The 71,014-nt window shown below is 46.9% G+C and overlaps 1 protein-coding gene across 5 annotated transcripts; it reads right to left on the bottom strand.

Annotated features, from left to right (window-relative positions):
- Positions 1–12,016: 12,016 nt before the first annotated feature.
- OTX2 (orthodenticle homeobox 2) lies at positions 12,017–19,565 on the bottom strand. Of its 5 annotated transcripts, none has more exons than XM_079309775.1 (4): positions 19,442–19,565; positions 15,792–16,011; positions 15,248–15,420; positions 12,017–13,994 (listed from the first exon to the last, which is right to left on the bottom strand). In XM_079309775.1, the coding sequence occupies exons 2-4, from the start codon at positions 15,886–15,888 to the stop codon at positions 13,374–13,376; spliced, it is 891 nt and encodes a 296-aa protein (XP_079165901.1). In that variant the 5' UTR covers positions 15,889–16,011; positions 19,442–19,565; the 3' UTR covers positions 12,017–13,373. The 5 variants fall into 5 exon arrangements, with proteins under 5 accessions (XP_079165901.1, XP_079165904.1, XP_079165903.1 ...); XM_079309778.1 differs by having other exon boundaries at positions 15,248–15,399; XM_079309777.1 differs by lacking the exon at positions 19,442–19,565 and adding an exon at positions 17,788–17,809.
- Between the last annotated feature and the right edge of the window lie 51,449 nt (positions 19,566–71,014).

Genomic DNA, 71,014 nt, shown 5'->3' with positions numbered 1-71,014 from the left:
TAAGATAAGCCACTCCTGCCTGCGAAATTACAGTCATAATATTGCTCAAATCATTCCACATCAGAACTAATTCTTAATTAATACTAACTTCTATTTTTTTCTCTACCTTAAGCAGCCAGATTGCATTAATACAGCACACACAGAGATACCATTAATGCTCAGTTAAATGGTTAAACTGGTCTAAGTGCCAGGGCAATGCAAGGGTAGAAATGGTGAGTGTGTGTTCGATCTCTGGACATGCAATTGTGGGGAGCAGACAGTCCTGGGCAGTGCCCCTTGTCCCTGCCAGACATGATCCCACATGGAAACCTTTATCTCTGCACATCCCTGTCTCATCTCTGCTTGGGTTTTGGAGACTATTCTTAGAAGGGAAAGTGATAAAACCCCTATCAGGCGCATACATTACAGCACACCCACGGAACAGGAAATTTTCAGGTGATGTGAGAGATTATTTGCACTGCATGAGAGTCACTGCTCTTCCAAGCTGGAGCAGAAACACGAGGGGATGACTCACAAGTGCTGATGTCACTTGTGGGGTGAGCTGGGCTCAGCCCAAAGCTGATCCTGAGTGAGGTCAAAGCCCAGGAACACCGAAGCTCTTTGAACCTTCCCAGGCTCTTTCTCACGAGCAGCTCACTGAACTCACCCTTGTGCAACCACAAACAAATCCATCAGCAGCCCCCAGCCTCAGCCAAACAGACAATTTGGAGGGAAAACGAGGAGAAAGGCTGTGGGTAAATTATTTGTCACAAAATATTCACCCAGCTCTACCTGACAGAGCAGAGTCCCGCGTTTGATCTCTGTGAGCGACTGTCGCGGGAATCAAAGGGAGTTTTGTCAGGGGATTAAGTGCAGAAGTTGTCGTCGAGAACTACATTAAAGATAAGAAATCCAGAGTGTGGCCCAAAGTGCCTAATCCCAGCACAACTAGTGAATTATTAAGTTGGTCATTTGACAGGAGGGAAAAAAAAATCCGACTGTTTTTGAGGCTGCCTAAAAAAGAGGTTTCTATTAAAATACGGCGGTTGCATAATGAGAACAGGACGTGCAGCTCCAGCAGCAGAGCTGGGCTCTTGCACCAGTCCCTGCAGATATGGAGTGATGGCAGGAAACAGCAGCTTCCAGGGGTGTAGGATTTGGATTTCCAGCTCTGTCTGCCAGGGAATTGTTGAGGTGTCAGCAGTAGCTTACCTTTGGAGACTGGAGATGTGCCTGAGATACCTGGCTGATCCCAAACAGAGCCCACAGGCACCCAGTCCCACCTGCAGTGTGTCCATGCCATGTTGGAAAATCAGGAATGCTAAGATGTCCATCTGTGCCAGGAGCACAGAGCTGTTCTGTCACTTCTGCACCCAGTCTGGGGATCCCATCATGAGAAAGATTTGGAGATGCTGGAGTGAGTCCAGCAGAGGCCATGGAGCTGCTCCAAGGGCTGAGCCCTGCAGAGCCTAAAGGGGCTCCAGGAGAGCTGGAGAGGGACTGGGGACAAGGGATGGAGGGACAGGACACAGGGAATGGCTTCACTGCCAGAGGGAAGGGATGGATGGGATAGTGGGGTGGAATTCTTCAATGTGAGGGTGGTGAAGCCCTGGCACAGGGTGCCCAGAGGAGCTGTGGCTGCCCCTGGATCCCTGGAAGTGTCCAAGGCCAGGTTGGACAGGGCTTGGATCAGCCTGGGATAGTGGAAGGTGTCCCTGTGGGACACAATCTCGTGGCAGGGGATTGAAACCTTAAAAATGGTCTTTAATGTCCTTTCCAAACTAAGCCACATCATGACTCCATTATAAAACAGACAGGAAAACAACCAGCAACTAGAGAAGAAAACAAACTGGAAATGCTGGATTTGTGGACAAACAGCCTCCTACAAGATGGAAACATCTGCACAGCAGATGACCATGGGGGTGAAGGTGAGAAAATAGAAATCTTAACAGGCTCATGGGGAAAAGGGAAGAGGTGTGAGTGAACAGCACCTCCAGGAATCCTGCCAGGGATCCTGGAGCAGCTGATCAAGGTATTTGAGGAGCTGTGGGACCCCCAGCAGAACGAGATGCTGTTTGTTACACGAAATCAAGAGGAGGGGAGGCATGAGGTGTTTGCATTACTGAGGTGGGAACTCTGCCTTGCAGACCCCACAGGGACAGGCTCACTTGGGAGGGCTGGCCAGGGGCTGGGACAGGGTGTGCAGTGGCAGAAGGAATCCCACAGCAATGCCTCCAGCTAGGAAGGGCAGCATCAGGGATCACACAGAGAGCAGAAAGCAAAAATTCTCCCCCAGAGTCACCTTAACACCTCAGTGCCACCACTGCTGGGAAATGTGAATGAGGACACAGAGAAAATGATGCCACTCCAAGATAAAACACTGCAAGATCATCTCTGCTGTCCCTGGTCCAGTGCAGTGTGATGGGAACAGCTGGAGCACCCCTGCAGATGTCCCAAAGGACACAGTGAAGGGTCATTGGGAAGCTTGGTGTGGGAGAGATGAGGGTCCAAGGGGACACTGCCCCAGAGCAGTTGGCTGGAGGTGGATGTCCCTGCTAGGGGACACCCTGAGGGATTGCTCCAAGGGGCTTCACAAACAGAGCAAAGACCTCCTGCTCCTACTTCTGCACACACCTGGCTCTGCCATACACCCTTAACTCCCATACCCAGCCAGGGATCAGTGCTGGCATTGGAAGGGGCTTTAGGGACCATGTGGTTCCACATTTCTGGGGGTTGGAACCACCTTTAAGGCTCCTTCCAACACAAACCATTCCAGGATTCTGTGATTACAAGGAGTATTTCTGTGGTTGACATAAAGCAGGACAGAGCAGTGCTTGAGGGAGCTGGAGCAAATATCCCTCACTCAGCTGGAGCTGTGGTCTAGTGCAGGAGGGGACAGTGATCCCTTGAACACCACCAGACAGGTAAAAAACTCTCCTCTGTGAGCTAAATCTCCAGACAGGGAGCAGAGAACCTGAGAGAAATCTCTGTCCTTGGAGATATTCAACATTTGACCAAAGCAATGTGATTTAACTTTGAAGTTTGCTCTACTTTGCACAGGATCTAAGACCAGAGAGCCACAAAGGTCCCTTCAAACTTGAATTGTTTTAACTTTTTCATTCTATGACTATCCAGTTTATGCAGAATATTGCCTGACAAGAGGCAGCTAATGTGAATTTGTCAAGAGAAAAAAAAAAAAAAAAAGAAGCAGAGAGCCACAGCAACGTGGTGGGCTGCTCCATCCCAGGGAAAAGTGAGTGCCTATTTCCTTGGATATTTCTGTTCCCTCAGAGATCTGCTGGCTCAGCTATGCATACATTTGGTCTCGATTCTGTCAGACTCGCTACTAAAATGCTTCCATTAAAAAGATGTGGAAGAGACACAACTCTTGAGGAGCCTGTGGCTACTGCAGGCAGCTGCCAACCTGTGAAAACACATCTGGGAGACACTGGAAGAGGGGGTGGGGAGGGCAGCAGGACTCTCTTTGCCAAAGCAAAGCAATGAACAGCTCTGCTGAAAGGTGAACCAGCCTGAGTTTGTTTGCTGACACCTCCCTGCCTGGCTCCTCAAAGCTGCAATCCTCTGCCACCCCTTGGCAATGGCACAGTCCTGTCTGCCTTGCATCCCTCTCCTTTATTTTTTTTTTTTTTTTTTTTTTTTGTCACTCAGCTGACAGGATGACAACTCTTCCAAAACAATGGCACACTTGTGCCTGTCCTCACCAAAAGCAAATGATTTACAAATAAGCTCAACATCCCACCAGGTCAGGGTGAGGACCTGTAAATCATCACACTCTGCATGAAGATTTGTTGTGGTGAAAGTTCTGGTGAAAGATGGATCCTGCTGGTTTCAAATAACTGAACCACTGTCCTCCACTCAAAATCTACCAGATGCTCTTGCCAAGTTAATGCTTGGGCTGGAAATATGGGACATTGGAGAAATCACTTTCTTCCAACACTGAGCAAGGAACTAAAATGCAAAATGGATCACAGAATATCCTGAGCTGGGATGGAACCACATGGATCATCAAACTCAGATCCTGAAAGACTTTTAGATGTTTTTTTCAGCCCTCTGATTTTTCTTTACGGGTGAAAATAAACCAGTTTGTGTTTATCTCTCTGCATCCTGTCCTGATGACATCTGGAAGAGGCTTCCAGCCACCTCAGGTAGTGGGGGCACCGCTGGACACATCCCCCGGGATGCAATCAGGAGGAGGAGACGTGCTGTAAACAGCAGCAGCCTGCCTGGGGTTTGTGTTTTAATGGGTGCAAGAATCGCTGTTAGCATATGCTAACCACTCTTTGCAGGGTGATCATTATGCAAATGCCTACAGTAAACAGGTAGGAAATTAGATCTAATCAGCACATCCCTCCCTCCCCTCTCTCCTGACACAGGAAAGTTGACTCCGTCGCATTGCTCCGGGTGCAAACCAAAAAAAAAAAAAAAAAAGTCTGAATTCCAGCCGGAACCCTCAGTTTTCCATTTGTCCTTTTGTTCTCACGCGTTTGGTTTTTTTTGCGTGATTCACTGGAAAGCGAAGGGCAGCCTTGTGACCGCTTTAATTTTAAAGCTCTCAGAACAGGCTGGTATGGCTGGATCCAGAATTAACCCCGTTGTGGATTTCCGTGATCTGAAGGCAAATAAAAACTGAGCGCATCACGCCCGGTGTCCGTGAGTAATTTGACTCTGTGCAATAATATCTTATCTCTGCTCATTCCGATGGGGGCACGATGAGCCAGCAGCATCCCGGGATGCTGTGTGTGGTTATCAGGAGCCCTTGGCTGCTGCCGGGGGTGTCACACAGCTGATTTCTGTCTCACACCCCCTCTCCCCAGGCAGCTCAGCCCATCTCCTTCCAACACCTCCAATCCCCTGTGCCCCAGTGCCAGACACAGCTGGTCCCTGCCAGTGATCTTTAAGGTTCTTTCCACCCCAAACCAGTCCAGGATTCTGTGATTTGCCCCTCTGTCTGGCACAGGATCACCAACCTCTCCATTTGTCCCCATCCCAGCAAAGCTAAAAACACCCCCAGCTCCTGGGTTTAGGCAATCTCAGCCTCCCAGAAACCTTACAAAGCACCAGACACCTTCTTGCAGCAAATATTAAATGCTGTGGCCAAGTAATAACAACTGTTTGCTGCAGTGTCTGTGCAAAGGTTGAGGCAATTATGGCTCTGCAGACAGAAGCATAAAAGCCACAGAGGCACCTCCTGAGCCAGAGGACCCTCCTGAATCGTGTACAGACCACAGGACAGGGCTGTGGGAAGTGGGTGCTGCAGGGCCACCCCAGCAGAGAGGGAGCTGAAGGTCCCTTGGAATCCCAGGGTGCTGCTCAGTGCTGTTTGTGGGGTTGGTTCTTGCAGCCTGACCCAATGGAAAGGGGTGAGTGATGCCCCACAGGCCCTCACTGGCCAGCAGTGCCATCCAAATAAACAAGGGAATGTCAGAGACTGGGGTTTTAGACATTTGTGGGCTGTTTTAACCTGGGTGCATACAAGGTTCTAATTCTGGTTTCAGTTTTACAGGGACCAGTGTAATGCCATAGGGTGACCTCTGCATCTGCACAGTCATTCCCAACAAATTCCAAACAGCCCCAGCACTGTCACTCATTTCTAATCAATCCACCACCCCTCCTTCCAACATCACAGTCTTGCAGCAGACCTGGATGATCCATTCAAGCACTGGCACCCTGGAAAACGTTGAAGGCACACCCCAAAACACAGGGAAAGAGACTCAGCTGTCCCTGCCTGACCCTTTTTGCTGTCACCTCTCTGCTGTTGGAATGGGACACCACGAGTCAGGGAGGAGCTTTGGCAGCCTCCAGCAGTGTGAGCTGCACTGGCAGGACCTGCCAAAGGAGGCAGAGAGTTTGCACACCTGGAGGGGCTGGCACTGTGTCCTCAGTGCTCCTGGCAGAGAGAGGCCAAAGGAAAACAGGAAAACAGAGGTGCAGCACAGGGGTGACCCACACAGCTCCAGGAAATTCTTGCAAGATATTTCCCCATGCTGGGATACCTTAGGAATCCCAGAATTGTGATAGGAGTGGAGAGTGTCCTTGTTCCTCTGCAGATGGGAAAGGTTGGACACCAACATTTTTTTTGGATGAGGAAAAATTAGCCTGGAGGTCCTCCCAAAACACAGATCCCAACATCTGCAGCACTGGTGCCCAGCTCTCAGCCCTCTCCTACACCAGCTTCATTTGATTTTCCATGGCCAGACATGATCCAGGTGCAAATTTCCCCAGGAACCATCTGGTGAACACTCCATCCTCTAAAAAATCCTGCACTAAGCCCTGAGACAGCAGAGTGACCTGGGTGGTTACCATAAATAATGTGACATGTTGTATTTTAAGTAATTATGGACAAGGGCAAGTACTTCCTACATGGCTTTTAGAAAGGCACATGGGTGTTTGAGTGTTACATTTAAAAATTAAGAGCTTCCCTGACCTAAGGGAATTTGTTTCAGCTTCTAATTTTTATTTTTCTCAGATGGCCAGTTGGCATTATTTTAATTTGTCAACCTGGATATTCCAACCAAATGGGTAAGGACAAGCTTTTGTCTTCCAGGTAATATCCTGCCCTCACCAAATACACTCACAGCATCTCAACTTTCCCCTGGATAACTCCTATATGGACAGAACACCCCCAAGTACTTCACCAAGCAGGTTCCTGCCTCCTGGAGCTGCTTTCCTGGCTCTTCCTGAGCCTTTCCCAATCCTCTCCTCTCAGTTCCAAAGGCAGGTCCTGGTGGACAGCACCATTTCAGTAGGGGTCTCCTTTCCCATGTGATTTGGGGTGGATTCCAGAGTTTCAGGACAACACCCCAGCCCTTATTCCCCACTGATGCAGGGCTGATGCTGTTTGGGTTCCAGACTCCATCACCCTTCTCAGCCCTCCACCACCCCAGATCCTGCAGCCTCTCTCAGGGGGTCAGGGCTCCTGCCTCCTCTGCCCAACGATGAAGGAACCTCCTCACAACCCCACAAACACCTCAGAACTCAATAAACATCCTCAGAAACCAACCAACACCTTCAGAACCCCACAAACACCCTCACAACCCCACAAACACCCTCACAACCCCACAAACACCTCAGAACTCAATAAACATCCTCAGAAACCAACCAACACCTTCAGAACCCCACAAACACCCTCACAACCCCACAAACACCTCAGAACTCAATAAACATCCTCAGAAACCAACAAACACCTTCAGAACCCCACAAACACCCTCACAACCCCACAAACATCCTCACAACCCAATGAACACCCTCACAACTCCACAAATACCCTCAGAACACAATAAACATCCTCAGAAACCAACAAACACCCTCACAACCCCACAAGCACCCTCACAACCCAATGAACACCACCACAATGCAACAAAAACGCTCACAACTCAACAAACACCTTCACAACCCAGTGAACACCCTCACAACCTCACAAACACCCTCACAACCCCACAAACACTGTGAGAACTCTCCACATTCCTTGTTTTCAGCTCTTCAGCCCCCGGGCCAACACCCTCAGCTGAATCAGCCTGCAGTAACTCCCCAGACAATCCCCTGCAGGGTGGCTCCACGTATTTACCTAATGGAGTATCCCTGATTATCCCAGGGGATAAAACCTGCAGCCCCACATCCTACAGAGGAGCCAGAGTGGCCTATGGGGTCTCCAAAATTCAGTGAGACAGAGGGCACAGTTACCTGTCCTTCCACAACTGTGACATGGAGGGACCAGCTGGAAGGGGCTGAGGAACACTTTGCTTTCCATCAGGAGATAAATCAGCTCCACCTCTGCTTGAATCTGCCCAAAAGCAAAAGTGATTTGTCTCTTGTGAAGGAGTGAGGGTGCAGGAGGACACAGCTCTGCTCTCCCCTCTGACAGGAGGAAGATGAGAAAAGCAAACCAGTGTGGGCACCTTCCCTGCATCCCAAGGGTGGTGCTTGGAAAATGAAGACACACACCAAGCCTTACCAAAAAGTCACAAGTGAATCACAGCAGGCCAGCAGGAGAGTTCTTCTGTTTGCCATTGGTATCCTGACCTCACCAGCTCCTTCAGGAAAGCCAGAAATGCTCCAAGTCTTGAAGACTTTGGCATTGACATCCTGACTTCACAAACTCCTTCAGGAAAGCCAGAAATTCTCCAAGTCTTTAAGACTTTACTTCAGCCAAGTGGAAATCCATTTGTGCCCCTGTAGGCTGTGAGCCTGTCAGTGGTGAAGGACACACACAAAACACGGTCCCTGTTGACAAGGTTACAGATCAGAGGGGACTTTTAAAATCTGTTTTAAAGCTGCCCTGATTGCTCCCTCGTGCCCTCTCCTCCCTGCCCAGCCTGATCCCAGATCCCCACAGTGACAGGGCTCCCAGACTGGGTTAGAGGATTCATCTTCTAAGGTCTCATTACCAGCACCCACGCTGGAATAATTACCAAGGTCTCTACCTGTGAGCATGTGGGCAGAAGCAGAGAGAGAACCAACTCCTCCTTGAAAATAGAAAAAGCAGATCTACAGTCCAGTTTGCCCAGCAATTGACCCTGCAGGGAGCTCTGGTTTCTGGTCTCATGAAGGAGCCTCCTCTCTCCTCTCTCTCTATAATTACACTGCCTTAGCCCTCCAAATTTAATTACCAGGTAATTATGCATCACATTTAGTGATTTGGTCCTGGCAAAGGCTGAGTGCCACCAGTGCTGAGATCAAGAAATGTGTTCCTCTGTGAACTGAGAACCTGAAACCCCTCTGGGACTTCCAGCTCTGCATCTCTCACAGGGAAAACCAGGAACCAGGGACAAGCCTCATGTGGGGACATCACTGTCACAGGGCATCCATCCTATGGTCCCCAGGCCATGGGATGCCATTCCCAACCCTGCCTGAAGGAAGATGGGGAAGGGAGCACTTCCAGGAACACACTTTCTTTTCAACACATCCTTCACTAAGAGGTATTTGCTGATAAGCTGATAATCAGGTGGCCTGGCCACCCCCAGGACGTTAGACCTTGGTGCTTAGAGAATATTTGATCATACAGTATCTCCATTAGGAGTTTGTAATCCGCTATCACAGCATTTGAGAGCCATCTGAGTATAAGGAGATTTTTATTAATGGTTCATGAGCCTAAAAGTCAAAATTGACTCTCAGAGCAGATTTTAACAGTTTGTGTGGGATTTATATATTTATCTATCTCTTCACCACCTCTTCTGCCCCCCCACCACTTCCATCAACTCCCTCTGCTCTGCCCCAGCACTAAGGTGCAGCAGCAGTAACAGCAGCAGGGAGACACCAGGCATCCCCAGCAGCTGGAAATGGCATTTCTGCTTCCTTCCTGTCTTTTTCTATCTTTTCTCTTTTTCCTTTCCTTTCCTTTCCTTTCCTTTCCTTTCCTTTCCTTTCCTTTCCTTTCCTTTCCTTTCCTTTCCTTTCCTTTCCTTTCCTTTCCTTTCCTTTCCTTTCCTTTCCTTTCCTTTCCTTTCCTTTCCTTCCCTTCCCTTCCCTTCCCTTCCCTTCCCTTCCCTTCCCTTCCCTTCCCTTCCCTTCCCTTCCCTTCCCTTCCCTTCCCTTCCCTTCCCTTCCCTTCCCTTCCCTTCCCTTCCCTTCCCTTCCCTTCCCTTCCCTTCCCTTCCCTTCCCTTCCCTTCCCTTCCCTTCCCTTCCCTTCCCTTCCCTTCCCTTCCCTTCCCTTCCCTTCCCTTCCCTTCCCTTCCCTTCCCTTCCCTTCCCTTCCCTCACCTCCATCCCTGTCACCTCCCCACACCCAGCCCAGTGCCCAGCACGGCCCCTCTCCCCAGTATTCTCTTTCTAACCTTCCCAAACCCAAACGTATTCCCATCCCACCAGCCCCACCCCAGGGAAAAGGCAGTGCCAGAGGTGTGGCTGGGAATTTGGGGTGTTCCCGTGCCACTCCACCCAGCCCCAGGGGGTGAAGCTCCTCTGCCTGTCCCTAAATCCGGCTTTTTTCAGTAAATCTCCCCTGTCTCCTTGGAAACTGGCAGCGCTCCCCAGCCCCGGGGTCCTCCTGGAAATGCAGCACCCCAAAAGTTGTCTCTGTTTTGGGGCTCCCTGGGCTGGGAGCAGGGATGATCTGGTTACTGGGAGAACTGGGAAGTGTGGACTGGTGCTGGTGGGGAGTGGAAAGGAATATTGGGGAGGGTGGGCAGACAAATGGAGAGGGAATCAAACAAGGAAACGGAGCAGGAGGGGCAGGGACAAGGACGAGCAGGGAGCAGGAATTGGTTCTGGATCCAGCATTCCAGGCAGCTCCATTAGGGTTGCACTTCAGATTTCCCTCCTGTTTTTCTGCTTTTCCAGTTTTTAGGGATGTTTTTCCCCCCCCTCTGGTGGGAAATATCACATTGCAGAGCAGGTAGAGGATTTGCATGTATGTGTATTTTGGGGGGCTGGGCAGGACACCTTAAATCAAACACCCTCCTAATCAGATCTTTGCCCCTAAATCTGCCTTTCCATCACTAAACCAACGTGGTCTCCTCAGTTTTCCCCAGATTTTATTGGATCCAGGATTGCCTACCACAGCCTGAGTTCAGAGGAAATGAATTCTACCAGGAGATGTAAAACATTAAAAATTAAAAAGGAGTTAAAACACTCTTTACAGAATATTTTGTGTTTGCCAGCTCACCTTGGGATTTTGCCCTTTGCCCACGCATGTGCCCATTTAAATTAAACTCAGAAACGAACAGGGAGAGAAAACGTGGGAAGTACAAAAAGCCAGGGAAAAAAATCACAGAACTCCTGCCATGAATTAGCTTTTTCTGATAAAAATGAGCCCTAGCTGGAGGAGCTCATCCCTGACAGACAGGGAAATACTCAGGAAAGAAAAGTAAAAGATAAGATGGGGAAAGCTAAATGCAAAAAGAGGTTTTAAAGAGGCTTTAAAAAAAATTAATAATCAAAAGCTCAGGAAACAAAAAGCTTTTCCAGGCAGGTGGGGATGCCGTGCCCCAGTTCAGTAAGGACTTGGTATTCTTGAGTGTATTTTGCTCTAATAGAATTTTTGGGGAAGAAGTAAACTTTGTTGATTTGAAGTGAATCAGTGGAGAAATGAAACTGCTCGGGGGATGTCGGCGGCAGGGACACAGCTGGTGCTTCCCAAACCTCCCCTGCACGGATGCTCCCACCACACAAAAAAAAATATAAAAAGAGAAAATCACCGACTGACACAGGCCAAGGTGAGGCGGCACAGAAACCTCTCCTTCCCCCAGAGGTGTTTATTTTGAAGGCTGCTCCCTGCCCATGGTGGGGGGACAGGAATGGCTCTGGGAAGGAGCATTCTGCTGGTGCCTGTGGAAGGTTTGGGGTGCTGGGATGCAGGGCACTGTGGCTGTGTCATCCCTCGTGCTCTGCAGGCTCTGGTGGCCCTGGGTGAGTCACAGGGTGCTGGTGACAAACCCTGGGGGACAGCAGGTGACAGGGTGCCGGGGCTTTTTCTCCAGGTCTCTCCCTTTCCAGAGATCAAGTGTTTTGCTGTGCTAAATCCAACCTGAGTTCAGGGCTCCAGTGCTGCACACAGGAAGGAGAGAGGGAGAAAGAGGAAGAAGGACAGAGAAAGAGCCACCAAGAAGGTGGGAAGAGCCTGATCCTGCGGGCTGGGGCTTCAGCCTGTGAGAGTGGAGCTCAAACACTCGTCCCTCTCCTTCCCCAGCACCTCTTCTCAGAGCATCCTGCATGGTCCAGGTTCCCCCTTCTCCTGCTTGCAAAGTTTATGGCTCACCCCAAACACACAACTGGGGATTCCATCCCCTGATAAGCCACAGAGCAAACTCATCCCTCCCTCCCCACGAAGAGATTTGGCGAAGCTGGGGTGGGAAAGGTCACGTCAGCCAAGATCTGCTTGTAATGAAAGTTTTTTGATTAAAGATTTTTTTAAAAATATAACACCCCTCCTTGATTTTGCTTGCTTCACCTCGGGGAGCTGCCAGCAGAGCCCCTTTTGTCAGCCCTGCAGAAGCAGCCAGACCCTCCTGGTCTCCCGTGCCCGGCTTTGCTCCTTCTCCATCACTCGCCGGCCGTGATTAAAATGGAAGACAACCATCAAGTGTGCTAGAACCATTTTAATATAATTATACATATCTGCCAAATCCAGGAAAAAAAAAAAAAAAGGTTTATGCATATATATCTTTTTTTTTTTTTCTTTTTTTTTTTCAGTTAACATCTGCAAGCATAAACGACAATGAATTTCTCGGTTTAAATTCATCCAGGTCAGAGCAACTGCCCAAAGTCCTGTTGGATTTGACGGTTACTGCCAGCGTGGCCAGCAGTAAGTGAGCTCCAGAGGAGTTAAATGTCCTCGGGTGGGGTATTTTCGATCTTTCCTCTTTCATTCAGAGACAGTTTGTTGTAAAAAGTTTCAGTGCAGTTCACCTCGGGTGAAAGGCGATTGTGTTTTTTGCGTTTTTCTTTTTTTTTTTTTTCTTTTTTATTATTTTTTTAAATATATATTTTTAATTAGGTTTTGTTTTTTTTTTTTAAGATGATAATAGGTAACTCAGTTGCTCTGAATTTCACTTATAATTATAACCTATTTAAATCACAGCAGAACTCCCGCTGGTGCAGAGTTCATAGTTGCATACAATACAGGAGATCACAGTTTTGAAGTCTAGCACAGATTAAAAACCACAGATGTACCATTTATATAAGACACACACTGATTGTCTCTTAAAAACTACATATTGACTCCTTATGAACATTATCTTTTTTTTTTTCTTAATCTTTAAATAAAGTAGTGCAGCTAGGACAATCAGTCACACAACCCACACAGCCCTGAACCAAGTTCTCCGGGTGCCAACTTCAGCAAGTTGGGCATGAAACAGTTGGATGAGCTCGAGAGAGAAAGAAAGAGGGAGGGACAAAAAGAGGGAGAAAAAGAGAGATGTTGTCCATTCTGAATATTTGAACCGAGGGTTGGCTAACACATTGGAAACCTCTGGGTGAAGGATCATCTTTCCACGCACACACAAAAAAAGAAATAAAAACCTAGACTCTTTTTTTTTTCTTTTTTTTCTTTTTTTTTTTTCTTAAAACTGGCCCGCAGGTGGGAAGATCTCCCACCTCTTCCAAACAAAGAAACCCAACAATTGGCTAAAACTAGAAAGAACACAGATGGGTCTGTCTGGTTTCTGCTCACTAGATGATCTGTCCGTTTAAGGCCTTCCTCCTCCGTTTTTCCTCTTTATTATTCCTTTTCCAGAGCGTCTGAGCAGGAGATGAGTCTGAACGGGATCACACCAACACTGTCCCCCTCTTGTTGCCATCAGTTTTTTTGTTTTTGTTCGTTTGTTTGTCCGTGGAGTTATTTTTCTCTTTAATTTAACCAAGACCTGACTAAAACTGGAGCGCTCAGCCCAGCCTGTTCGTTCTCGTCGCGATTTCTCTCGGTACCACAAAGGTTCTTCACAAAACCTGGAACTTCCATGACGATGTCTGGTCCTTATAATCCAAGCAGTCAGCATTGAAGTTTAACTTCCAGGAGGCGGTTTGGTCTTTATAATCCAAGCAATCGGTGGTGGAGTTAAAGCCCAAACTGGAGGCTCCGTAGCCCTGGGTGGAGAGGGAGGCTGGAGACTGGTTGAGGTGGCTGGTGACCGCGTTGGCACCCATGGGACTCAGGGTGGCCCCCGGCCCGGGGAGCTGGTGGTGCATAGGGGTCAAGTAAGATCCACAGTCCATCCCTCCGAAATAGGAGGTCGATCCAGCGTATCCTTGGCTGTAGCCTGATGCCTGGGTGTAGGTCATGGGGTAGGATCTCTGCATGCAGGAGGAAGAGGTGGACAGGGGGTCTGAGAGCGGGGAGATGGACGCCGGGCTCCAGATGGACACGGGGGCGCTGCTGCTGGAAATGGTGGGGACTGAGGTGCTGGAGGGGGGAGTGAACTGCCCGCTGGTCCCGCTCTCCGAACTCACTTCCCGGGCTGGAGAGTTCTTCTTTTTAGCCGGCCGTACCTTGTTCTGGCCCCCGTTCTGCTGCTGCTGCTGCTGCTGCCGGCACTTGGCTCGGCGGTTTTTAAACCACACCTTGAGACAGAGACACGAGGTGGGGAGAGAGAAAAAGGCTGGGGTTAGGGGTGCACGGGCAAACCCAAGGTGGAAAAGAGATGGTGGCAGGGAGACCTAAAATTGTTCCCCCAGAGCTGAGGGTTTGCAGGCTGCTGCAAGAAAAGCTCCGGGGATCCCCCTCCCTGAGATCATTAGCAGTAATAACAAGTGGAAATCACAAATCAAACTCCTTAATAAGGTCACTTTTGGGGAGAAGGGGAAGCATTCCCTCTGTGCTGTTTGCCAGCTGGGGACCCCCAGGAATCTCCGTTTAAGGCCCATTGAAGTCGAGCCCTTAATTAGAAACAATAGAACATCAGAAAAGGAGGGAACAATTAGGGAAGCAGAGGTTTGGGATGGGGAGAGGGGTAAAGATGCCTGATTTACCCACTGAACAGGCTCTCTGCTCTCACCCCCTTGGCCAGAGCTGGCCCCTCAGCCAGGGCCCAGGGGGGCTGGATCTGGGGAGGTTTTGTAGGCAGGAGGATGGGGTTTGGTGTGGGGATATCCCAATCCCAGCCACTCTGCTCCACGGGAACACGGCACCACACAGCCTCGGGCAGCCTCATCAGGAGACAAGTGGGAGGGATGGCTTTGGAAATGCCCTGCCACTGCTGCTGGGGTGTTCAGGACGCTCCTGCCCTGCCAGCAGCACCTCCAAAATGCTGCCTGAATGGGGTCCCTGCAGAGGACACACAGCCCAGCCCCAGGAGAGGGGCTCTCTTCACCAAAACAGCCCCTCTCTCATCAAAGTCCCCTTCAGAGGGGGAGGAAGCCCCCAGTCTGTACTGGTGTGAGCTGGGATCCCAATCTGGCCCAGCTCCGGGGATGTGATGATCCTTGGGGAGGGGGGAACCCTTTATGGCTTCTGCAGGGTCCCCAAGCATCCGCAGAACAGGCTGGGATTTTGGGGTGCTGGGTTTGGGGGTATGGAAGGTTGAAGAGCTGGAATCCAGGATCTGCACAACACCCTCACAGTGCAGGGGGAGGAAGGGGGGCACACCCCAACCCTGGGGATGCAGAATGCCACCACATCCCCTCACTGAACCCCCGGCCATCTCTGAGCCTCCTTCACCCCCCACAAGGGCTTGGTTTGGCTTCAGGACTGAATCCGTGCCCTAAAACCAGTCCCTTCGTGTCCCCCTCTGTCAGGCACAGGCCAGCCCGACCCCTCCACTGCGGTGGGGAGGGGGAGGGCAGGCCGGGCTCTCCGGAGCCGCCCCGCATCCTACCTGCACTCTGGACTCGGGCAGGTTGATTTTCAGGGCCACCTCTTCCCGCATGAAGATGTCGGGGTAGCGCGTCTTGGCGAAAAGAGCCTCCAGCACATCCAGCTGCGCCCGGGTGAAGGTCGTGCGCTCCCGCCGCTGCTTTCGCGGGGTGGCTGCGAACGGAGCCAGAGGCCCTGGCTGTCAGTCAGCGGCCCCTCAGACCCCGGTGTCCCCTCCAGACCCTTCCCCTAAAGGGCACCCACATTCTCTCCCCTCTCCCGGGGGTCCCGCACCCCCAGGATCAGCCGCAATCCCAACTCCGCATCTCCCCTGCACGCGTTTGGAGCATCCTGGCCCCATCCCCAGCATGGGGGTCTCTCCTGTTTGTAGCCCCTTTCACCGATAAAAAGTTGGGAGTGAAGAAGAAGGGAGAAGGAGGGACCCCCAAGCCCTCACCCACCCAAGCCAGCCTGATCCCTGGGCATGTTGTGCCTCCAAAATCCCAGCGGCTTCTCCTCCGTGGTGCAAAAAGGGGGAGGGAAGAGGGAAGAAAAACGTGGCTTACCGGGATAACCGACGGACGGATGCAACAAATCCATGCCCGAGGTTGTGAGACTCAGGCCATTGACTGCATAAGGTGGTTGCTTAAGATAAGACATCATGCTAAAGTTGTGGCGGGGAGGAGAGTTGGCCGAAATCCGGGCGAGGGGGAGCCGGCCGAGCGCCCTGCCTGCCCCGGGCGGTGCCTGGGGGAGCCGTCGGGCGTGGGGGGGGCCGCCAGGTGCCTGCGCAGGAGGGAGAGGAGGGAGCAATGCAGGGATGAAGGGGGAGTCAGGCCAGATCGCTGCCCCCCACCCACCTCCCACCCCTCCCCGCTTTTATCCCCTTTACCCCCCCGTCAATCCTCCCGCTCGGACCCCAGCCGGATTTGGGAGCTAGGAGAGACTGACTAGATAAACGCATCTCTCCCCAAAAAGGGCGAGGAGGGGAGGGAAGGGGGGGGCGCATCCCAGCCAGTAATTACTACCCGAACAAAACCCCCCCATGCCTTCAACTGCCCGCATTGTACGGCGGCCGGGGGCATTTGCATAGGATTCCCGGCCGGGCACCGGCTAATTGTCTCAAGCAAAACTTGATTGGGGCCATTGGCAGACACAAAGAACCCCTCGGCTAAATAAATAATGCAGATAACAAAGCCCAAGGGTGAGAAACAAAGAAACAATTCAAGAAACCTATCTCTCCACTAGTCTCTTGCAAGGACTTTAATTATCCCAGGTTTGGGCAACATTCAAACCTTCCCCCTTCTCCCCCTTTTCCCCTTCCCCCCGACGTTGCTGCATTTCAGAGCTCAAATGCCCGCTCGGGAAGAGCCAAACTTTTCTGCCCTCCCGCCATCATTCCACGTCTGCAGTAATTTCCACCGGCCATTTGCACCTAATTAGTACTCCGGGTAATTAGATTTGGAGGCAAGTAACAGATTTATTGGGCTTTCAAGAAACTCTTGATGACGAAGCTGAAGCTAAACAAACATCTCTGTGCTGAGCGGCTCCGGGACAGCCCCGGTCCCCGTTCGGGCTCCCCCGGCCCGCTCGCTGCCCCGACGGGACCGGGCTCTCCGCACCGGGGAACGAGGGTGGATCCAAACATGCACTCCAAAAAAAAAAAAAAAAAAAAAAAGGAAAGAAAGAAAAAAGAAAAAAAAAGTGTACGGCAAGGGGCCAAACCCGGACTCTTGAAGAGCTTAAGGCTGTTTTTCCCATAGAAAATATTTTTTAAAAAATCTTTTTTTTTTTGCGCAAAAGCTCGCCCTTCCCTCCATTCCCAGCGGCCGTCAGGAAAACGAACTCCAGCACAACTTTCTTCCCGGAACACCCCAAAACTCCGTGTTTCAGCCCAGCCGACTCCCCGGTAGAGCCAAGCGCTGCCGGGGGGCTCCTGCCCCGGTGAACCCCCTCCAGCTCCGTCCGTGCGGATTCTCCGCGGCGCGGAGTTTTCCTTTCTCCCCTCGGGGAAGGAAGGGATTTGAGGTTAACAAATGCGCGCATCCAGCGCGGGGTGTGCGGGATCGGGCCCCACTTTTAGCATCACCCCTTGGGAGAGGCCGAGCAGAGACGATTCCACCGAGGGGAAAATCCCGCTCCGCGCCCGCCGCGCAAGACGCGCGGGAGAGCAAAGAGAAGGGTTGCTGCCCGCTTCGAAACCAAAAATTAAAAAAAAATAACAAAGGAAAAAAAGGATTAAAAAAAATCCAAACAAAACAACAGCAACCAAAAAAAGCGCGCAAACACCTCCTCCTCCCAAAAAAAAAAAAAAAAAAAAAAAAAAAAAAAAGCAACCTAAAGCTCGGTTGGGTTAAACTCGGCGGCATCCCGCCGAGGCGCCAGCCCGGCGCGGCCGCCCGCGGAGCCCCTCGGCCGCGGCCGCGCATCCAGGGCCGCCCCGAGCCCGCGGAGCAACGGCTCCGCTCCGCAATCTGTCACCTTTCCCCCTCCTCCTGCCGCCCCCCCTCTCCGCATAGATCCCGGCTACCAGTTGCTCTGCCCTCGCTCAATAATAATTACCCCGTCCGAGAATTAATTATAATAAATGTTTTCTTGATAAACTAACGAGATAATCCGTGCGGCACACGCTCCCTAATTACGAGCCACCGGCCCCGGCTCCGCTGCTCGCCCCGGTGATTAATGCGGGGCAGCGATCCGCGCCCGGGCGCGCAGCCTGCGCCGCTGCCCCGGGGCTGCGGGGCCGGGGGGGCGCGGAGGGCGAGGGGAAAGGTGCCAAGGTGGAAAAGGGAATTTCTTTCCTTTTGTTTTGCAAACGAGAGCCGCGTTCCCTGCCCTCGCCCCACTCCAACGAATTTCTGACATTTAAAAAAATTCTAATTTATTTTAATTTTTTTTTTAAATTCAGATTTTTTTTTCTTCTTTCCCCGCTGGAGGGAAGGGTTTGGGTGATATTTCCCAGCACGCGAATTTCTCCCCCGTGCAAAGGCGGCGGGGATGGAGCCGTCACCGGCTCTGCCGGGCGCTCTCCAGCGCTTCTCCCTCCGCGCTGCTCCGCGGCCGCGGCCCCTCTGCGGGACCGGGAGCGGCAGCGCCGAGCTCGGCGGGCATCCACCTCCACCGCAGGGCCGTCCGACCAGTCCCTGCCCCCCTGCAGCATCCCACCGCTTTTTAACGCGCTTTTTCCCTCCCTTCTTTTTATTTTTTAATTTATTTTTTTTTCAACTAGAGTTGCGCCTTTTCAAAATAAATAAATAATAAGCCTCAACTTCTCTAAGCAGCCGAAATCGAAATAAACCTCAGCAGCCAAGGAGGTTTTTAGCTCTAAAGAAACTTGTGCCGGTGCACAAGGACTTTTCCCCACTTTCTCTTTGTCAGCGCGGTGCGAATTCAGAGGAGAGGCCGGGGCGCGTTACTCGCGGTCGGCGTGTTTAGGAAGCGCTTTCCCAAGGCACAAAAAATTTAAAATAAAATAAGGGAGGTGGAAACCAGCTGCAGCCCCTCTCCAACCTGGATGCCATTCTTGCCATCCGTTTCGCCCACACCAAATCATGAAGCTCCGGCCCTAAACGCCTTGAAGATTTCTCCCTCTGCTCTTTCCTGCCCGGTTCTCCCCGGCCGTGAGTGCTCAGAAACACCTTTGCAAAATTACTTTGCTGAGTGTCCGCATCACGAGGAAGAGGATGAGAGGGTTCTCAGGTAGGAGACGAAAGAGGGGAGAAATTCCTCCTGTTGGTTTTTTGGGTTTTTTTGTCTCAAATTTTAAAAGTCCAGCTTGAGGTCAGGAAATAACTACAGGCCAAAGGAATAGGCCGGGGAAAAAAAAAAAAAAAAAAAAACATGAACCCAACGAAATCGCGGTGAAGCCCCGCGCAGAGCCAGCGGCTCCGCGCCCAGCGCGGGGGGCGAGGGTCGGGGGGCGAGGGCGATGCATGGGGAGCACCCCCGGCTCTCCAGATCAGACCCTTCGCCCTCTCATCCTGCAGCTCCCGGTCCCTGCCGAGCACCGACCCGGGGCTGCCGGCTGTCCCCGACCCGGGGCCGTCACCGCCCGGCCCGGCCTCTCCCGCCACAGCGCACCCCCACCGCACACAGCCTGCTTAAAAATAATATTAATATTTAAAAAAAAAATTACGATTTTAATTCCCCTCTCCCTGCATTCCTGGCCGCCCAGCGATGCCCCCAAGGAAGGATGGAGCCGGCGGGTCGGACTTACCTGGGAGCCTCGCCGGAGCCGCGGGCAGGGCTGGGGGGCGAAGGGGGAAACCTGCTCCCGGATCCTCGCCAAAATCAGAGCTCGGGCTGAGCGGGGAGAGAAAGCACAAAGCGGGAGGTTAGAGAGCTCGCCGCATGCACATGCCCACGACATCGGGGGAAAGGGGGGGGCGGAGGGGGGGTGGAGAAAAAATGTTTGAAAAAGGAGAATAAATGGGGAAAAAGGGGAGGGGACGGGGCAGGAGAGGGATGCGGGGATGCTCGGGGTCTGGGCTCGGTACATACAGAGCTGGCCGGTGCTGGAGCTGGTCAAAGTGATTTTATTTTTAATAATAGTGGCAGGGTGCGTTGGAGCTGAAGGTCTCTACCTCTCTCGGGGAGCTTTGCTGAGAAAGCGCCTCTCTGGCAACTTTTTGACGCAAACTCTCCAACCAATGGCAGGGAGAGAGTGATTGACACATCTAAGCCAGGGGGAAAATAATAAAAACACACACAGGGGGAGGAAAAAACAGGCCGCTGCTGTACCGGGGGGACAATCCAGAGAGAAATAACAGCCACCGAAATGACACCAGAATATACATTAAAAGAACCTGCTCGGTTTAAAAATATACATTATGGAGTGGAGCGGATGAAGTCATTGTAGAAATTAATGTGATGGACAGCAGAGATGGAATTAGCGAATTGCCCGGGGAAGGCGAGGAAGGGGGGTCAGCAAAAGGCTGGGGGGGCGGCTGCAATAATAACAACAACAAAAGATATTAATGTATAGAAGTAAATATTTGTGAAGGGGGGACACGGAGCCTACCAGGAGCCCCGGGCTGAGCAGCGGAAGATGGGTGAGAGGAAACCCGCGGGAGCCAAGGGGAGAATCTCCTCCAGCACAGAGCGGGGTGCCAGGGTCCCCCCAGCCCCGGGTCCCCCCAGCCGCACCCACGGATCGGCCGCACCCCAATTCCACCTCCCAGGGGCCAGGTCACCCCTGGAAGAGGCGAAATGAATCACCTGGGGGACGACATCAATGCGTTTTAAATTCTATTTTTGAAGATATGTAGGGATGAGTGTGTAGAACGGGACGTGGCGGCGTCGCGTTGAATTTGCAAATAGGGACGTGCACATGTTTTTAATGGAAATAATTTGGGAGCGGTGAGGGGCTGAGGGTGAGGAGGGCCCAGGGGGTTCCCGGCCTGGCGCACCGGAGCCGGGCACCGGGATGTTCCCCTCTCACCTCCCGTCCTTCCTCAACTTCTCCCGGGTCGCAGCACCCCGAAAATAAAGCTCAGGCAAAAAGGCAGGAGGATGGAGGCGGCTGAGGTCGAAGGGAGGGAGCGCTCACACACTTTCCTCACTTGCGACAATGGGGGGAAAAAAGTGCAGCGGCTCATTTTAACGGGGTGACCTATGTTAATGAAGTTATAGCAATTAATTCGCCTCTTTGTGGTTCTCTCCGAGCCTGGCTGCCTGGATCCAGCGTGGTTGTCCTTGGACTTTAGCGCCGGCGGTGCAGCCCGGGCTGGAGGTTTGCAGGAGCAGGTTTGGGATGCTCGGGGCTGGGCTGGGCGGATGGGTGATGTGGCTTGGTTTTGGGTTGGTTTTTTTTATTTTTTTTTTCCTTCTTTTTTTTTTTCCTTTTTTTTTTAATCCTTTCCTCCCAGAAAGGAGGAGGAAGGAGGCGGCATAAGGGAAGGAGGGAGGGGAAAGGAGGGAAAATAAAACAAATAAACAAACAAACAAACAAAATACCCCCTCGCCCAGAATCGACGCAGCCCTGCCCGCCGGAGCCGCTCCCACTTTGGCCGCTGGGTTGTATTTGGTTTGTTTTTTGGTTTTTTTCGGGTGTTTCTTTATTTTTTTTATTTTTTTTTGTTTTGCTAGGCGACTTCGTGGAAAGTTGGTACCCGGGGTACCCCCGCCTGGTACCCCCTGGCCCCACGGGATCTCCAGCCCCTGCCCTTCTTGGAGTTGTGTTTTGATTTATTTTTCCCTGCCAGACCCATGAGATTCTTTTGTGGGGACTTTTTTTTTTTTTTTTTTTTTTTTGGTGGGTTTGTTTGTCTAGTTGAGTTTTTTTTTTTTTTAATGGGGTGGAGGGAGGGGGTGGGGGTGAGGGAGGGGCAGCTGCAGCCACCATCCCTTTGCAGCATCCCCCCCCTCTCAACCCTTGCCCAGAGACCCGCACCGGGCAAATCCTTCCCTCAGCTCCCCGCATGTCGGCACGGCCACGCCACCACCCCTGAGCCTCTCCTTCAGCAGAGCACCAGGAATAAATATCCCGATTGAACCCTTCCCCCCCTCCGCCCCCTCCGCCTTTGCCATCGTCTCCCGCCCCCCACATATTATTTAATAACCTTAATCCATCTCGGAAGAATGAGAGAGATAATTCGTTCTCGTGTATCCTGACCAGGAGGGTATTTTCGAAATCGATTAAAAATAAAGGGGGGAAAAATTAAAAAAAAAAAAAATTTAAAAAGGAAAAAAAAAGGAAAAGAAAAAAATAAAAATTAAAAAAAAAGGGTGTCTGGAGGCAGCCGGGCTGTGGCAGAGCAGGGCTGAGCAAGGCAGAGAAATAAAATTCAGTGCCTGAAGACAGAATGTGGGAGAGCAGGATGGGAAGCGCAGCCCAGCCCTGCCTGCAGCTGCCTGGCCCCGGGCAGAGCTGTGCCCTGCCTGCAGCCTGCCACCGAGCACGAGCATCCCTCCTCTCCCTCTGCCCCCTCCAGCCCGACAAGTTGGGAATAATTCCCGCGGCCAATAAAACAAGTGGCAGAGATGGACAGTGTTACTTAAATAAACAAGGGTCTCTTTAAAATTCTCATCCACTTCAGATGTCTAAAGTAAGATTGTGATGATTTTGTCACGGTTTGGTAAATTTACCCCTTTAAGAGGCTTTCATAAATCCCAGAACACACCTTCAGCCAGATTTGAATATAGATTTAGGTTTTAAAACCCAGAAGCTGGGAACACCGCTTTATCAAAGAGAATTTCCCTTTAGCTTAGCAATGTGTCGGAATGGCTCTTGCAAAGATTGGATCTGAGAGGGGGAAAAAGGGGGAACCTTCTTTCCTGGAGCAATCCTGCACACACTTTGCAGCTGCCTCTGCCTTCAACCATCTGCAGCTCGGGGAAAAGTTAAAAAAAAAAAAATTTGATAATCATTGCAGCTGTAGGATGCCGATTTTTTAAAAAAAAATATTATTTTTTTACTAATTTTTTTTTTAAACTTTCTCATCTCTTCTGGTCCATTTGGAAAGCGTTGCAGAGCAGGTCCAGTCCCAGAGATCCAGACTAGCTGGGGCTAACGGGGAGTGAGTGGAGATGTGTGATTTTCTGCCCTCTGAGAACTTTATGCTCAGAGAACCAAAATCTGCTTCTGGGATGAAAAGAAACTCTAACTTCTGCTTCTCAGTAAGTTCTCCAACTTTCCGATGCCAGTCGGGTTGCAAAGCCATTTTCTCTGTCTGCATAGCTGTCTCTCTTCTCTCCTTTTCTCTTTCTCCCTCTTCACTTCTGATTTAATTTCCGACTCTCCTCACTATCGCGACCGTTCCGCGAGGGGTTTTATCGCCGCGTGTGTCGCTCCCAGGGCTGAGCTGCTGCCCGCGGTTATCATCACCGAGGGTGGGGGGAGGAAAACAAGAAATCATTATTCAGGTCGGGTGAAAGTTAAGGAAAGAAGCGGGGAAAAAAAAAAAAAAAAAAGAAAAAAAAAGAAAGAAAAAAAAAAAAAGAAAGAAAAACCCACCCCAAAATGAACCGATTTCTAATTTGTCATCTTTGTATCTCTGATCGGCTCCGGAAAGCGATGCATGCTACGCGCTTTTAAGCTTTTCCCTCATCGGATTTGTGTCTAGTTAAAATATTCCAGACTTTCCTTGAAGTTTATCTGCAATTCAAGTGCCGGTTGGAGTTTATTTTAGTTTAGGGTGTTTTGTGAGGTTTGTTTGTTTGTTTGTGTTTTTGCGGTTTTGGTTTTTGGGTTTTTCTTCAGTTCTAAGCTCTCGCTCTCCCCAAAATTTCCCTTTCTGGGAGTGCAAAGCTAGAGATATTGGTATAGCTGGGTCACTTCGAGAATGGGTCAGATTAGTTTTAAAACGCTGGAATGATTAAGAAAAAATTTCCCCTCCTTTTCCAAGCGCCTGGGAGGGGGATGGCGGAGCCGTCACTTCTTTTGGGGAAGAGAAAAAAAAAATTTAAAATATGAAGGCAGCGTCTTTGGCTAGATGAAACCAAGTTTCACAACAGGGGATGGTGCAGGTATTTCGGGGCGATCCGAAATTTGCCCAGCTCCTCTTGGAGCCAGGCAAGTCCTAAAAATGTCACCCTGAGAGCAGCGAAAGTGAGGCCGGGGCTTGCACCTGAGGGAACGTCTCATGTGCAACGAGGCGGGGGGGCGAACAACCCCCCTTTAAAAATAAAGAAAAAAACAAAAAAACAAAAAAAAACCCCAAAGAAATGAAAGAGAAATTAATGATCGGTGTTAAATAAATAAAGCAGCATCTGGGGGAGGCCGTGCGGGGAGGGGGCGTCCCCGGGGGCCGGGGCCGAGCCGGGGCAGGGCTGTGGGGCTGTGGCCGTGTGCGAGGGCTGAGTGTGGGGGGTGTGTGCTGATGAAAGGCGCTCACGCTGCCCGTTTACATAATTTTTCTCTCCAGGCCATGAAGTTACCTTGATGAGCAGCTCGCTGCAGCAATCAGATTATAGCTCCCAACCCAGATATTAAAATAACAGTTACAGTCCCGCGTCCCGCGTGTTGGCAAACTTGGGAGAAATGAAGGGGTCGGGGGAGAGGGGGGAGGGAGAGAAAGAGCCAGAAAAAGGGTTTTGTAAGAAAGAAGAAAAGAAAACCGCAGAGAAGCTTTAAACTAGTCTTTCGTTTGTAACCTTTTACAACCTTTATTTCCCGTATATGAAAAGATCCTTTTATGGAGACCCAGAAAGAACTTTTATTTTTTTTTTCTCTCCCCCCCCCCCCCCGCGCCCCCTCCCGCCACCTTTGGATTTTTAATTAGAGCCCCTCAATTGCAGCCATATATATAGGAATCGATATAAAGTAATCCGTGGAGATGGGCTAAGGTTTTAATCGAAAATCTTCTTTGCCATTCTTTGCAGATCTTCTTTAGCCGCTGGCTGGTGGAGAAACAAATGCTCATTACAAAAATACCCCCCGAACCCCCCAAAGCAGCTTCCCCCCAACCAAACAAAGCCACAATGCAGAAAGCTCGCAAAAGATCCCAAACCAACTGTTGTTACCATGTGAATAAGAAATTACTCCTATGCTTAACTTCATTCTCCCTTGCAGGCAGGTATTTTTCACATTGAAAAAGTTTAAAGCCAGCTCCGAATACTACAGATATTTTTTTTTTTCTTTCTTAAAAGGTGTCTGGGTGATGGTATTTTCCGTGCGGGAAGGGTCTGGGTTGTGCCGCGGGTGTCTGTCTGTCTGTCTGTCCGGCAACAAAGATCCCACACGTATAACACTGCGCTGAAATCCACATCCCGTCCTCTTGCAGCTTCTCAGACTCACAAAAAATCGCACTTTCTTTTATTCTTTTTTTTTCTTCCTTTCCCCTTAGTGTTTGGCTTCTTTCCCCTTCTTTTCTCTTTTGTTTTTTTTTTCTGCAAGTGCTTTATATTATATAAAATTTAACTCTTCGCTTCCCCGCCATGAAATATTTCTTTTCCTCTGTAAAAAGTAAAGAAGAAAGAGAAGAAAAATCCCAACTTCCCCCAAAGCTCCCCCAAGCTTCCTTCTTTCTAAAGAACTAGGGCTGTTTTTCTCCAGGGGAAGGAGGGGGGTGGAAGCTAAATATTAAACAATGCAGGCAGCTTCGGGTTTATTTTGGTAAATTAATTGTGAGACTATTCTGGCTCCTATGTGTTTCTGCATGATTAAACTGTGCTATTTGTTCCCCAAAGCTGCACATTAGCAGAAAGTGCAAGTCTATTTTAAAGCATCATCCTCAGGTTTAATGTAAGCAAACTGGGCTGAGTGAAAAGTTTACCCGAGTAATTGCAACTAAGAGTCCGCTGTAGTTGTTTTAATCATTATTTTCTATCTGATAAGTGCGTTTTAAAGAATGGACCCCGCATTTTTTTAATCTGAAGGAAGCGAATCTGGCCGTATTTGTACCCCAACCTCGCGTCTTATCTGTATGAAATTTCAATTTATTTAAAAGCCTGGTATTTAATACAGTACACGGGCCACATTTAGTTTAGACAAACCCCCTCTTGTACTTTCTCCGTAATCACGCCTAATGAAAACGTGGGATTTTCCCATTATTAAAAAAAAAAAAAAAAAAAAAAAAAAAAAAAAAAAAAAAGTAAGTGAAAATATAATGCATCTTCATTAGGAAAATTGACTGCTGTGCTCAAGACAGTTCTTAATTGAAAAGGCAACCTATTTTAATGGTGTGGTTGAGGAGAAGATTACATACTTTATCCAAACACAAAGACAATTAATAATGAGGACCAGGCTGCTGCCATTAACTCTAATGTAGTTACATCAATGTCAATGCAAGTGCTCGTACCTGAGAGGTGCTGGGGGATGCGCCCGCGGCCCCTCCGCCCTGCCCGGCCGCGCCTCAGCCCCTCCGCCGCCTCCAGCATCCTTTTTACTATTATTATTATTATTATTATTATTTTTAGTTGGAACGGCGGCGCGACCCCGAGGAGTTGTGCGAGCGCGGCTCGCCCTCGCCGCTCGCTTTAAAGGGACTTTTCAGAGCTGCCTAATTCAGGATGTTTAAGCGCAGGACAATGCGGAGTGGTGGGAGCGCTTAAGCTGCAGTTTGCAAACGAATCCGAGCCCCACAGCCAAGGGAAAAGTCCCGTTCCCCCCGCTCGTTCCCGCTGCCAAGCGCCAGCGCTCGCCCGAGCGACGCCTCCACTTTGGGCATTTATTTGGACTTTAAAAAAATTTAAAAAAAAGAAAAAAAAAATTAAACTTTCAGTCGCTCGACGCGCCGATCAGGTGTGTTTATACCGAGCGTTGGCTGCGGATGTTTTCCTGTTTTTTTTTTTTTTTTTTTTCCTTCCCTTTCCCAGGAGGAGCTGGGTGGAATCCGCGCTCCCGCGCAGCCCCGCGCTTTTTGCGCGGCCGCGGAGCCGCGGAGGACCTGAGTTAAACAAAGTCCTCTTCAAAGCTCATTCCTCGGCTGCGGAGTCGATTTAGCACTTATAAATAAAATAATCAAACCAGAGCAGCACAATTTCTTCCCCCCTAATAAATAAATAAATAAATAAATAAATACATAGATAAATAAATAAATACATAGATAAATAAATAAATAAATATCCGATAACCGATCCCTCCCTCCCAAAATTGCTTCCCCCCTCCCCCCCCCCGGCGCCATCCCTGCCAGCAACTTTCCCGCAGATCTTTGTCCCGCACCGGGCAGAGCGGGGCCGGTACTCGGGGAGGGATGGAGGGGTCCCGGCTGTGTTTATTTTGGGGGGTGAGGAGCAGGATTCCCGGCCTGGATCCCGCATCTCTGCCCGGCTGGGGCAGTGCGGGGTTGACAGAGGGGGGATTCCTCCTCTCAGGCACCTCCCATGGGTTAAAGCGGATTTTTGGGGTGTCCGGGTGGGGTGCGCTGGCAGCGGGGACAATGCGGCCTGGGGGAGCTCCCGGCCCCTCCCCGCAGCCTCGGCCTAATCCCGGCCGTTCCCCCTCCGGCAGCTTTTAATCTCCGCCGGGGGGAGGAGGAGGCAGGGGAAGGTGGAGGGCGGGCGGCGGGGCCGGTGCCCAGCCCGGAGCGATCCCACCCCGGCACCGCAGCTGCCGGCCCGGGAGGAGGGGAGGGCGGGACAGGGCCCGGCATCGCCCACTGACCGACCGACAGACGGACAGACAGACAGAGGGACAGGGCACTGCCCGGCATCGCCCACCGACAGACTGACAGACAGACAGAGGGACAGGGCACTGCCCGGCATCGCCCACCACAGACAGACAGACAGACGGACAGAGGGACAGGGCACTGCCCGGCATCGCCCACCACAGACAGACAGACAGACGGACAGAGGGACAGGGCACTGCCCGGCATTCCCTTACAGAGACAGACAGACGGACAGGGCACTGCCCGGCATTGCCCACCGACAGACAGACAGACAGAGGGACAGGGCAGTGCCCAGCATCCCCTCACAGACAGACTGACAGACAGGGCAGTGCCCAGCATCTCCCACCGACTGACAGACAGATGGACAGGACTGTGCCCAGCATCCTCTGACAGACAGACAGACAGACAGATGGACAGGGCACTGCCCGGCATCGCCCACCACAGACAGACAGACAGGGCAGTGCCTGGCATCTCCTGCACAAACAGACAGACAGACAGGGCTGTGCCCAGCATCCCCTTGCAGAGAGACAGACGGACAGGGCTGTGCCCAGCATCTTCTCACAGACAGACGGACAGGGCTGTGCCCAGCACTTACAGACAGACAAATGGACAGGGAGAGATGTGCCCAGCATCCCTTCAGACAGGCAGACAGACAGATGGACGGACAGGGCTGTGCCCAGCATCCCCAGCCATGGCAGTGAGTGGCTGCCCTCCCAGACAGACAGACATGACGGTAGGATGGCAAAGCAGAGCCCATCCAGCACTCACAGACAGACAGACAGACACGGAGGTCGGATGGGCACAGCAATGCCCACCCATGGCACCCAGACAGACAGACAGCTGTGACCCAGCAGCACACACAGAAGGGAGCTGGGCAAACAGAGCTGGGGCAGCCCAGGTGGGGCCAGGCTAATCCCCGGGCAGACAGACAGACAGACAGACAGACAGACGGGGCTGTGCCCCCTCACCCCGGCTGGCAGGAGGATGCCCGGTGAAATCCCAGGCAGAGCAGGTGGAGCATGGCTAATCCCTGGCACAGCCGGGCAGGCAGGGCTGGGAACACCTGGACAGACAAACAGCCCAAACACCCTGTCACGATCTGCTCAACCCCAGCCAGAGTCGGGACGGTTCGTTCGACCCCAGGGGGCAAAAGACAAAAGCAAGAGACTCAGGTTTTGTTCAGCAGCAAGCAGCAATGCAGTTTATTGTGTGTAACAATCCAGTTTTGTGATAGAGAGAGAGAGGGGGGGACAGAGAGAGGTAAAGGAATGAAGTAAAAGGGGGAGAGAGAGAGAAAGGATGGGATGTAGCTCCCAACAGAAGGGACACATCCTTGTGGTTCTTCAGCTGATGGATGCATCTTCAATCTGTTGGGGAGAAAGAGATCTCCGAGTCTCTTTAGGAAAGTCACTTTTTATAGTCCTTTTCCAAAGTGAGCGGCCTCTGTCCCAAAGGTGGGGAGATTCATGGACTATTGTGTGCAGAGATCATTGCTCCAAGGAATAGGAGCAGGAACAGGGTGCTATGAGCAGCACCCTGCTGAGAGCAGCACCATGGCAGCACCAGGCACAGCTGCAAACAGCCCTGGGCCAGCACCCACCTGAGCCAGGCCAGAACTCAGGTCCAGAATGAGTGTGGGGTCCTGGGTCTGTCTCTGATGATGGTCCTGAGGCAGGTCAGAGAAACTTTGGTCTGACCCTTATAATCCCCAGCTGGGGTTCTGCTGGGACAGGCAGGGCCAGACCTGGTCCTACTGGTGGGAAGGAGTTATGGGGTCTGTGACCACCCCAGTGGGGGATTTTTACCTGTGAACAAACACATCAATGCCATTTCCTTGCCTGCACAGGCAGGGAGAGGCAGAGCAGTGGGGGCCAGGCTGTCTGTGGCCTTTAGGAGCTACTCTGACATCCTCAATCAGAGATAAAAAGAAAGTTCCTGCTGCTTCCCTTCCAGACAAACGAGCCTGGCTGTCTCTCTTTGCTCTTCAGCAGCATCTGCCCATCCTCTGCACCTGATTTCGCTTTCATCTCCCTCCCCTGTGCTCCCAGAGCTGCTCTGCCCGTGGGTTTCATGGCACGGGGGGATGTGAATCCCTTGGGATGGGGCTGTGCCACCTCCTCCCTGCCACCACTGCTGTCCCACAGCCCCTGCACCCTCCTGGAAAGCTGATTTTTTGATGGTGGTGAGGAATTTCTGTGGCTTTCGGGTTCCTGTCTGGAGACAGCAGCTAGGGGTTGTCACCTTGTTTCTGTCCCTTCAAAGGGGGAGTTGGTGGCACTCAGGTTTTTGCCCGTGTCTGGAAAGCAGGATTGGAACCAGATGCAGCAGGGTTTTCTGTGGAGAGGTTTCTGCCTTCTGTGTTTGTTTCCCTGCTGCTGGTGTAGATAAATCTGATACCAACAGGTTGTTGAGAAGCAAAAAATCCCCAAAAAGCGTGCACACTCACTGATAAACACTGAGATCAGGTCCTTTGGTGGCAGGTTTGCTGGGAGAATAAATGCTTTGTGGGTGGAATTCTGGCCATTTCTCAGCCATGGCCTGTCCCACACACTGCTGTGGCACAGGGCTCAGCTCAGTTACCTGCACAAGGTTACCAGAAGCATCCAAGTCCCCGAGACCCCCACTCCAGAGGATTGCAGGATATCTGTGCCCACCTGGATGCCAGCAGGGACACCCAGAGACATCTCAGGTGCCACTGGACACCTGTATTTAGGCAACAAATTGTTGTTCACTGTCTGAGCTGTGAGGATCAGATCTTCAGGTCCTTTCTGGTGCAAGGTGACACCTCTGTCACAGCTTTTCCCACCCACAGGTGAAATGCAGGAGCCTCTAAGTTCACAATACTTTCCTGTGCTCACTGTGCTTCTCTCAGTGCCTTGTTCAGGTGGACCAGTGATGATGTGGCAGCTTGATTGACACAGCAAGAGAGGCCTGAGTTCAGGAGGTGAGAGCAAAATCCTTCTGAGATCCTTCAGCTTGGTCATCCAAAGCCTATTCCTGCTTATTTGTGTCTGCCTAGGGAGTATTTAGGGGATGAGATCTGGAGAATATCCCCCAAGCCCTGAGGTTCTTCTCTTCCTGTGTGCAAACCCAGGCCCATCAGGATGAGGTAGAAAGACCACAAATAAAGTATGATGATGGTTGATTTGCAGCTTGCTGTGGCAAGGATGGGTAAGGGGGAGTGTTCATTTGAGGGGGAGGTCCAGGGCCAAGGCTCTGGCTCATCTTTCTGCCCCAGTTCTCTGGGATCAATGGCTTGAGCAAAGGCAAATTTTGGGAGAAGGGAAAGAGCTGAAACTGCTTCTTCAGCCCTGCCTGTGGCTGAGAGGAGGAAGAAGATGGAGTGATGACGAGGCTGGCATGTTTGGGATGGAGTTGGAGAGGTTCACATTGGCCATCAGGAAAAATTTCTTCATGGAAGGGACTTTTAAACAGTGGGAGGGGCTGGCCAGAGAGGTGGGGGAGTTCCCATCCCTGGAGGTGTCCAGTGAAAAACTGGATGTGGCACTCAGTGCTCTGGGCTGGGTGACAAGGTGGTGGCAGTCACAGGTTGGACTTGATGATCTTGGGTGTCTTTTCCAACCTCAGCAGTTCTGTGGTTATTTTCTCTTAATCAGTTCCTGCTCTTATCTCTGGTGAAATGGAGGAAAGCTGCAGCTTCAGCCCCATTTTGGCTCTTGGAGGACTTTTCAGCCTTGACATATTTTTCTTGTATTGTACTTTGCTTTTGGACCACTAGTCCAGCTTTCCTGCCTGTGCCTGGAGCTGGGAGCAGGATTCTGTAACTCCATAATTAGGACATTTGCTGTGATTTACTCTAGAGAATCCACAAATCCACGTGTTTGATATCTGATGAGGAACTTGGAATAAGCTGCACCATGTCTTTGTGTAACTCAGACAGTCACAGGCTATGTCAGCAATTGAAATATTTTATTGAAATGCAACTTCCCAACATTTTTTGGCATAAGTGTTATCAAGAAATGCAAATTATAGCATAATAGTATAACAATATAATTGCTCAATTCCTCTTAACTCACTGCAGTTCTTTTCTGAAGGAGCACTACAAAGGGAAGAAGGTCGATTCCTTTCATAGAACTAAGGACTTTTAAACCTTTTTAAAGTGAATTTTTAATAAAATATTTTATTTTCATGCTATCCTCCTGCACTGTAGATAGTTTCAGCCTCTGTGCTTGGATTAATTGTTACAGGAGTTATTATATAAAGCCTATTAGATTAAAAAAGAACTAATATAAACACCACTGGCTGTATTTTACCCTGCCCTTGCCACTCAAAAAAGCTTCCCAGTGGCTGATGGATGAATTATTATTGATGAAACACAGGACTTTTAACACTCCAGATTTTCTGCATGCACTAAGATCATAATCCAACCCATTTATTAAAGTAAATAGAAGTCCAAGGTGTTTCTCAAGCAGAAAAGCTAATTTTAAAGCCCAAGTGGGCCTTTATTTTGAGGAAAAAAATATTTCTGAGAAAAAAATCCCATGAGTATGTTTTTTTTTTTTTGTGATACTGAGCCTTGGTAGTTTGTATATTTTTTACTTCAAATGTGAACATTTTGCCAAACCTGCCCATTATTCAAAATCAGGAAAGAAAAATCAATCTGGAATGGAATTGGCAAAATGGTTTTGAGAAATGCAGTTGGACACCTTAGAAAAATATGGATGAAGTTTAATGGATTAGGAAAAAAAAGGTAACCAATAATCAGGCATTAATAGTTGAGCCAGTGAGAGAAAGTCATGCTGAATGAAACTCTAACCATTACTCTGTATGCTATGAAATACTCCAATTATCATTAATTGTGAATTTAATCTGGCATTGGAACTTCCTGCATGAATTAATTCTCACCACACCTGATGACACAGGGATGTTTTTTTCTCTCTCCATTTTCCAGGGGTGGAACTGCCCCTTTAGTGAAGGTCAAGCAAAGAGTTTGTGGGAGGACTGGTCTGGTTCCTGCATCCCTCTCACAGACACACTGACATCCCTTCCCCAGGCTTCAAAATCCAGAGAAGCAACACCCACAGCATCTTCCAGGGGAGGAATTTCAAGTGACACTTCTACAGTCCTGGACAAACTGTGATTTAGGTGGTTTAGAGACAAATGGGCAACTCCACATGATGCCCCAGAGTGCTAAATTTCACTCAGGTTTTACCAAAGGATGTGTAAAAACTCATGTGGCTGCACACCTGAGGCAGATCAGGAGTGCAAAGGTACTTGTCCCAAAATCCAGCCTCACCAGCATTGCCAAGAGCTGCTTTTGTGGGATTTTGGGGATTTTGGGCCAGGAGTTGAACTGGATGATCCTTGTGGGTCCCTTCCAGGATATTCCATGGCTCTGTGGGCTTTGAGGGGGCTCTGCCACACATCCAGACCATGCATCTTCAATTTGGCTGCCTGCCTTCATCAGGACCCCACTGGGAACCAAACTGCAGATTTACACCCTGGAAAGGTTTCATTTGCAGAAACTGGAGGGATATTGAGGGACCTGCCCAGATTTGTTCCTTAGGATAACTGGGAATCCTCCTGCCTTAGCACTGGCTCCAGCACACAGGGTACCTTGGGTTATATCAATTAAAAACCTTGAGCGTTTTCTCCTTTCACTGAAATATTTTCATTTTCCTTTTGTGCACTAAAATAATGAATTTTCCATAAGAAAAGTGGAAAAGGGCCTGGCTGTTTCTTTCCCAGGGAATATGGCAGCAGTGGCTGTGGAAGTGGCACTGGATGTGCCTTCCCAGACACAGTTTTGGCTCATCTGTGTGGTTTGGGAGAAAAAAGGTGAGGCCAGATTCCAAATTTACTAAAACCAACACAAATATTGCAGCATGGATCACACAATTCCAGTTGTTTATCCCAATGGAATGCTTGCAAATCCATCAAATTACAGTTAGCATTTTAATTATTTTGTGTTTCCTCACTCTTGTGGTAAAAGCAGCTTTTAAACCTTTTTTTTTTTTTTTCTCCTAAAGCAGCAAACTCTTCCTGCTGAATACCTATAAATATCTTAAACCACCTGAGAATGGTTCTCACTTACAAATTATTCCTCATGTGATGCCCCCATGTAGTCACCTGTCTGGGATTTCCCTTTTCCATGCACTCAACTTTCAGCCTGAACTTCCCCAGAAACTTGTTTGGCTCTTTCTTAGAAATCTCATCCAGTATCCAACCTCAACCCAACCCAACCCATTCATCTGCTGCACACCTGAGTTCCCAAATTTTTCCCCTCTGCAGTTGCAGAAGGGACTTGGAAAATGTTGGAGCATTAATCCTAAATTCTGTGGTAGTTTTTCAGCACCATCCACGTGGAGCTGGGGGGAAAATGTGTTTTCCTTTTGGTGACTGAAGCAGAAAACTGTCAGGATAAAAGTGGACTGTACAGAGCTGAAAACAGATTTTTTTTTTTTCTTTTTCAGATTTTACAGGTAATCCAAAACCCCTTGGAAATGTGATTTTGAATCAGTCACAGACATTGTGCTTAGATGCCATGCAGTATTTTATTTTTAGGCTATTTAACTCATTTAAAAACTATATTTATTAATTTTTTTTGTAGGAAAGTGCTGTTTTAAAATGATAATAATATAAAAGTTAATTTAGAAGAATTAAAACCTCACCAAACTAAACTATAAAATCACACAAAAAAACCAACTATGGGCATTTTTGAAAACAAGCCTTTCTTAAAAGAATGTCAGAAGAAATGAAGACTTTCTTATTTCCCAAATTTCCCCCATACTCACAAATTGTTTTGAGTGACATGACACTCAAATTTTCAGTGAACTTGCCCTCTATCAAGAAACAAAATAATAGCTTAGTTCCCCCCACCCGCTGTGGCATCCCTTAATTCCTTAATTGCTTTAATATGAGCAGGTTTGGGTTGTGTTTTCACAAAATTTTTGTAAAAAATGTGGAATATTGTGCAGGTCTGATTGTTTCACTGGTGGGGAGTGGGTGTGAGTAAAGCACCTCATCCCTGCTTAGAGCCTGGCATCCAGCAGATCCACCCCAGCATCCCTGAAACCACCACCACCTGCAGCTGGCAGCACAGGGAAGCAGGTGTGAACAGGAAAAGCTTTTTGGGAAAAAAAAATAAAATCGGGAGATTAACTAAATATTCATAGAAATGCAGTTATGTTTAATATCAGGAAGGTTTTTGCTAATGCAGCTGCTGATGCTCATCTTTAAAATCCACATCCCTCTGGCCCATCCTTCTGTGTGGGTGAGGGATGGGGTTTGTGGGGTGTGGATTTGCAGTTCAGAAATTTGGAGATGCTCTGGTTTGATGGCAGGGGGAAGCAGGGGCTGCCAGCAGTGGGTTTAGGGAGGGACATTGATGTAACTGGGACAAGGACAGAGCATCCCAGACAGTCCCTTTTCCCAGGTGGCAAAGCCAGGGGTGGCTCTGATGTGATCCATGGCCTGTTTCCCTTGCCAGGGAGCAGATGCTGCTGCTTGGAAAACCCTTGTCCACAGCTTGAGCTGGGCTGCTGTGATTGCTGTCCAAGGAGGGCTGGGGTGACTGGGATCCTGCTTCCCACCATCATCTCCCCCCCTCCTGATAAATTAAAGGGATAAAAACAAAAATTAAAACATCAAATATAGATTTTGCACCTCTCCTTGCTGTAATTAAATATCTTAAAATCATAATAAAAACAGTTATCATAGAATGAAAAAAAAATACTGCAAAATTATGACATTGGAAATCACCCTCTACAAAATCCCAAAATTATGTGTTTGTTCCTCTAGTGGGAATTAGGATTCTGGGAAAGGAAAGGGAAAGGGAAAGGGAAAGGGAAAGGGAAAGGGAAAGGGAAAGGGAAAGGGAAAGGGAAGGGAAGGGAAAGGAAAGGAAAGGAAAGGAAAGGAAAGGAAAGGAAAGGAAAGGAAAGGAAAGGAAAGGAAAGGAAAGGAAAGGAAAGGAAGGAAAGGAAAGGAAAGGAAAGGAAAGGAAAGGAAAGGAAAGGAAAGGAAAGGAAAGGAAAGGAAAGGAAAGGAAAGGAAAGGAAAGGAAAGGAAAGGAAAGGAAAAGGAAAGGAAAGGAAAGGAAAGGAAAAGGAAAGGAAAGGAAAGGAAAGGAAAGGAAAGGAAAGGAAAGGAAAGGAAAGGAAAGGAAGCACCAAGTTTGCTTGTGAGCAAGACAAGCTTAATTCCACTTAAAATCTTTTCCAAGACAGAATTGAAACTGAAGCACAACATAAGGTAAAATCACTGCTCTCATTAGATTTTGCTGTTGTTGGGCTGCCACCTGCACACTCAGCCCAGCAGATTTCTAAACAACCAAGTGTTGACTGATTTTGAATAAACCCAGGATCCTTCTCTGCCATTATTTCTGCTGGGTTTGGTCATTGTTCAGCTCTGACTGTGCCTTTTGAAGGGCTGAACCCGTGGCAGTGTCAGTGTTGAACTCGACCTGTTGCCTATCTCCATGCTGTAGACTAAGAGAAAAAAGGGAAGGAGAGTAGAACTCCAGCTGGCTTAGGTGAATTTGGAGTCTTCAAATAGAAGGAAGTGGTGAAACTTCCACTGTTTCCATCTGGAGAAGTGCAGAGGTTATTTTTCAACTCTATCTGCTCTGCAGGCAGTGAGTGCTCCTTGTCAGGCTGATTTCTGTGGTGCTTCAAGCTCTGTTCCCTGGATTTTGACTTTTTTTGGGGTCTCCTAAGCCACATTGACTGATAAACTGTCTGGATTTCTGGTGTTGTGTGACACCAACACCCTTTAGGTTCTATTTTTGTGGTAGATTTCAGTCCCTCATACTCCTGGTTAGTGAGGCAAAACCACAAAGAATGGGAGCTGTGGCTGGAGGGGGAATGTTGCACAAGGCACAGCTTTTCCATCCATATTTATTTATTATCAGATGTGGGGTGGGAGTGCTACATTTAAAAGGAAATGGTTTGTGCTTTTAATAAGGCTCTTCACTTACAGCTATTCTGACCTAACTCTTGCATTACCCACTGCTTTTTCCTCACAGTGTTGTGGCTTTATGGTCTGCTGGCTCACAGACATGCATCTTCTTCATTACTTAAAAAAACCTGATTGTTTTACAGCAATCTTTCTGCAGATACAGAATGAATGTTATTTCCATTTGCTTTTGTATCCCTATATATAAAATACAAAGGAGTTGCTGTTATTAATTTAATATGGAGAGCCTCTTAAAATGGCCCAAGCATCATCTGTTTTATTAGTGCCTGCTTGATAAAGCTTCCACATCCTACAGTTAGTTTGCTTCTGAGGATAAGACTTCACAATATGCACTGAGATTTTGATAAAATCTCATCAAAGCCCTGCTAAAAGATCTTTATCTATTTTGATTGGCTTGATTACATTGATTAATGAAACACTGGAGGATTTTATGTGATGGGATTAAATAATGCAATTAGTTTTAATAATTTTTCTAAAAAATAGAATTAGGTGGGAACAAAAGGGAAAAAAGAGAGCAATGTTCTGCACACTGTGTTCATGATAAGTTGTAATTCTTTGCTTCACCCTTTGGAACAGTGGCATTTCACAGACCTCAGATGCAGGAATGCTCAGGAGGAAATATAAGTGCAGAGGTTAATGTTGGGGTGAATCTGAACTCACCAGGGTTTTACAGGCTGAGTCTTGTGCCAGTGTTAGGAGGGAGTTGTTGGAACCTTGAAAATGTTGTTTTCCTGCATTGATCTCCTCCTTGTTCATCTCTGGTTGTTTGCAGGAGAAATGGGGTTTTGGATGAGAAGAAAACATGTATAATTTTAGTGGGTTAAGAATATTCAGGAAAGCAAAAATCAGAGTTTCTGTGTAGAGGAGCTACAAGAGAGCTGGAGAGGGACTTTGGACAAGAGCACGGAGGGACAGGACACAGAGGAATGGCTTCAAACTGCCAGAGGGCAGGGATGGATGGGATATTGTAGGATATTGAGAAGGAATTGTTCCCTGTGAGGGTGGTGAGGCCCTGGCACAGAGGAGCTGTGGCTGCCCCTGGATCCCTGAAGTGTCCCAGGCCAGGCTGGACAGGGCTTGGAGCAGCCTGGGACAGTGGAAGGTGTCCCTGCTGGGAGGGGGTTGGAATGGGATAATCCTAAAGTCCATTCTGTGGTTCTCTGAGGGTTGATGATCACTCCTCAGCCATGCCAGTGCTTGCACAGACACACTTTGTTATCAGGGTGAAACAGCTCAGCCCAAGTTGCCCATGACAGCCAGCCCTTGGTTCCCAGGGCAAGGAATGGGGAGAGGAAGTGACAGTTCAGGAAATATCCTGGTCATGTCCTGTCTGAGGACAGTGCCCAGCTCCTCTGCACTCACCGTGCTGCAGGTCGAGAGCTGGTCTGAATTCCTTTTCATTCTCTGGAACTTAAATGTTGGTGAAGGTGTTCAGGGAATAGAATCTCATAATGGTTTGGGTTAGAAGAGCCCTCTAAGATCTTCAACTCCAACAATTCTCCCAGCTCTGCCAAGGCCACCACTAACCCCTGTCCCCAAGTGCCACATGCACACATCTTTCATAAATCCCTCCAGGGATGGGGACTATTAACCACTGCCTTGGGCAGCTGTGCCAATGCTTGACAACCCTTCTGGTGAAGAAATTTTTCTTAATATCCAATTTAAACCTCCCCTGGCACAACCTGAGTTGATTTCCCCTTGTCCTGTCCCTGTTCCCTGGAGCAGATCCCAAATCCCCCCTGGCTGTCCCCTCCTGTCAGGGAGTTGTGCAGAGCCACAAAGGCCCCTTGAGCCTCCTTTTCCCCAGTCTGAGCCCTTTCCCAGCTCCCTCAACCTCTCCTGGTGCTCCAGACCCTTCCCCAGCTCTGTTCCCTTTTCATCTTTATTGTTGTGAGTGTCCCAGAACTGTCCCCAGGGCTGGAGGTGCAGAGGGGACAATCCCTGCCCTGCTCCCTCTGCCCACACTTGCTGACACAATCCAGGAGCACAGGAGGTGTGATCAGGGCTCCCCTTCCTTTGTCCCTGGTTTCCCTGGCTCTACAGCAGCTGGGCTGATGTTCACCTGCTGTTCAAGGGTTCAGAGTTGTCAAACTGCATCTTGTGATCCATCCTGGAGATGCTGTGGGGCAGAGCTAACACAAATTCAGAGTGTCATTGCTGGGGTTTGAGGTCTTCCTGGCATTTCCCACACCTAGAATATCAATCCTAATTGCCATTTATTTTTCTTCTCATCTAGCTGTATCTCTATATCTTGTTTACTGTCACTCTGCACTAAGCTGTTACTTCAAAGCATTTGCCTTGAATAATCACAATCAGTAAACTGCATAACAGCTTTGTTAAATACACTGCCTCTTCCCTCATAGTGTCATTCCTGGGAAGAAAAGGCAAGCAGGAGCTGTGCATGTTGAATCCAGATCTGATTTCAGAGATAGCAGGCAGCCAAATTGTGTACACTCTGTATTTGCAGAAGTTTGGGATTGCATTTTTTTGTATTTGGGATGGCCTTTGTTCAGAAGCAAGTTCTGAGTGAATCAGTGCCTGAATTCTGGCACCAGGAGATATATAAAAACCCCACAATCCCTAAATAGGAGGGTGAAAATGATGTGGAATTTCTTTTCATAAGCAATGTGAAAAATTGGCTCTGTGCTGCAAAACCCACTACTAGCAGACTGCTAGAACAGGCTGAGAACAGACTCTGAGAGTGTCATCCCTTTAGGGCTGTCAACAAAGAAAAATATTCATCCCCTGAGGCTCTGTCACAGAGCAAATATATTAACTAGCAAAAATAAATCATATTCTTTCTAATAAAATATTCAATTGCTTGTTTGTTCTAACAAATACAAGAAATGGAGATTTAATCAAGGAAAACAAGACTTTCCACCAGACCACAAGGTATTCTTGGCTAGAAGTCTGCTAATATGCTTGAATAATTCTGGTAATACTAAAACTGAGCCATCCAGAGAGGGCAGCTCTTATGCTGATTTAGAGTCACAGCATTTGGGGAGACAAAGAAATTGCCAAATCAGCTCCTCCAAATTATAATTTATGAAAGTTTTGCTTGGAGCCCGATAGAGACACGCTTCAGGTTTCTGCTCTGTTTATTTGTTTGGTAATAATTGGTCAGTAATCAAAGCAGAGAGGAGCTCAACCTGGCTGGGATTTCTCCTGATGATTGCTGCCTAGGAGAGCAATTTCCCTCCCTCCACATAGCAATGCCTCACATTTTGCCCATCACACAGAATTCCTTTCATCCAGACAGGCTAACACGGGCTCTCAGACTGAGAACTGGCACACACAGACACAAACCCCTTCTGCCTTTCCCCCCAAACCCCAATGCCCACACCTTCCCCCTGCCAAGCCCAGCATTGTTCCAGCCCCTTGCTCAAACAGACTGGAAAGCCTCCACTGAAGTTTTTCATGAATAACATTGCAATTTTTGGAACCCATCCAGAGCCAGTTTGAAGATAATAGGAACACTGAGTACTAAATAACACTCTGACAGAAGACATGACACCATGCTGGCAGAAGACATGTGTGCATGACTTTTATAGTAACCAGGGCACTCATGGCTTGGGAGACAGAGAACAGCAGAGAAACTATTGGAAAAAAAGTCCAATTTTTTATATCTTGTGACTTTAGCTGGAGAAGACCATGTGCATTACAGGAGAGAGCTGATGTCCTTTGCAAAAAGCCTCTGTGCAGAAGCTGGAGCTGGGTCTCCTGGTTATTTGATATTCAGAAGTCACATGGAGATTCCTGGTATAGATATTGGATAGGAAATTCTGCCAAAAGGATCAGCTCTGAAAATTCACAATGATGGATGGTGTGCAAGGCAGTCGACAGGCTTCAGAGTCATCACATGATGGAAAGAGAGCCTGTCTTCATCTCTTCAAGTTATTTAGATTGTCTGATTTTCCCCTGTTTGCTAGTCTTTAATCTATAGTCCATGTGATTCTGCATATTCCACTTCATACCCAGAGAATATCCAAGTCACCTTCCAATGAGACAGCTCAACCAAAACTTCAAGTTAAAATAATTGTCCTGGAGGGGAAAAAAAAGACTTATCCATAGTGTTTTCTGGAATTGGCATCTCAACTCAAAAACCCTCAAGAGACTTTAGAGTAAGCCCTTTCCAAAGCTGATGCATTTTAGATAATTTCAGACCAAGGAGTTCAGCTGGAGGCAGTGGCAGGTCAGAGATTGAGGTTGCATTCTTGAATTATGGCCAGGTCAGTGATTACTTAATGTTGTGTCTTCATAGGTAGGAGTTAAACAAGAGGGGGGAAAAAATGGAAAAATATCTCAAAGTTGTGGACTGTGAGTTCTCCTGTTGGAAAAATCCTAGGACTGTGGCCAGGAAGATGGGCACAAATGACAATTTGAAGCTGGGAATTGCACAAGTACTCGGGTGGGTCTGGAAGGCTTTTCACATTGCTGGACCCAGACTGAACCAAGAGAAGGGCCTTGTTTTTAAACATGCCCAACTCCCAGACTGTGCAGGCTGCTCTAGGAGAGGTGCTTTGGGATGTCTACCAGCCCATGGTGCCAATGGGCTGTGAGGAAGGATTGTGTCCCACTGGTGTCCCTTTGCTGACACTGAGGGGGCTGAGGAGGGAAAACACTTCACCGTGGCGTGGAGCTGCTTTATCTTTTATTGCTTGTACAGGATCAAGCACTTTCACTTCAACAGCAGATTATTTCTGTTTGAAGCCTTAACCATACACTGTAATGCTTAGATACAAAAAGGGCACGGAAGGCAAAGCATGGAGGAATTAAATTATATATTATATATTATATATGCGTGCGACCGAACGAGCCTCGCGTGAGCCCCGTGTTAGCTGTGAATATCTGTTCCACTTCATGAAAGCCCTTTGCTCTGTTTATCACTATTTTCTAGTGATATCAGTGGGTGTTTGTGCACACTGTCTGGAAGAGGACTGAATTCTGCAGCGTTTTCTCAGGCAAAACCTCCAGCCAGGAGCAAAGGCTCTGCTGACAGTCAGGAAACGTCTCTATTCACAAGCACTCTTTACAGGTGATTGCTTATGTGTTAGAGATGCAAATGAGGGTTTTGTTTCAAATGAGGTAAATCTAAGATTAAACTCCCATCGAAGAGTAAATGTTCCCTTTACCTTTCATGTGTAGTAGCTTGAAAGAGCCTACACAACAATAAATTGCATTACAGAAGCTCCCACTGACACCACCATATGTTAGCAGTCTCTGTTTTGAAGGGTTACAGCTCGGTTGTAAGAATTTGCTGTGGACTGAAATTTGGCAGTCTCTCCTGGGTAGTTAGATTTTAAAAGGGAGCTACAAATGCATCCCAGTTCCTCACCAGTCATCCCAGAAAGGGCAGAGTAGGAATGAGCAAAGCAGGTGGAATTTGAGTTTGGCACTTACACAACAGAGTGATACAGCAAAATGAAAATATGTGTGGTGGTAATACCCACTCTGAGCACCTCTGCCCTTCAGGAAAATGTTAAAAAATGAGCTGTAAAGCACAAGGAGGGGAAGAGCTGCCTTCTGGCACTGCAGCCTCAGCAGGTTGCAGCTCCTGAGGCTGTGGGAAGACGATGACCTGTGGTATTTGGGAACATGATCAGCTTGCAATGAGAGCTCCGTGAAAAGGGGGAGTGAAAAGAGGAAGGCTCAAAGTTGAGGAGCAGACAGTTGTTGCTTGATGTTGTTTTTTTTTATTTTTTCTCTCTAAGTCCTGAGTCATGCTGCCTTCCCATTCTCAGTCCTTGGCTGTGAGGAAAATGGACAGATCAGGAGCAGGTCCCTTGGCTGCCCAGCTGTGCTGGGTGTCCATGGTAAAGAGAGAATGGGGTAGAAGTTTGTAATAAAACTGCTTAAAGAGAGAGAGGAGCAAGGAACATCAACCTCTCTGCTGCATTTATACTCATTTTAGTGCCTTTTTAGCTGACTGGGCTGTTGCTGATTTGAGATGAGGGAAGCTCAGGCCCTTCACAAAACAGCTGGGCTCCATAGGGCAGGATGAATGTTCACATCTGCACAATGGGAATCTGTGCCTGCTTCTAGCCTGGCTGGATGTTCTTATGAAATCATGGAAAATGGGGCTTGAAGGGAGGTCAGGGTGCACCAGCTCCACCCTACTTACAAATCACAGAATCCTAGAAAGTTTGATTGGAAGGGACATTAAAGACCATCTAATTCCAAGTCTCTTGTCATGGGGTACCTTCCACTATTCCAGGTTGCTCCAAACCCCATCCAACCTGGTCTTGGACACTTCCAGGGATGGGGCAGCCACAGCTTCTCTGGGTAACTGTGCCAGGACCTCACCATTCTCACGGGGAAGAATTCCTTCCCAATATCTCCCCCCTCACAGGGAAGAATTCCTTCCTAATATCCCATCTGAACCTACTCCCTATTCTTGACAACCTTCTGAAGATATCAGTTATCTTAGTCTTAGTTCTGCTTTTGGTCCAGAAAATCTGATTACTTTGTGCCATTTTCCTGGCTGGAAGACTTTAAAAACCTCACAGACCCTCAGGCATGTGACCAAAGCAGCAAAGTTTGTTCTCATAGAGTCCTAGTAGATCACTTCAAACAAGGAACTGAAGAAAGATGTCTGTAAAAATGTGTTTCAGGCCCTGGATAGGCTGACTTATCCTGTGGATGTGCTGCTTCCTGGCTTCTGACTTCTCAGAGGATGCAGAGAGACTCTTGTGTGTCCTGCTTGGACAATTACAACTGAGTTGGATGGCTCAAAGTGTGAGCAAATGCTCTGAATCCATCTGGGAATGCTGTACAGAGACATGAGCTGAAACTTGTGTGGCTGCCTTTACCACAAGCTCTGCTTTTCTCTGCTCAGCAGTCTCCTGAGTCGCTTTACAGGGACCATCCAAAGTGTTGTATGAAAAGTGAAGAAATTAAATAGCAAGTGTTCCACTTGACCAAAAGGTCAAAGTCTCGGCGATTAAAATGCTTTGTTATTTTAAGATCAGGGAATGTCACATAACCATTATATATAAATGGCAAAGCTTCTGTGTGTGCTGACTGCTGAAGAGCCTTGCTCACTCTGTCCTTGGGGTGCAGGATGAATCCTCTTTCCTGAAGCAGTTCCCATGTCCTACAAACAGCTCCACATGGATGGCAGGCAAAGCAACCTGTACAGCCAGAGAGATTCACTACACTTTGTAAAGTCTCAGAATGATGTCTTGGTTTGAAGGACAGGTGTCTGCCAATAAAGGCAGAAGCTTCTCTTTGAAATGGAGAATGTAAACCCCCTTCCTCCAAATTATTATCATTTTGAAATTAAGGGGATCTCAGGCAAAGATATGGGAATTAGGAATAACAGTTCTTTACTAGGAAAATTAAAATAGAAATGCAGTATTACACAGAACAATCCCAAACCCTGCCAGAGTCAGAATCCAAGCTGGCACAGTCAGTCAGTCAGGGTGGTGGCACAGTCCCATTCCATGGTGCTGCATCCTCCTGCAGGGGCAGATGTGGCTCAGCTGGAGCAGTGCTCCTGGAGAAGGGGCAGTTTCCTCTGAAGCTCCAGGGATGATGTGTAAGGGTCTGGTTTTCCTCTGGAATCCAGTGGAAAGAAGGTGCCTTGGTGTCCCAAATGTCAGTTTTTCTTTGGGTAGGAAAGGCTTGGCTCCTGCCCTGGCTGGAGCATCTCCCAGTGGGATGATGGAATTTTATCAGCCATGCCCTGGGACTCAGTGGCCATGAACAGGAGATATCTGCTGGAGGGAGGATGGGCTGTGGGAAGATAAAGATGATTGCCCAGCTGGTTTAAAGATGGCCCATGAGCAGAGAATATGTGCCAGGAGATCAGGGGCACTGCCACACCCAGTTCAACAGATGGGGATGGAATGCACATTGCTGGTCACATCAACCCAACATAAATGGTTTGGGCTGGAAGGGACCTTAAAGACCATCCAGCCCCAACTCCCTGCCCTGGGCAGGGACACCAAGCACAGCTTCTCTTTTCCAGTTCTATGTGTGCAATGCTGTCATTCTTGCACTGCTGATCCTGCAGTGTTTGATGCTGTTTTCTCTTCTCGTTCCAAGTTAAAAATACCCAAATTGACATAAAATATATGGACTTTGTAATGCAGTTTTTTGTTCTGGAAATACCCCACTCCTTTCAAGTGGATGCCCAATGGATGGGGCCATGCAGCTGTCATGCTTTAGGAATGGCACTCCCCAATTCAGTGTCCCATTCCTCCAAACTTCACCCTCCTCTCTCCTGCTCTCCCTTTTTTCCTCTCCCTCTCTCACTGCAGTGGGATGAAGAGGAAAATTGGAAGCACAAAAATAAAGATCAGGGGTTGAGGTAAGAGCAATTTACTGGAAGCAGCAATGAGATAAGAAAACAAACATTAACAGCAGCAATGCTAAGGAGAGAGGCTACAAGAAAAGACACAATTCACACAGAAACCCCTCTGATAATAAATGCTGGAGAGTTTCCTCTGCCACAGGAGAGAACCTGTTCTCCTTGGAAGAGAATCCCTTTCTCCTGGCCCCATCAGTGAGTGAGGAGGTACAGAATAACCTCTGGATCCTGGCCATGCCCCTCCTGTCTTCTGCCCAAAATTAACCCCGTCCTGGCCAGAACCAGGACAACAGCAAGCCCAAGACTGACTTGGCCTTGATTTTGACTGGACTTTGCAGATCTGCTGAGCAGGGACTGAAATGTCTCTGACCCACACAGTGCTGGGATACAACTGTGAGACATAAATAAATGCCCACAGAAAGCTGGGATGATATACTTAGCTTCTGCTTCTATCTTTCCACATCAGGAAAGATAGAAGGAATAGGATGGGGTGTCAGTGGATTAATGAAGTATTTATTTTATTTGACAGTTTGCAAATATCGTTACACAAGTGGATCGTGCTGCTTTGGACTTTAGGTGGTGTTAGATTTGGCTTTAAATGATGAAGCCCAGGACACTGATGGATGAGAATGAGAAAAGGTCAGGAAGGTCATTCACAGTTAAAATAAATACCTTGAAGTTCAGATAATTCATAATCCTGGCCCTCAAATCCTGCCTGTTATAGAAATGCATTTAACAATAATACTGACCTGAAATAAACTCTTTGAATTAACTGCATTTTTCAAGTGTGTCAGACAGAGCTGGAAATTCAGGGAGGATGAGGTCTGAGGTCCCAACAAAACAGTCTCTCTCTGCTGGTATCCCCTAACACACCCTGGGATGTCTTCTTTTAATGATAAAATGCTTCTTTTTCAATTCTACATGCATTTCTTCTCCAATGGATTCTTGAAATTGAACTTAATCTTCTGCTGTGAAGAAGATATCAGAAGGGTCAAAGGAAAGAAGAGAAAAATTATATTTTCACATGCATTTTTTTATATGAATAAACACGTACAAAGCTTTATAGCCTGGCCAGAATAGAGCTGTGGGGAGATGCTGAACTCTCCTCCTTTCTCTGCATTCCCATCCCATGCTTTATTTTCCTTTCTGCTTAGGGGGAAGAGATGCAAAAAGAGCAATTTGTCCTTTGCATGCTGTTTTGAGAGTTGAGGGAGTGTCTTGACTCGCTCCTGAAATGATGAATTATAGATTCATTGAGCAATAGGGCTGGAAGATCCCTCTGAGACCTCCAGTGCTGGAAATTGCAGCGTCTCACCAGATAATCTGTTCCAGCGTGTCACCATCCATCTGTTAAGCAGAGGATCACAGCATCAGCTTTTGCCTTGGGCCTTCAGTGTTGGGCAGGCCAGGGCTGCTCTCTGCTGAACAGGAGATTGGTGAACCTGCTTTGCTCCTTGCACACGGATTATTTGTATTTTGGCACTTGTGCAGGGCAGAGGCTGCTGGCCAGACCCCTGGTATTCACAGCTGGCATGAACAGAGCACAGAAAATGTGTTAGAGAACCTTCTTCTTCCTCTTCCTCGCCCTGATGGTGCTCAGGGGATGTGGGTGGGATGTTTCAGCCTGGGGAGAAGGAGGCTCAGGAGGAACCTGCTGGCTCTGCACAACTCCCTGGGGGCAGCCAGGGGGATCAGGCTCTGCTCCCAGGGGACAGGATGGGAGGAAACAGCCACAGGTTGGGATATGAAGGAAAAATTCTTCACCAAAAGGGACACAGGCTGCTCAGGACAGTGGATGGGACAGATCCCTATCCCTGGAGGGATTAAGAAGCCACATGGATGTGACACTTGGGGACATGAGTGAGTGGTGGCCTTGGCAGTGCTGGTTCAGCACTTAGACCTGATGACCTGGGAGGTTTTTTCCAGTCTAAATAATTCCCTGGTTCAGCTGCTTTGTCCTCCATGTCTGAGATGATGCTGCACGTGGAGACAGGCAGGAACATCAGGGGAGCTGTGCTGGTCTGTGTCACCTGGTGGGGCTGGCTCACCTGGGAGGTTGTAGTTGTGGTTTGTGCTCTTCTCTGGCTGCACCTCATCACCAGGTCCAAAATAACACAGGTGTCCTTCTGCTTCATTTAGGGAGGGAATGCATTTGCACCAGCCTGCTGCCATGGTGGTTCCATAAACCATAAAACTCTCCCAGTAACAGCAGAAAAAGCCTGCTGTCACCTCCAACCCCATCACAAGGAAGTTCCAGCCCAGAGACACCATCACCCATCTACATCTCTGCATCTTTTCCTTGCTGATGGTTTTCATTTAAATCCAAAATTCTCATTTTTAAATCTGCCCCTTCAGTGCAATGCCATTAATACTAACCCACAAACAGATTTGTTTGCCATCAGCCATAGTTAAACTTGGGATTGTTTAGAGTTTTACAAAGAAAAAGCCTCTCCAGAAAAAGAGAATTTACCTTCCCTTGTAGCCTTCCATCCCAATACACAACATTATTGCAACACAGAACATGTGAGGCTTAGCTCAGCTGCCTCCTCACCGTGCAGATTGTGCACTATTTGTACATTATACACACATGCTATTTAACGTGCTTTTCATTTTTTTTAAGAGCAGCCAAAGAATCTTTTGCTAACACAAATCTTATTTTCACATGTGGCTTTGTATAATGAATTTTTCAAAGATTTCCACACCTACTCTAAGTGAAATTATATCTTGAGGAAAGTATAGCTTGATTGTTTATTCTGTACCATGTTGAAGCTCCTGCCTTTCCTGTTTTAATCTAAATTGCTCTTTTGAATGTGTTTTATATTAGAATTTGGAAACAGATACAGTTCTTTTATTTTTATTTGTTCTCTTTTTTTCTTTTTTCTTTTTTTTTTTTTTTTTTTACACACAAGCTTGAATGCACATATATTATTATGGCTGCCTTTTTGCCATTTACAAAGGAAATATACACTCTGACAATATCGTGTGCACCAAATCAATGAAATATCCTGTGTTTTCTATTCATTAAGCCCCTAAAGCACTATGCACAAATTCCCTCACTTTAATTACACACCTCAGGGATGTGCAGGCCAAAAAGGAGGCAGTCAGACAAAAAAGCCTGGTCTCTGCCAAAAGGAAAAAAAAAAAATTACTGGTAAACATTTATTTTCAGCGGGGAAATCTGCTATTAATTCATATAGTGACTTTCCCCAGCTGAAATAATGAGGAAAGCCAAGTGAACCAAATGTTCACAGTGAGCAAACATGAACAGTAGGAAGTCAGCCCATCTTGTATTTACATGTTTATTCCATCAGCCTTTGAAGAACGTTTTCACAATTATTATTTTTTTGTGTGTGTGTGTGGAGTGTCAACGTTTACTCACACTCCTGAGAGGGTGGGGGGTGACTCATTAACAGAGAAAGGAATTGGGTCTCAAAAAGGTGCCCAGATTCAGCCTGTCCCATCTGGAAGTGGGGGTTAAAATTGGGGTATAATAGAATAATAGAATGGTTTGGGTTGGAAGGGACCTTAGACCCATCTTGTTTCACCCCCTGCCATGGGCAGGGACACCTTGCACTGTCCCAGGTTGTCCAGCCTGGCCTTGGGCACTGCCAGGGAAAGGTCAGCTCCTCTGGGCACCCTGTGCCAGAGCCTCTCCAGCCTCACAAAGACAAATTCCTCCCAGTATCCCCTCCATCCCTGCCCTCTGGCAGTGGGAAGCCATTCCCTGTGTCCTGGCACCCCATGCCCCTGTCCTGAGTCCCTCTCCAGCTCTGCTGTGGCCAATTTGGGGACTGGAAGGGACTCTCAGGCTTCCACTTTCTGCTGAAATACAGAGGGTGACTCCAAGAATCTGCATGTGCCCATCTGAGCTGCAGGAATATTTGGTCACACACCCAGCTGGAGGCTTCTGGAGGTGCTGGGGGTACAGGACTTTTACATGTTGAAAATTCTCATGCCTCCAAATGTATTCCCTCTCTCTGCTGTGAGGATGCTACAGCAACCTTTATTTGGTTCCTTGGTTGGTAAAAGACTAAACCCAGACCTCACTTTAAAAAAAAAGTGCTGTATTTATCAGTACATGAGCTAGACACAAAATGCTGCACCCCTTGTGTGCTTCATCAATGCCGAGCAGCAAAGTCCCTGCAGCTTTACAAAAGATGTGTGTGATGGTCACAGACAGCTATAAAAACAAGAAGGAAACAAAAATCATCATTATTTAGAGTGCCACCTTCTTCAAGCAGGGAAAAATCTTTTCTTTATTGGAGTGTTGCTAATAAAATATCTTCTTGACTTCTGTTCCTCTTGGAAGCCCCCAGGTTCACCAGGTTATTTTCCACAACATTTTGTGATGTTGTATTCAGGATGGGCAGAGATCCCTCAGGTTGCAAAGGAAATCACTTGTGTCTTTATTTTAAATTGCATTTTTGGTTTCCCAGTGGCTCTTGAGGGATCTCTGGGTGCTCTCATGGGCAGAACACTCTGAGGTTTGCAGGCTAATGTGGCTGTTTATCCAGAACAGAGAGGACAGTACTGCCATCCATGGATTTTGTTTAGGAAGGAAACATGGTCAGATATTTTCAGGACCTGTGATTAGTCATTTGAAAGACACTAAAGCAACTTAAGCAAATTTCTTCACTTTTTTTTTTTCTTCACTTTTTTTTTTTTTTTTTTTTTAATCCAGATGGGTTGGCTTTTACAGTGAAACAGAGAAAGTTTGTGCAAGTTCTCCTCCAAAAATCAGGAATATCAGAGAATATTCCGGCAGATATAGCTCAAGTATCAGGTATCCACTGGTAAAAGAGTCAAAAATATTTTGCAGGCACCAAAGCAGAGTAAGTTTAACTATGGCTGATGGTAAACAAATCTGTTTGTGGGTTAGTATTAATGGCATTGCACTGAAAGGGCAGATTTAAAAATGAAATTTTTGGATTTAAATGAAAACCATCAGCAGGGATGCAGAAGGGTGATGGTGTCTCTGGGCTGGAAGTTCCTCGTGATGGGGTTGGAGATGATAGCAGGCTTTTTCTGCCATTACTGGGAGGTTTTTATCCCTTAACCCCAGTAAGTATAAGCTAGCATCCCTCCTTGAGTATTGCTTTTTTTTGGAATTAGCATCTACCAAAGCCCTCCCTAAATAAATTTTTAGCAGATACATCATTTTTGTTAGAGATGAATAAATGAATAAAATGTATGTGCGATCTCTCTCTTTTTCCTATTCTATAAGAAGAAGCAATGCCCTATTAATTTTGACAGACAACTTGGCATTAGCCACTTTAAAATCCAACATGGGATAAAGTTCTGCATTACTAGTCTTTCTACATTTTTGTCAAGAGATGAGCATTTTGCCAGATTTTTTAATAATACGCCAAGAGCTTTGTCAGTCAGTTTGTTTAGCTCTGCGTGGTTATGCCAGTATTTTTCAGCTCTCCTGCTGTGTGTGCCACTGCCCTTCACTGCTTTTCTAGCTCCTCCCCTGCAATTAGACAAAGTCAACACAGCAGAGCCAGGCTGAGCAGCCCCGAGGTACCTGCAGCTCTCAACCATCCTGATTCACAGTCTGGACGAACGGGCTTTGCTTATTCACTGCATCACTACCTCAATTAGGACTTTTTATTGTATCTCAGCTATTTATCACAGCCACAACAGATGGAACAGATAGCTCCAAACACGCTTTAAGTCCTCACCTAAGAAGGAGGAAGCAAGGAGGAGGAGGGGGGAGAAATTATCCAGAAAGAAACAGGAGCAAATGCATAAGGCAGCTTGCAACCAGGAACCAGTTACCATGCCTACTGAAGCCTGTTCTAAAGAATGTGTTGGCTGACACACAGAACTCAATGAAAAGATGAAAAAAATGTGCAGGCAATACTAGTTTGGCAGGGATGGTGGGGAATCTGAGACAGAGCTGCTGGTATGGAAGGATCTCACTGCATGCAATTTGCAAACATGCCAATTCAATGGCATGTGATAGACACTAGATGGAATTTAAAGGTCTTAGGGTCTTAGAGAGCTGGAATGGCACAAGGAAACTGTGGGTATTAAAAATAGCAATCCTTTTCACCAAACCTTGTGCCTCAGATTTGAATTCAACACTGTTGAGAGAAATCCCTGCCACCTCTCCCAGGCACGCTTGAGAAATTGCCTGATGTACCTTAATTCTGCTGTATCTTTACATCCCAATAAACACAGAGCACCAGCCTGCTGCATTTCCAAAGAAATTCCCAGGGCTTCCTTTGTGTGTGTGTGTTTTGAAAGGGAACTGGCTGCCTAACAGGACTTACACAGCAACTTCAGGCAGTTAACTTTCATGGGATTTCCGAATTTTTCCTGGTGGGTGAGGAAAAAGGCAGTCAAGAAGGGGAAGAATTAAGTGAGGGCTGAATTTTTTGAGAGGGGTGGTGCAGATGGTTGGGTTCAAGTGCTTCACTAGGAGTCCATTCTTTCCAAATAAAAATCTACACAAATTCCAATGTACCATTTATAAAAGTCCTTTGTGTTTTGTAACACTGGTCATCCTTTTTTTTATTTTTTAAAAATATATATATGTGTGTGTGTGTGTGTGTGTGTGTTATTTTATGGCATGTGATAAAGATTTGAAAAGTTGGGGCACATGATTGGAAAATATTTCTGTAGAGAGGGAGCAGAATACTCATTTCTCAGGGTCTACTTGGTGGCTTTTCAGCCCAGCCAAGATGTTGGCTTGGTCGAGGGCCAACTCCCAATTTCACAGTTTGGATTTAGCAGCAATATTTTGGGAGCCATGGTGGTTGCAGGGGTTTAGGTCAGTGTGTTGCTGAGTAGGAGCCACACCACTATTTTTTGTTTGTGCTGGATTTGAACTGGCAAAGCCATGTTTGATAAGTCCATGTTAATTTGTGCTGAAATTTAAGGGCAGGTCTGTGTCTGGATGGATGTTCCTGCTTGACACAAAGCAGAGTTTCACATCAGCTCTGCTATCAGATCACATGGTGGGCTAAATTCCTGTGGCATCCTCACCCAGACTCTGCCATCACCATCAGGGCCCCCTGATGGATTTCCTCACAGGGGGGTTCCTGCCATCCCCTCTGCACAGTGACCCCATCCACAGGAGGAAAGGAACATCTCCACTTAGGAGATGCTCAGGCTGATGAGCAAAGCACAACCCAGGCTTCATAAACTCCAAGTTTATGTATCCACCACTACCATCTTTTGAACCCAGGTTCATGACTCTTTATCCGCTTTTCCTGGGCTGTAAAAAGGGTGTGTGATTCTCAGAGGCCAAATGAGAGATGTGGTAACTTTTGGAGACCAGAGAAGGGTCTCAAGCCTTTCCTAACTGGCAGGCATCCCCTCCCAGCCAAAGTGGACAGCTGTCCATGCAGCAGCACAGCTGTTCTGGATCCCATTTCACTCTTCTTTTGCTGTAGGCAGCCAAAATGCCTCATCTGGCCTGGGGATGCCATCAGAACACTGTGTTTTGCAATGGTGAGCACTGGTGCATGGAAGGATACCAGTGCCCACCATGTGTCTGAGGTTCTAGGCTTAGTGGAGTCAAATTTTCATAAGCCTCCCATGGATGGGGAGAAATGAAGCTGCATGTGTGATGCTAATTGCTGCAAACCTGGTATTTTGGGAGATTTTGTGAAAAAAGAATTTTTATGACTGTGTCAGGTTGGTGTTACTCTTTGGGAGAGTGAGGCTCTGTGGTAGAAAGGGAGTCACAGATGGAAAAGCCAGAGGGAAAACTGGTTTTTGTTTGTTTTTTTTTTTTTTAATTTTTTAAACTGTGATGCTATTTAATGTTGTCCAGAGGGTTAATGTGTGTTTGGATTGGAGAATCTCACTTGGAAAAATGTCCAGTCTGGAGACTGAAATCTCCAGCAGTGGAGACACCACTGCAGCACTTGGCCATTTGTCCTGGTCATTAATTACTTTCCAATCTGAGCTTAGTGGAAGGTGTCCCATGGCAGAAGGTTGGAATGAGATGGTCTTGAATGTCCCTTCAACTCAAACCATTCTGGGATTCTCTAATTTCTTCTTTGTCTCAATGGACCTTTCCCACCCCAGATTTTAAGCCTGGTGCCTTTGAGGGCCTTGATGTATTCAGGAGGAAATTTGGAGAGATTAAAGCAGCTCAATGAGTCTAAATTCAGTTTTTTAGGTACTGGATCCCATTATTCATCTTCCAGCCAGGGTCCTGATGGTCCCACTTCTCATCATCTCCAACACCACCTAGCCAAGGAGTTTCTAATGATGAGTGAGGCAAAAGCCACTTGTTCCAAATCTATTTAGGAGTTTTAGATGGTGTTTGGAAGTACTTCAGCTGTAATAATAAACTGTATTTCACATCCTTTTCTTTCCTCTGCTGGGTTTAAGGCATGATGCTGCTGTTGGTGGCTCCACACTCCAATGTGGACCTGTCACAACTTCAAAATTGATCTTTCAGCTGAAAACAGCCACGAGATGTGACAAACCTTGACACCTCAAGCAGAGGGGTAGCTGGGTGGTCAAGGGTCTGGTCAAACATGTTATCCCAGTGTGCTGAGGGGTCTGTGGGATGGCTGCTTCCAGCTGGAGAGCAGTGACCCAGCACAGCCCTTTACAGTGTTTCACTGTTTACTGGAGTGCCTCATCTTCTTTAGATTATTAATTCTTCCCTCACAGCCCACTGTTAGGTAGAAATTGCTTTCTTTTTTACAGGTGGGGAATTCCCACCAGGGAAGTTTCAGGCTGTATGCACACTATCTAATTTAGGCACTAACTTAAGCCTTGGTGTAGTTATTGGGTGGAAGCAGAGACTTTCAGAGAAGCTGAGGGAGGGAGTGCTTCCCCAGCTGCCAGGCAGTATCACCTGCTCCTGCCAATGAAAAGGACAAATCTTCCCCAGAACTTGCTGATTTTTCCTACACCAGACAGGACTGGTGCAGCCTAGACTGAAATATGTGCCATTTATTTTGAGCCTAAGAGTTGTGGGTCAGTCGTCCTTTGGATTTATATTCTGCTAGTTTCAGGAGTGTTTTCTGTGATTGGAATCAGGCATTTTTTTCAGCAGGGACAGGCCTAAACCACAGGATGAGACTGCTGATAGCACAGAATATAAATGTGGTTTGTCAAGAACAGACAATTTCAAATCAGGGAGACAATTGTTCAAGGAAAATGCTCTAATTTGGATATAATATTGCTAGATGATGTCACCAGAAACAAGCTGTCTGTAACCACTGTCAATAAGCCACCACTGTAATTAATTGGAGTAGGTGATTTTGGAGGGCTTTTCCAACCTTTTCAATTTTTTGAAAAGAAGATTTGTCCTGGGGAGACCTTCAGGAGTTTGCTCTCCTTCTGTCTAATATGGAAGAGGGAGTGGTTACAGGTCACACCAGTCTGGGGGGTGACACCAAAGCAGAGGATCAGAATTTAGAAAGTTTTGGTGCCTTTGGAGGAAGGATCCATGAAAGGAGAGGTGACAGGAGTGGTCAAACACCTCCAAAACTGCTGTGAGGGGGCTGAGTGTGTCCTCTGCCCAAGGGCTTAGGGCAGGAAGGAAAGGGTGAAGGGCTGAAGCCCTGGGGCTCAGTTTAGAGGCTGAGAAACACTTTCCCATGAGAAGAGACTGCCTGGAGGGGCAGTGAAGGCTTTTAGCTGCCTGCTAGAGAAACATCAGCCTGAAAAATACATGTGACCCTGCTCTGGGGCAGAGAAATGCTTCTTGATGTCCTTTCTGCCTTGATTTTCTGTAGTTTCATCATATATTGCAATATTATTTTGGATGTGCCTGCACACAAGGGATGTGCCTATGCCTGTGCCTGGGCATAACAGTTGGAGTTTGCAGGGCTTTATTTTCTTTCTAGTCCACTTCTTGGCTAACCATAAAACTCCTGACCCAGCCAGGTGAAGCCTGGCTCTGTTTTAAACATTGTTTAAAAAAATATTGGCACAAAAAGAAAGACTTTTTGGGGATGCATTCAATTGTAAGCTTTGATGAAAAGGGATATTCTGATACAAATCCATTTCAACAGCAGTCCTGGGCAGAAAAAAAATCATCAATAGGTAAAATGGTAGCAATTCCCTTTTTCTCTCATGCAAGATCCTACAGCTGGGGATGCTGATGTGGGGAACCAGCACAAGGTTGTGCATCAGATTAGCTCTGGCTAGGAGAAACCCACCACAGGGTGGATACCTCTGGGACATTTTTATTAGCCTGAAAATAACCCTGCAGGGGTTTTGGTGTCAGGGAAGTGGATGAAATCTCTGCTGTACCCCAAGTTTGAGGTGCCCAGAGGCCTCCCAGTCCTCCCATCAAGTACAAGGAGCCACCAGTGGGGCTGTACCTTGAATCCAGTGATCTCAGAGGGCTTTTCCAGCCTCAGTGATTCTATGAACTGCTTGCAGGCCAATGGTGTGACCAGATTAGGGAGTCAATCTGGGAATAAACTTTGCAGGAACATCCAGGATTTTGAATCCAGATCCCTAAAAAAGCCCCATATGAATGGGGCAACACAGAAGGAAAGTCACAGGACTTCTTAAGTCTGTATTGCCAGGCAAATGTGACCCTGTGTTTAAGGTTCATGGGTTAACTGGAGAGTGTAGAGGCTGCCTGTGCTGTGGTATCTGCCACCACACACCACTCTCTGTGTCCCTGGAAATGGACATTTCCTTCCCTCTGACCACGTGGAGAATGTGCAGCCACAAACACTGGCCAACATTGGGAGCAGCTTCAAAGTGCCTCAGTCATTGAAGTGAATGTGAATGAGGCCGTTGACTTAAAAAAAAAAAGCAGGATCAGACCCAAAGCCATCAGCTTTAAAAGCAGTTGGGCTAAAAAAAAAAAAAATTACAAATATACTTTGGGGAGAGGGTGGTGTCAAGAGGGCATTTTGAGTTAATTTCAGATTTGTTTCTGAGCCCACAACTGGGTGAGAACACTCCTTTGTGGAGAAACTGTACTTAAATTAACCTGTGTTCACAGCAGCAGATGTAAAAGGGAAGCAAATGTATTAAACATCACTGTCTTGGACATCAGTTCTGAAACCGCCACTGATCACACTCCACTTCAAAGAGACCCTCTACCAGGGGCTTGGCTGGGAAGATAAAGCCCTGGCTATTTACCTTCTGACCTTGGTTCAAGACTAAATTGAGAATCTAAATGAAAGTAGTTTGGTGGTCTCAGCTCAATCCCTGGTAGCCAGTTGTCCGTATCACAAAGCGCCATCCCCAGTTTAACACAATTTGGCACGGCCCGTCCTCTCTGCTCAGGAGAGACCCTGGGCTAAATCAGCACACAGACTAAATTACATCTCGTGTGCCATCGTGGAGATGGCAGTCTGAGGAATGGTGCCTTAGAATAGCAGCCTGTGTGGACTCTCTCCAAGCTGGCTTCTGGATAAAGAAAGCTGCTTTCAGAGCTGCCACTTTCAAGCTTATTGCTTAAGCCAAAGGAACGAAAATAAAAGCAAATCACAACACAGGCTTTTTAGGAACTCCTACTTAGAGCAAGGATGATGATCTTGGGGAGATTAAAACACACTTTCTCAGTTTTTTATTGAAATAAGTGAAATTTACTGGATTATTTTTTCTTATTAAAACACTTAATGAGCCACAACCATAAATTGCCTCCATTAAATATATTTTAAAATTTTTGTTATTTCTTACTAGAAAAGCCAAAAGAAGAGATGCTGCCATACAAATGTGCAAGAAGGCATTTGCTAAGCATAATATTCATCATTTACTCATATCTATTTAATCAATCAAATAGATTTAGTGCCTGATACCATAAACAGCCACAGTCATGTTTAAATAGGAGTAATAAAAATATTTACATTAAAAATGCCTGTAAATATGGGTAGGACATGATTACCCAGTGTATGCTAATATAGGATGGATATGGTGATAAAGACAGCATGGCACAAATATCAGATTTAGAGCCTGCATGTGAAAGGTGCAGAAGCTCTGAGCAGAAAAAGCCCCACAGATCAATAAGGAGGTCATTACCACGAAGGCTGAATACAATGCAGGAGAACAATGTCATATCCTCAGTTTTACTCTAATTGTGGGATGCCTTCTGAGCGAGCTGAGGGGACAGATGGTGGAGCAGTTCCCATGCTCTGACTCCTGCTCACTTTCTGGCTCTTCCTCACTCTTTATGTCTGACTTTGCTCGCACTGCTTAGGCTGGATCTCAGTGTTTTTCAGTGCTTTGGGGCTCTAAAAATTAATAATTATAATTGTTGCTATTAGAGAGGCTGGGTGGGTGTTGGAAGAAGTCTGAGAACATCATTATAAGGCTCTTTATGCCTTTCAGCCTCCAAAAGTCTTATAAATGTTTCATTTTTTATGGAAAGCCAGAGGTATCACTGCACACGATGTGCCTGGGGAAACTGAGGCACGAGGCTGTATTTGTAATTACTAATAAATTACTCCACACATGGAGGCTGTGGCTCAGCCTCCTGCACTAGCAATTAGAAAATACTTCTTTTCCTCTTCCCAGAAATACCATAGAAATAGAGGGGGAAAAAATTCTTCAGTGGTGCAAGTGAGGCAGTTGCTGCACTTAATCTGACAAGGTCAGGATGGGGATGGAATTGGGAATACTGGTAAGGGGCTGCAAGTGAAAAGATGATACAGATTCATCAGGAAGAAATTGAAAAAATTCAGGTTTTTAAAAAAAATTTTAAAAAAAATTTTTACATCAAACCCAGCACACAGCACCCACCTCATCTGCTCAGGTGTCACAAACCCTCACACCTGGAAGCAATCTTTTGCACCAGGAATATTCAGAAGCTTTTAACCTCTCAAAGGCACAATTACTCTCAGGACTGGGATCCCAGCTCGTGACAGAAGTACTTCACTTGTCACTGGAAGAAAGGCCTTGCTCCAAATCCCACTGAAGGTGACAGGAGGGCTCTCAGGCAAGGCTGGGGAGCAGCTCCTGCCTTGGTAAAGAAGCATGATATATTACACACCCAATTTTCAAAACTGGGTGGCTTAAGTGCATCTCTGGGCCAGGCTGCCTGATGGCAGAGCTGAATGCCCAGGAAGGATCAAAATGGCCACAAAATGTAATTTCTGCATGTGGAGTTAACTTTGTGTGGAGGGGCCGGTTTGTGTGGTTTATTTTGCTAAGAAATTGTTCCAGCTCACCCCTTACTGGTCCCCATATGCTGTTCTAGACTGGTGTGTCATAAAAATCCCCCCTCGTGCTTGCAGGAACAGTGACCCCACATAAACATATGCTCCCCAGACAGCCCCAGACTTTGCAGCATAATAAATGTGTTTGGGGAGAAGCTGAGCCCAAGCTGCTGGGGAGGATGCTCAGCCCTGGGCAGGATTGGGTCTTTTTGTACACATGGTGCTTTCACTGACATCAGTGAGGGTTGGGAGCTTGAATCCAAAGACATACATGGGGCTGGCAGGAGGCCGGGGCAGGGGTCTAATCTCCCCTGACTGTGCATGTGAAACTGCTATTAATCTTAATGGGAGTGCCACACACTCATCAAGGGAAGAATAGATGAAAGGGAGAATCACAATAGATCATTAGATTAAGCAAATAAATATAAATGAATATTCGTTTGGCCTTTAAAAATATTTTCCTTGACGGGTGCTGCAAATATTGGGAATGTTCCTGCAAATATAAAAGCCCTTTGGATCATCACCTTCCTCCTGTGAGTAAGTGAGGAGTAGGAGAGGGAAATAATTCTGCTCGTGTCTCTCTTGGGGTGTTGAGGGAAACCCAGCTTTAAAGTGCTGAGGGCTTTTAAAACACCACGGAAAGAAAATTTAATTTCTTCAAATATCCTATTTAAAAAAAATATATATATATTCCTCCTTATGCCTTGCATAATTTTCCTTACAGCAAATGGATGACCACAGTTTGTGGCACTGGGGGTGAGCCCTGCAGAAGCTGGAGGAGGAGGAGGATGAGGCGTGGGGAGGTCTGGATGCGCAGCGGCCGAGAATCTCTCCTCCAAGGGGTTTTCATCCCTGCTCCTCTCCACAAAACTGGCCAAAAAATCCAGGGGGGATGCTCTGAGTGACCCCCATCATGGGGCAAACTGAGAATTTCCTCTCAGTTATCGTCAGCCTTTGCCTTTGCTTCGGCCTCTCTGAAAGGACGCTAAGCACATAAATCAATACAGGAGGGTTTTCCAGCACCAAAGCCTGGCCTGATCCTGTCTCTGGCTCTCTGGGATGGAGGCAGAAAGGAGCTGACTGCAGGCCTGGAGGGAATTGGGAATATTGTCCTGCGGGGACATTGAATCTATTTGCTTCTAAATCCAGCAAAGGAGAGCAGGTCTCATTTCCAGCGCCGATAACCAGAAAGCTGCACGCGGGTTTTATAAAATTTCCATGTCCTTAAAACTCAGTGGAAGGGCAGAAGTCCATCCCCAGCCTTTCACGGTGCCCTGATATTAAGAAGTTAGCCACCATGGGCTGGCTCATATGGCCATTTTTTAAAAGCAAAAATCAATGAAGAACCCTGCCTAAAATCAATGGGATAATTTGCCACATTAATGTTGCTTTCGAGCTAACTCACAGCAGTCTAAAAGAGCTTATTTCATTTAAAGATGACAACATTTTGGCCCAAGCAATGTTTATAAGTCCTCCCCTTTCTTCTCATGTTATGGCACAGAACAAATATGGTCTTTGCTGGCTCAGAGGAAAGAAAACTCATGCAAAAATTTTAATGAATGGAAATGCTTTCCTGTGAGCAAAGCTTTCCCTTTGGATCCTTGACGATGAAGTGCAGCAACTCTGCTGTGAATCATTTTCGCTCGGTCTGTCGTCCCTTCCAAATTATTTACTACATGCAAAGTCAGCCAGAATTCAGAAGAAATTGGGCTCGTTGTGACGTAAGGAGAGATGTGTGGGAACAAAAGGGCATTCCTTTATCCTTGCCTGCAACCCGAGCTCGGCGGCTTTGAAAGCTTCTCAAGTCTTCCACCAAACTCCTACCCCCTTTTCCTTTTTTCTTTTTTCTTTTTTTTTTGGTTTTTTTTTTTTTCTTTTTCCCCCCCTTCTTTTCTTCCTTCTTCTGAAAAGTAATTGTTATAATCTCATCAGCGGCCCTTACGCAACTGCTCACCTCAGCTCCTCTCTCAGGGCGCCAGGGCTTGTTGGGGGCAGTCAGCAGAGCCTCCCCAAAACACTGCAGCTCCCCCTGCCCCAGCCTCAGCCCGGGAGGATGTTTTCCAAGGCGGATCAAGTTGTAAATGGCAGGGATTTCTTCCAACGGCCCTTGTCGGGCTGGCAGACCCTGGATTTACGCCCGTCCTCGCCGTCCTGCGTGGGGCTGGCTCTTGGCGGCTGCCCTGAATAGGGCTTTTGCAGGAGACAGGATTACTCACACGAGTAACAGCTTGTGGGGATTTGGCCTCCCCTTCCTGCTTGGAACACAGGGGTGTTTTTAATATTTTTTTTTAATTTGTTTTTTTTAAGGATAATTAAAGCGCTGCAGTAAGCGCCAGCTACCTGGATGTGGCCTCTGGCATTTTCCACGTTGCACGGGTAAAATAATATGTCCCAGTTAATTTGAGGGGAGGGTTTGTGGCTGGTTTTGAGTGTCCCTAATGAGGCTAAGCAGAGGGGGGGAAAATAAAAGGGAGGTTGTGGAAGAAGAAATTCAGGTTTCCTGTAGTCTCCTTCAGCCAGGATGACGTGGGGAATTCCCTCACCTTTTGGTACAGCATTAAAGGACGTGATAGGGAGCTGGTGTAATCCTTGTCAATAAATGCAATAGTCAGCCAGCAACATTGCCACAGTGCACACAGAAATTCAGCCTTCATTCATCATATGGAACAGCTGGGAAGAGTTTCAAAACTTTTCCTCCTTCCCTCCCTTCTCTGTATTTTGATTTTTCATTTTTTTCACGCGCGCAGAAAACAAAAGGAATAAAACAACCTGACAACTTCGCGCGTTGTCTTGTGACTAGAAAAAAAAAAAAAAAAAAGAAAAAAAAGCCTGTGAAGTATCACTGCTATGTTTTAGTCTAATGCTACTTCTATCTTTTATCCTTTTTAATTAGAAGGCAAATTCTCAGACCGCCAGGCCTAATCCCTACACAGTGGAACAAAGCCCAGCAAAGTCTTTGAACACTGCCCAGCCAGGCAGCACAAACCCTAGTAACTGTTGGCAGTAGGGCTGGGACTCTGACCCTCATCTTAGCCATTCTCTTCCAGCCCCTGATGCTCCCTGCCCTTCGAAACCTTGTCTGTTGTTCTTCTGTTTGGACTGAAAAGACAAAAGGGGAAACAATGTGGGAAACCTAGAGGATTGGCTAGGTGGGATGCGGGGGAGCTGGTGACGGATAGGAGAAAGTAAATGGAGTTTCACGGGAATGGACACAGTGGGGAGAATTGGATCACCAGATTATGTCTTTAGGTTCAAGAAATTTCTTCATCCCTCACTAAATCTTTTCATGGACAATGCCACTTTTAAACAATTGTTGCATTTCCAATTACTACAGGAGTGTTCAAACAAATGGCAAAACCCTTAATGAAAAGTTTGCTCATATTTTAAACTTTGGAGATCAAATCCATAAAACAAATAGCTTTTACATGAGTTTCGCTCAGACACTTATGTCTCCAAATTATTTACACTTGTGATATTTCCAGTTGAGAGCATAATTTGTGCCTAGTCAAGCAAAACACACAAATACATATAGATACATGAATTTCCAGAGCTAGCGGGAGCGCTGCAGAATAAACATTTTGACTGAGATAGGCTCATGTCAAGCAAGCCAATATTAAAAAGCTCTGCCTGCTTTCTATTATTTTGGCTAACTGCAAATCATTAAGAGAGAAAACAACAGATGTGGCTACGAGCACTCAAATATCTTCCAAACTGTGACTGTGCACATCAACATAAAAGCCTGAGTTACTGTGGTGTGCAGGGATGCTGCGAGCAGCAGTGGGATTATTTCAATACATGGGGATCATATGGACCTACCTAGGGAGGGAGAAGGAAAATAAAAATTTGCCACCAAAAATCCCCCCCAAAAAACCCAAAACAAACAGACAAATAAACGAAACCCCAAAATACCCCCCCCAAAAAACAAAACAAAAAGCACAAGCCCCTTGAAACATGGGGTTTCCAATAATTTTGCTTTCCCTTTAAAATTTTGAGGCAGGGCTTGGCATACCTCCAGCTGATGTAAAATGGGAGATATCTCTCTAATTTACTCCATGAAGAATCTGACCCTTTCCCCCACTGTTTTGGTTTTTTTTTTTTTTTGGAGGGGGGAGTGGAACTTTCGGAGTAACAGTTACAAAGGATAGTTTCTGATTTTGGAGACATTAAGTCTGTTTAGGGAAAAGGGGCATAAGCTCCTCAGATATTTAGGCACTTTTAAAGACATTTACCCTAAATCCTTACACTCCTAGGCACTCACTTTTGAAGGCTAAAGTGGCGGTGTGTTTTTAAAGCAATTTAGTTAAACCAGTGCAAAACTCTTTGTGGACATCATAAATCAATTTAAACCTGGCTTATACCGATTTAGCTTAGTTTAGCTACTAAGTGTCTTAAGCTAAATTGATAAGCCATTTTTAAACCCATTTAAGAATGTCTACACAGGGCTTTGTGCCAGTGAACTTAAATCAATTGAAAACCAATTTTAGCCGGTGCCATTTTGAGTGTAGACAAGATTAGGGATCTTGAATGGGAATGTGTGCTGATCCCATGTTTTCCTTATAACACCTCTGATTCCCAGCACACGGGGCTGGGGCCGTGAGTGGCGTGACCAATTTTGTGCTGCGACTGTTGTGTGTGGTTTTGGCCACGCTGTAGTGGTGGCATTGATCTGCTTGGTGGCCACAGTTTGAGGTTTTGGCTTTCTATTTGGTAAGATGTTCATTGCAGCCTGTCCCTTGCTGGGTTTTGGCTCTACAGGAGATGCAGAGGGGTCAGTAGTGGTGTAAGGCCATCCCAAAGGTGTCCTGGGTGATGGGTTTGCTGCTTGCCTGGGCTCTGTGGGGCTCCCCATGGGAAGAATTGCCTGCACAAGGGGTTTGGTGGGGAAACAGGAGCAGGTATTTCCTTTGGCGTGGTAAAAGTGAGGATCTTGCCTCACAAATGCCACCTTGGTGTGGAGGATCAAGAGTAGAAGACACCCCTGTGTACAGGTCAGCTCAGAGACAGGAACAAGAGGGTGCTGGGGTCAGCTTGGCCTGGCTGCTCCAGGTCTCCTCTGGTTTGGAGTATTCAAAATGAGGAGAAGAAGGGTCTTTCTGTTCTCCTGTGAGCACAGCTGCTTGGGGATGCTTTCCCTAATGTGGTACCAAAACCCCACTGATGTGGAACACAGGAGCTGTCTTAGAATCACAAGAGCTTAGTCATGGAATCATAGAATCACAGAATGGTTTGGGTTAGAAGGGATATTAAAGACCATCCAGTTCCACTCCCTGCCAGGGACAGGGACACCTTCCACTACCCCAGCCTGCTCCAAGCCCTGTCCAGTCTGGTCTGGAGAAATTCTGGGATGGGGCAGCCCCAGCTTCTCTGGGCACCCTGTGATGGTGCAATCGCATCCTGCTGACATCTCACGTGTGTGAGTGCTCAGAGACTGCAGACACCCCTGGAAAGGTGTGACACCACTCTCTCCATGTTTATGTCCTGCTTGGATCAGACAGGGTGCACCACATGCAGGGCAAGAGCCAGATTCAGGAAGAAATGAACACAGATTTCAAGCTGGTGTGTGAGCTGAAGTGCAGTGACATGACTCCACTACTCAAATTTGAGCTTGTCCCTAGATACCTCCCTGAGCTGAATCCAGCTGGACTTCTGCTCTTAAAAATGAGCACAGTTTTTCAGCCAGGGAAGTGTCAATAAAAACCACAGTTGTTCTCAGCCCAGTGCCTGAAACCCTCTGGTTCAGCTCCTCTGGGGTGGAAATTCAACACAGCTGAGGATGCTGAGGGTGAGGTGTTTTGGGCAGTGTGGCTGTGGCCATGAGCACATTGGGTGAGAGGCTGTGCAGGGTGAGCATTCCCCACAAATCTCTGACTCCATGTTGCTTTCAGGTGCTAAATAAGGATTTTAAAATAAAACCTAATCAAAGACTGGCATGGTTTTGTGCCTGTTACCGAAAAGATTTTTTTGTTGTTTTTTTTTTTTTTTTGTTTAAATTTCTAATGAAACAACCAATTTAAGAAAACTCCTGCAAATTCTGACTGAATTCCAATCAGATTTAAACTCATGAAAAGAATTACTGCTTGTCCTACACTGGCTTGTTTTGTTCACTGCAGGTGGTGCTTTCGTGTCGTAAACAGGGTCTGTCACGTTGTCATCATGTGTTCAGTTTCTGTGTAGGTATAAACCAGCTGTTTGCCCAAATGAAGGTGAATAGAGACCTTTCCAGTGTCTTTCATTAAAAAAAAAAAAAAAAAAAAAAATTCTACATGATGGATAAAATGGATGTGATATCCTACAATGTTTAACTTTTTTATCTTCCTATCGGAGGCAATTGTATTCCTTCCCTCCTCTTGGCCTCGGCATGACACTGTGGCTGTGCCACTGTCCTTGCACACATGGTGGAGAGGAGCTGCAAGTCTCCCTTGTAATCTAACCACACACAAATTTCCAAGTGTTTTTCCATGCCATTAATCTTAATATTGAGTGCCCTAATCTGTTTATAGCTCACAATACACGCTACCCCCTGATAAAAATCTTTTATACATGTCTGGGCAAACAGCATGAATAAATAATGGCCAATTTCCATACTGCCAAGCGAGAAGCTACTGTAAATTTATTTTTATTTCACTGCATCCCTCATCGGGTGGAGTCTCCTCGCCCCAGAGTGAAAGGGATCAAAGATAACATTCTTCTCTGTCTGGGTGTACTTTGTGGACCTGCCTCCCAACCAAGGGATGAAAGGAACTTGCTAAACTGTTGCCATTTTGCAACATCTGCTATAATTCCCCTAAATCCAGATTTGTCTGACACAGAGAGCTCCTGTTCTTACATCATTGCCATGTGACAGTATAACACCAGTCACATCAAGCTTGAGGATTCCAGCTCCGGGCGATGATAATATGAAGAAAACCTTTTTTGCCTAGGGCAAAACACTTGTAGCAAAGTATTATTCATCTGGCCAATTTAAATCTTCTCTCAAAAAGGTACCCAGAAACATATGCAGCGTGCCTTTGTAAAAGGCTTGAGCTGCTCATAGGCAAATGACCTGAACCAAGAGTACAAAACCCAATGTCCTAATTAATTACTGCTAAGCAGCTCTGATACACAGAAAAGAAATGCTGGTACTAATCCTTAACCCTGTCCTACATTCTTAAAATAGCCAAAATATTGCTGACAGCTAGGAAAACAAAATTGCCTCTGATTTAAAGGTTTGGGACCCTGGCTTAAAAAGAAGATCAGAATAAAATATTTGAAAAGAGTGATTTTGGAAAAGTCCTATTGCAGCACACAGCCTGGCTGTGTAATGGTGTGGTCCCCTGTTTTGGGATGGAAACAGTGCCAGGAAAGCAAAGCCCAGTAAAGCCTCTCTGGGTCTGTGTCTCCTCCCTTTGCTCTGCCCTGTGAGGTTCTGTGTTGTTTCTCCAATCCAGCACACTTTGTCTGAACCCCATCTCAACTTCTAACGGGGCAAAATAACATTAAAGTACATTAAAATGATGCTATTAGCACCCCACTTGCTGCAGCAGACCCTTGGAGCACTTTTGGGGGTTTGATCCTTCAGTTTGAAGGCAATGATGGTGAAAATGAGATTTGGTGTTCACTAATGGCAGCCACGTTTCCTTACCAGGTTTTTGGGTATTGCAGCTTGCTCAGCAATGGGAAAATCCACATTCTGATAGACTTGGTAATTCTGTGTCTTCTGATGGAGCTGTTCAGTGTTGGGCAGAAAAGTGGCTTGGGGAACAGGTAGGAAGGAACCCATTTTAGAAAAGAAACAGAACATCAGCTGAAGGGCTGTTGGCACCCAGGGGTGGAAGGCCAGGAATAAAGGCTGCACCTTCCATGGCATCAAGATACAAATTCCTCATGAAGAGAAAGGAAAATCTCTTTCTTAGCTGCATCTCCACTCCCTGTATGTCTAATCCTGCAAACTGGGCTGTGATCCCATGGGTCATATGTGAAGTGACTTGGTTACTTCACATGAATCACTTGGTGATCAGGAACTGGGCTCTTTTTTTTTTTCTCAGGCCAGGCCAGGAGACTGCAGTGGATTTATTGATTGATGAGAAGCCCAAACCATTTGCCTATGAGTGTTTTCCTCCTGCCCATGCCCTCTCCCTGCAGGCTGTGGCTGTTCCTTGGCAATAAGGTGGTGACAGCAGTGCTTTGTCACTTTGCTTTTACGAGCTTGATGTCTGAGTGATGTCCTCAGCTTAGTGATGACATTGAGTGAGTAAGTGCTCACTCAGAGACCTGCAGCAGCTCCACTTTGGGCATAATTTCCTGCCTGGTTTGTTTTTTCATGCCATGAAGAGCACTGAGTTCTGTTTCTGTAGCTGAATTTTTGAAGCAAGTGCCTGTGGATGCTGTGAAATCCAGGGTGCCCTGGAGATGAGAATGTTCCAGGGAGAGTTTAGAGCCCTTTCCACTAAGGGGCTCCAAGAGAGCTGGAGAAGGGCTTTGGATGAGGCCAAGAAGTGACAGGATGAGCAAGAATGGCTTTAACTGCAAGGAATTCTTCCCTGTGAGGGTAGGGAGGCCCTGGAATTGTTTCCAGAGAAGCTGTGGCTGCTCCATCCTTGGAAGTGTAGGCAAGATTGGATGGGACATGGAGCAACTTGGTCTAGTGGAAGGTGTCCCTGCCATGGCAGGGGATTGGAACTGGATGATCTTTAAGTTCCCTTCCAACCCAAACCATTCTGGCATTCTGTGACACCTCAGCACACAGGCAATAAATGCTTTGATAATGTGGGTGTGTAGGATTGACAGGACTCTGCAGAGACCTTCCCATTGCTCTGCAGGTCACTGGGACTGCCAGCATCCCTGTGCTGCAAGACTGGCTCAGACTGGAGCCTGCATTCAACAGCCTGTTAAAGAGGATATTTTTATTTTTGGAGTGGTTGCATATTACCAAAGAAAGAGCTTGTTTCTATAACCTGGATAATTACATAGCATCAGGATTTCTCTGCTCATTATTAATATAACTTTAAAATTATCTGCAAGAAAAGTGATGTCTGTAGTCGTGCTCATTTCCTAGACAAACATTCTTGTTAAATCCACATCCCCCATTTTAACTTCTCTTTTTCTTTTTTTTTTTTTTTTTTTTTCTTTTCTTATAGCACTCTTGCGATCTTCCTAAATTTGGCTGTGCCACCATTTCATTTTGCTAATACCCCTTGAAACTGTTAACACTTTTTCCTGAATACTTTCCTAGTGGATACGAAGCAAAAAGGAAGAAAGGCTACTGTCAAATTGATTAAGTGAAAGCTCATTAGAGAAAGTAACAAGAGGTAAAATCTGCATATGCATTGCAGAAATGTGTCTGATCTTGCTAAGTTGTGAAAAGACAAAATAAGCTCAAACCTCCTTGTGCTGTAAGTAGCTGTGGGGAGATGGGGGCTGGGGATGGGAAGGGCTCCCAAATGTGTGCTGCATTAAGGATTCCTCCTTAGAAAGAGGCAGTGGAGCAGCCCCTGCTAACACCACTTCACTGAAGGGTTTGCCAGTGTTTTAACGACCAGCCCTGATTTACAGGGGGCTGTGCCATAAAAATTCTCAATTCCTTGAGCCCTGACAAGACCTCGACACAAAACCCCCTGAACAGCAAAACCTCTTAAATGGTGGTTCCTTAAAAATAAAACACTATATAAAGTCAGCAGTAATTACTGTGTGTGTTCTCAGAGCTCCTAACCACCTTTCTATGTGCTTTTTTTCCCCCAAGTGTGGTTAGGTAATTTTTTTTGGCTTGGAATAGAGAAGACCTCCCTTTAGTTCTAACAAACCAGCTGGTTGAATTATTGCTGTCGGAAAATGAGCCCTACCAGCTCATCCTGGGGAGACTTAGAGGTACAGGCATGAGCTGGACACATCCTCTGCTGGGAGCACCTTGGATGGGATCCAGGTTTGTGTGTTTAGGGGTGTTCCATCATGATTCATCACACCCACTCTGGGGCCAGGATGCTGCAGGGTCTGAACATGAATTCCACCTTTGCCCCATGGTTTGTCCCCCATAACCAGGGATGTCTGGTTGTCCACAGGGATGCTTCACTCCAGTACATCTTTGGGGCATCTTTCTTGTCAGAGACCCAGGCTGAGCACTGGTGATGGGTGCAGATTAAACTGGCTTTGATTTCTGAAAATTTAGATCAAAATTCTAATGTGATTTTAAATATGGGCTGCACATCTCTCACAGGCTTTTATGTGAGAGGTGGAAGGGGCCAGCACCTCACCCTTGCTGCCCATAGTTAACGTGTTACTATTACCTTAAATAACTTTTTTCTTACACACAAAATTCAGAAGACTTCATTTCTTCTACTTTTAGAAATAAATATATATATATCCCAATTAAAAGAGGCCAAAGGAGAGGAATACTGAAGTACCAGTCCAAAGTAATGTGATAACTTTGAACTTAATCCATGAAAGACAGATATTTTACGGTTCAGGCTAAAACTCAAGGCTGACATCTAACCTGACACAAATATGCTGTTGCATGTGAGAGCCCTTGTTAGCAAAAAAAAAAAAAAAATTACTGAGAATCTGCAGGCATAAGCCTGACAGTGCTAATTTAAATAGGAAAATGTGTCTGTTTGGGAGGTAGACCACACATCTGAAAGTTATGAAAGCAAACACCAATAATAACCATCTAAGGCAGAGCACGTTCCTTGGAATGTGGAAATTACTGTATTACAACAAAGCTGTTGTTTCCACCAGGGTGTTTTGTAGCCTGGCTCATAATATTATGTATTTCGGCAGATCCCGGTAATTACAAATTTAAGTCTTAAATCCTCAGCTTTTCTTTATGTTCTCAAAGTACCCCTATAGGTATCCTCACTCTAAGCTTAAATCAGACCCAAAATACAAGGTGAAATGGGGCTGGTTGAATTCCTGCACTTTATAATGATATTTATTAAGCCAGTTTTGAAGGGAAATGTTGAGCCGAGCATTGTATTTAAATCCAATGGTACTCCAAAGCGCTCTGGAATTGTTTAATTAAAACCAAGGTGCACATTATTAAGAAAGGATATCATTTTGTCATTTATATATAATTTCTTGATTTTGTTAGGGGAATAAAAAATGAAGAAAGCCCCCCAAAATCTAAAGAGAAGGAAGGACCAGTAAGCCTGATAATAGCCCTCCATGGAGAAGAAATAAGTATACAACAGAAGAAAAGCACAGTGAGGAACATAATGTTAGTAAAACACTCTTAATGCTACACAAGCTGTAGAAAATGCTACTTTGCATTTGGGCTGCAGCATCGTTAACTGTGGGCAATTGAGTAAAGAGTGCACCTTTTACACTAATTCCTTGTGCTGGAGACACAGCCACATCCAGGAGCCTACCTCATTAATATGCTATAGTGGTCAAATAGGAGATTAATAACAAAGTCACCTGCTAAACCTACAAGGAACCTGTTGATTAACAATAAGCTCCAAAAATAAGATACCAGCCTGCAAAGCAAAATCGAGTCCAAGGGCAACAAGTGCTTCTGTAATTTATTCCTTCTTTACACAAGGGCATAAAGCTCCCTTTATAACCGTGTTTTCAAGGCCCTGCTGTGAGCTGTAGGTGTGAGCTTTTCAGCTGATTTATTAATTTTAGTTTCAATCAAAGTGTCACCTGCAGACACAAAAATGTCGGCCTCACCACAGAAAATACAGAGGAAAAAAAAAAAAAAGAGGGGGGGAAACAGAGGCAGAGGAGAGAAAGAGAAAGACCAAAGGTTTTATTGTGAGAAACTCTGCCAGCAATTTTAAAAAATTTTTTTCTCTCTTGGTCACATGAACACCGGACAGCCTGTTCTCCACGTAGCCCAAATAATTCCCAGCCACATAATTAAAAAAAAAAAAATCCGAAATTAAACATTTTTGTCATACTTGTAAAGTCAGCCTCAGACCCGGGCAATGGCGCTAACCCGGCGGCTGCCAAAACAATCAGCCCCTGTTGTCAGTAGGGGGACATTCTCCCCAACCAACTGCCTGAACAACAAGTCCACTGAGCAAAATGTGCAAAAAATTCTCAATTAGTTGTCTTTATTTAGTGAACACTATGGGGTCCTCAACGGCGCTATAGAATTATGGCAGGAAAGCTGAGCTCTTCAGTGGCTTATTAGCATTCTCCGAGGGTTGGAGTGCTGCTGGTGGCAGACTGGTGCCTCCAGGAGCTGGTGGTGGGACCTTGGGTTTTGTCCTTTTGTCCTTCTCAGCCAGCAGGAAGTACAGCCCCATGTCCAGAGTATTCTGGGATATCTCTGGGATGTCTTCATCCCATTCACTGCTCGCGGGACCGGCGGCTCCTGTGCCTTTGTTGGTGGCCATGAGCATCCTCCCAGTCTGGGAAGCAAAACTTCTGGGTTTGCCACTAAAAAAAGCAACCAACCCATGTGTAGGAAGTGGCTTTGCTGCCTCCTCCCTCCTCTCCCCAGCAGCTTTCCCAAATGAGCATCCCCCATCAACGGGCTGGGGCCAAAGGAGCTGAATGTTATGGTCCCGTCCTCTCAAATTACCTCAGATGTTATTTACACCCTGCTTCCATGTTGGAGGGAAAGAAGGCAAATAGGGATAAATGGAAGCAGCTCCTTGTCCAATTCTTATCTTAATTTAAATGTAAAGTGAATGCCTTTTTTTTTTTTTTTTTTTTTTTTTAAAGAGATGGGGAGCAAAAAAAAAGTTGAGTATCAAGTGCTAGAAATGTCTTTTCTGAGAAAGAGGGTATTTGCTGCTTTAGGGAAAACACTATCATTGACTAAATTAACAAGTTGTCTTATCAACTGCCATAAGCCTTGAAGTCTAATTAATTTAGTACTGATCAATAGCCTTGAATGAAGCATTGATTTCTGCAGCTTTCCAGGGCTGCAGGAGAAACACTGCTCCTTACACACTCTTCTCACAGGAACCAAGCTGTAGTAATATTTATTTCCCTCTCTTCAACATCCAGCACTTTATTGTGCTGGAATTTATGAATTTTATGCACATATATGCATATTATGAATTAATTTCCATGAGAGACTTGATTCTAAAATATACTTGAAAGAAAAAAAGTGGAAGGACAGGGAGTCTCAGGAAATCTCTCTTCTTGGAGTTTTATTCTGCTGTAAGAATCTCTGCCTGAGAGGGAAAGGATTCAGTAGTAGATCAGGAGATGGTGGAAAGAATTGGTAGAACCTAGAGGGGTTTTTCCCATTGATGTCCACCAATGTGTCATCTTCCTGGACATATGAATGGATTGAGCAGGAGGATCTGCAATGTTTTCAAGGTAGAGATCTCTGAATAGAGAGTTAAAAATGTTACAGAATCAACTCTCCACAGCCATTAAAAAAAGAGCAAAGTCACTAAACACCAACAGATGGACCTGAAATTGATGTTGCTCAGGTGATGTGGGAATATTCCAGCTGCCATCCA

Source organism: Erithacus rubecula, assembly GCF_903797595.1.
Source record: "Erithacus rubecula genome assembly, chromosome: 6".
Taxonomy (NCBI): domain Eukaryota; kingdom Metazoa; phylum Chordata; class Aves; order Passeriformes; family Muscicapidae; genus Erithacus; species Erithacus rubecula.
This window is presented reverse-complemented; position numbering and strand designations above follow the sequence as displayed.

What these genes read in the sequence shown, in the direction of transcription:
- OTX2 (XM_079309775.1), bottom strand. Translation starts at nt 15,888, where the DNA reads ATGATGTCTTATCTTAAGCAACCACCTTATGCAGTCAATGGCCTGAGT. An exon ending in TCCGTCCGTCGGTTATCCCG is followed by an intron (nt 15,421 to 15,791) that starts GTAAGCCACGTT and finishes ACTGACAGCCAG; the next exon opens with GGCCTCTGGCTCCGTTCGCA. An exon ending in TGCCCGAGTCCAGAGTGCAG is followed by an intron (nt 13,995 to 15,247) that starts GTAGGATGCGGG and finishes CTCTGTCTCAAG; the next exon opens with GTGTGGTTTAAAAACCGCCG.